General features: G+C 40.2%; 1 long non-coding RNA gene across 1 annotated transcript; it reads left to right on the top strand.

Annotated features, from left to right (window-relative positions):
• The first annotated feature begins 9,636 nt into the window (after nt 1-9,636).
• LOC104862874 lies at nt 9,637-34,010 on the top strand. Its single transcript, XR_780440.2, has 4 exons — nt 9,637-9,752; nt 10,184-10,313; nt 15,945-16,127; nt 33,150-34,010. It is a non-coding gene; the product is annotated as an uncharacterized LOC104862874 (long non-coding RNA).
• Nucleotides 34,011-70,164: the final 36,154 nt, after the last annotated feature.

Here is a 70,164-nt window from a genome sequence, read left to right as displayed (position 1 = left end):
TTGTTGTGGCCTATGAAGCTATCTGCTTTTATGCTGTTGGAAAGGGTACCGAGCTCAGAGCTCCTGAAGGTTGGGATTTGCTCTTTTTTTTTCTCATTGAGTTTATGGGTACATTTTAGGTATACAGTACAGTTACATTCATTGTTGGGATCTTGTACCTTTACATGACAGGTCTTGGTTCTCATTTTTTCCCCTTGTCCCTGCCCTCCCTTCACCCCCTCCTTCCCTCCCCATTTACAAACGCTTTATTTCCATTTTTTCATTTTCTATTTTTTTCTTTTCCCTTATTACCTTTCCCCTACCCTTCCCACTTTCCCTACACCTTTAGCCCTTTTTTTTTTCCTATTTCGCATTGTCAATTATCTCATTAGGATCTTATGTACTATTATAGTTTATTCACACCAGAGAAATTATTCCGTATTTGGAATTTGTTCTTAATCATTTGTGATCTACATTTCTTCTCCCCTTCCATAGGCTTAGCAAAGGATCTAATGTTTGTTCACATACTCAACAACAAAGTCTGTCAGGCATTTATCTCATTCCAGCTTGCTAAGAAGTGCTGGAGATACAGAAATGTAAGAAACAAACAAGCTTTTACTCTCATAGAATTTATAATCTGGATCAGAGGAAGACAGACCATAATATCAACAGATTAAATAATATAGGCTGAGACATGCTACAAGAAAAATATAGAGGGGTACAGGAGGTCTAGGGGCAGTGTCTCTGGAGAAGAGGAGCTGGAGCTGAGTGAGGGAGAGAGTCCCACTTCACTGAAGGAAGCCTCCTCACCAGAGTGGGTGTCCAGGGAGGGTAAAGCCAAAGTGGTGAGAGGTATGATTAGACGGGAACCAGAGAAAGAGCCAAGGTCTGGGGGCCTTGAAGGGCACCACAAAAACCTTGAATTTCACTCTGGGTGAGATGGGAAGCTTATGCAGGGTTTTCAGAAGTGAGACAAGATCATTTTGACTTCTGTTTTTAAATAAATCCAAGAGGGCAAATATGCGAGCTTGAAAACAGGATGCAATCATCTAAGCAAGAGTTGATAGTGGCCAGCACCAGGGATTTACCAGATTCTAAATATTTGGAAGGAATTGCCATTTTCTCACGGAAAATGTGAGGTTGGAAAGAAGTAAAGATGAGTCACTTTCTTAGGTCTGAGCAGCTAGAGGGCTGGAGAGCTACTGTCAGTTACTGGTCTGCAAGCTAGGCCAGATCTTCAAGAGGGCAACAGTATGTTGTCAGTCAGTGTTAAGAATCTCGTTTTACTCAGCTACGGAGAAGAGAACGGAAGGAACGTTTAGGTTAACAGCAGTCAACTGGTCGACTATTCTGGGTGAAGTAAGAGAAGACAAGGGACATATCCTTCAACTTTTGGCTTCTTTCTTCAGGGTTAGGGGAAATTTGGAGATGGCAAAGTGCAGTTTGGAGGGGAAATCATTTGGCGGCTGTGTCACCCAGAGCTCTGACTTCTGCAAGCATAACTATATCATTTATTTTTTCATTTGTCTTCATGCATTCAATATTTATTGAGAGTCTTAATGTGAACCAGTGACTCTACCACATGCTTTGATTCAAAGCACGAATAAACAGCTTATTTATTTTTGAGAATTCATAGTGTAGTGGTAAGAGAACAGCAGTGCCATAAACTATGTGCAGGGTGCTATGGGAATCCAGATGAAATTTAGACACTTTTCTTGGCATTAGTGCATGAAAGAGGAATTACTTGACGTCCTGTCTACTGTGCTTTAGTTCTTCATTTCTAGAGCCACTTGACCACAATCTCAGGTCAGGGATCATTTAAAGGATCTCAATTAGAGGGTAACAAATCAACATTTCTTTCTTTACTAAACACTTTTGTACCTAGTTTCTTATTCTATTTTGTGATCTTTCTCCTCCTGGGCTCTAGTTCCATCATTCTAAATATCTTTTCTATTTTTATACATATTGCATCCTCAAAGATTGCCTGAATTTATCTTGCCTAAAGCCCAGAATTTTTGGCAAATTCTACTTTCTCTCATCTGTACTTGTCTTGGGAAAAGGAGAAAGTGTCATAATATATGCACTCGTTAGGCCCCTAGATGACCTAATTTCACCTTATCTTGTTCCCATTTTATAAGGGAGGCCCAGGGAAGTTAAATAATTTGCCCAAATTCACAAGACTAGAAAAGATAAAAGGAGGGTATTGACTCTACATCCAATATTCAGACTACTAACTGTTGTGGTCTGAATGTGTCCCTTCAAAACTCATTTGATGAAATTCTAAACCCCAAGGTAACAGTATTAGGAAATGGAGTCTTTGAAAGGTGACTAGGTCATGAGTCATGAGGGCTGAGCCTTCATGACCAGGATTAATGCCTTAAAAAAAAAAAACAAGTAAAAAAGACCAAGGAGATCTAACTAGCCCCTTTCCACCATGTGAGGGCACAGTGAAATGCCACCATGGATGAAGAAGCGGAACCCCACTTGAGACTGCTAACACTGTGATCTTGGATTCTCAGCCTTTAGAACTGTGAGAAACTTTTTCAGTGGTACTGGGGATTGAATTCAGGACACTGTGCATGCTAAGTAAGTGTAAAAACAAAACCAAACAAAGCAAAAGGAACAATAAAACATGAAACCAAAAAGAGACAAAAACCCAGCCCAAATCAAACCAACCCACAAACAAAAACAACGCTCCCCCTAAAAAACAAAACTGCGAAAAGTAAATTTCTGTTGTTTATAAATTGTCCAGTGTAAGGTATTTTATGATAGTAGCTAGAATGGACTAAAATACTTAAGGGCTCTCAGATGACCATTACTAAAGTAGTCGCAAATTTTTCATTTGGTTTCTTAGGAAGAAAAAAAGAGCACTACAAAGTTGCCTTGTAGTCTTATACTGCCTTCATTTTTTTTCCATGAAAGATCTTGTCTTCCCTATGCATATCTAGGCCCATGTGGCACTGACACCTCTGCATCTAGGGTGTGTGGAAAGTATGTTTAAAATATCAGTATGGTTATTTTTATTTATTTCTTTTTATTGTAATTATTCAGTCATATTCACTGTACAGATTAACGTGCTTCACTGTGATTTCCCTGACACACACGCCTCTGTCATGCTTTGGTCGTATTCACTGCCCCATGCTTTCTGCCCTCCCTTCTCTTCCGCAGTTTCTTTCCCCTTCTGTAGTAGCCTGCCTTACATTTTCAGATCTTTCTAATTCAGTTTTAATCTATGGGAGAAAAAAATGAGAAAATTATATATTATATATAAATATTATATGTATTAAAGACCTATCTATGGCTGTGTTTCCTTGGTCTTCAGTCATGGTCTTGTCTGCTTGCTTTTCTGGGTATTTTTTTTTCTTTTTCCACTTACTGTGTTCAGAGATTTGCATTTAAAAAAAATAGGAGGGGGTGACAGTGCAGCTCGGTGTTAGAGTACTTGCTAACATACACAGGCCCTGGGTTTGATCCACAGTGTGTGTGTGTGTGTGTGTGTGTGTGTGTGTGTGTGTGTGTTTCAGAAGGAATCTATATTTGCCTGAACTAGGTAGTACCTGGGTCTTGTGTGATAGTAGTATTGCTTTGGTCTAACTTCATGCTCTGTAAAACTGGGTTCCTAGGGTCTTTTTTCATTCATCATTGTGCCTAGGGTACTGTCTTCCCATGGCCTATCCAGAAGCACAGAGATCAGCAGAACTATCCTGGGTTGGTGGTGCTGGGCACTACATTTGGCCTTAGCTCATACAAACACATTTAACAGCCTTTTATTCAGCCACTTAGCCTTTCAGCCTCTCCTTTACAATTGGAACATGCCATAAGAGAAAAAGCTGCCCCAAATGCCAGACTCAGCTCCCATGGTTTCTACCTCCTCTGATCCTAACCCAGTAATTCTTCACTATCTTGTTAGCTCTTTAGTACTTTCAAGCAGGCTTTTAGAAATGTTTTGTTTTGGTAATTATCCTCAGTGGAAAGGTTGTTCTGAATTACCAATTTTTCCATTTCTAGAACAGGAAGTCCTATATAATCTAGTTTTAGCCATATAATCTAGGTTTAGCCAAACATCTAAATGGATAAACAATGTAAAATGACTTTGTTTTTTTATAGAGACTATGTCTAGGGACTTCCCTAATAATACAAACTTAGTTGAATGACAAGAAAGGGCAGAGATGACATTTTCCTAGCACTTCATATAAGTGCTTCTTCAATTTCATTACTGGAGGAAGCCTGGAACAAAAAAACTCAGCTAAAAAACTTATGAAATTATTCAGAAAATAACACTTAATGATATTATGATTTGAATATATGTCTCATAAAGCATACATTGGGAATTTAATCCTCAGTGCAACAAGGCCTAATGGGAGGTGTTATGGTTATGAGATTCACACTCATTCATGGGTTAATGCTATTTATAAAAGGGCTTAAGGCCATGAATTTTCTCTCTTGCTCTCTCAAACTGTGATTCTCTTACATGCTGTGATGCAGTGATAAGGCTCTCTACAGATATAGCCTACAAGCTTGTTCTTCCCAGCCTCTCTCTCTATTCTCTCTCTCTCTCTCTCTCTGTCTCGGAATTGAACCAGCATCTTCACATCGAACTACATCCCCAACACTGTAAAACATTTTATTTTGAGATAGGTTTTCATTAAGTTGCCCAGGCTGGGTTCAAACAAATCTCTGTTCTTTATAAACAACTCAATCTCAACACAAAACAGACTAAGATAAATGCCATGAATAAAGCATTTCAAAATTAGATATGTGGTTAATATCCAATAGTTATATCATTTTATTGTCAAAAACAATAAAGACATCCCTTTCAAAACTTTTCATATCTATTTAACTTAGAGAATCTGTAGCTTTTTAAAAATAATAAATGAAGAGTTTGAGACACTTTTTTATTAGTTTCTATAAACAAGTAATAGACATTGGGGAAGATAGAAATTTAGTAGCCAGCTTTTACTGGAAACTAATTGAGAGATAGCGCTGACAAATAAATATCATACTTTAGTAGGACCAGCCTTTTTTAAAAAATCAAATAGCTTTGAGAGATAGCTTTTCCATGTACAGCTACTAATAGCAAGTACTAAAATAACTGTGTTTAGAATCAGATCTTTTATGCATAGGATTAAAAATGATAAACCTTATTTACAAAATTTTCATTAAAATATTTTAATAAAAATATCAAAGATTAGGACAAAATTCTTTATTTGTATCATTAATTACTTTATGTGCATAAAGTACTTTATAGTTCAATTTTATCTATCTTTTTACTTCTATATATTACATATCATGTTTTTCTATATGTTAAGCATATAATGTCTATAATGTATGTATATGTATATATATATATATATGCACACACACACACACACACACACATATATATATATATAAGACTAAATAAAACATATATATGTTTTGGGAGTGACTGCTCAAAAGGTTTTATTGATTAGTCCATAAAACTTGAAGGCCATTATTTACAGTTTGCTCTTAAAAGTTGCCTTCTAGTTTTTACCACTTTGGATGAGTAGTTCTCTAACCATCACCTGCAGCCCTGTTTTTCTACTGCCCTCTGTTTATTGAGTTCATAGTATTTATCACAAATTATAATCATATGTTTATCTGTTGGTTTACTTCTCTCTTTTTTTTTTTTGGTACCAGGGATCGAACTCGGACCCTTGCACTTGTGAGGCAGGTGGCAGAACCACTGAGCAATATCCCTGGCTGTTGGTTTACTTCTTTACTAGATTAGAAGATCCTGGAGAGTCAGGGTTATATTTGTTTTATTTACCAGCAGTACAAAGAGCCCAGGACCCAAAGAATAGAGTAGAAGTGATACTATATTACATCTAAGATTAGGTTATAGGAGTTACTATAGCCTCAAATTTGGTCACTGGTCTCTTTATTTTCTGCTACCATGTGCTCTGGAGGATACTTGCCATGTTGTGAGTCAATCTATGAAGAAAGCTATTCATAAAAAATCTGAAGACTCCTACCAGCGAGTACACAGGTAAGCCTGGAAGTGCACCCTCTAGGCCTTCAGAGGGCTGCAGTTTAGCAGCCACCCAATGAGACAAAAATCACAAAGCTAAGGTGGCTCTAGACTCCCGACTCTCAGAAACTATATCAGGTAATACATATTACTGTTTGAAGTTATTTAGTTTGGAGTCCTTTGTTACTCAGCAGCAGATAACTAATACACGTGAGTGTGAATACCAGCGTTGCCCTTTATTAATCATGTGTATGTACAGCTTTATCTCTGGAAATCTGTTTTCTTTTTTCAAAATGTAGTTATTGAAGCATAGTCCATGATACTTAGTAACTTTTTAATAAATGTTTTAATTTGTATAATATTTTGTATTCAGAAAAGTCAATACTTAACACAGAAAGGTGTAGAGCAGCTATAAAAAGCAAGCATAAAAACTCAAGAAAGCATAGCTATATTGGTCCAGTAAGTATAGGGGCATATTATTAAGTATTCTTGCTGCCTAGGCCCTAAGAGCTTCACTGTCACAGCTCACATAGTGAGAAGAGTTGCCAGCAGTGGTTCCCCAACTTCCCCATGCATCAGAATCACCTGGAGAGCTTATGAAATGCCGATTGCTGGAACCGTGGAACCAATGGTTTTGATTTAGCGCTTCCATGGTGGCACCTGAGCCTTTGCTTTTTAAAATTTTTTTTCTTCCTTTCCTCATGTCCTATTGGAGATCAAACACCCAGGGCCTTCACAATGAGCTAAATTCCAAACCCCTTTTAATTTTTTTTTTTATTTTGAGTCAAGTCTCCCTAAGTTATTAAATTGCCTGGGCTAAGCTCAAACTTGTAATCCTCCTGCTTCAGCCTCCTGCCCCCCCCATTCCAGCTGCTAAGATTCTGTCCAGACTGCAGTGCAAAAGAAATGGCTTTGCACTCTTTTTTTGCTGCCATGGGATCTTTTACATCCTTGGTTGCTTAGTAAGGAAACAGCATAATGTTTTTCATCATGTTGGGTGATGTTTTTCACTCTTAGGATTCCAGAAAGTTGCTACATGGGTCATTTTCTCATATATCAGAATACTTTCACTTTTTATAAGTGATTTTCTTCAGACTGGGTGGCATCTGCTGGTTCATCCCTAACTACAGAAAGAGAAGGAGGAAGGACACCAACTGGGGGTCAGGTGGGTTCTGTCTGTGTTCATTCCCTCACAGCTAACTCCAGCTGCCTGAGACCCAGGTTAGAAAAGGACCTCATCCATCCCAGCAGTGAGGCCACAGGGATATTAAAGAAGCCAACCTGTGCTCACAGACATTTAAAAGTTGTGTTTGTTTCCTTCCCAATGTTTGGCTCATTAACTGTGGAGTATCTGTGCCAATGCAGGTATAGACAAGGCATGGCCATGCTGCGTGCACACTGTTACTGGTGGTCTGAGCCGACTATGCTCGCTTCCCACAGCTCTGCCTCGGAGCCTGGTCCTGGGAGGTTAGCATTCTTGCAGTAATCGCTGGCTGCTGCCATGAGCTGTGGGCAAAAACAACAGGACTTTCTCTAGGGGATTCAGGGGTGAGTCTAGCCACTGGCTTTAACTGCTGTTAGCATGAGTTTGGGGGAAAGTTTTTCCCAAATAAGGAGACTTGGGAGTCCTCTTGTTTGGGGATGCTCTTCTGCGGCATTAGAGTTGGAAATGTTTACACAGATACATTTAATATTTCATCTGTCCTTTAAATAAAACATAGAACATTCCCACTATATAACTTCCTTTATCATATTGAAAAGAGTTAGAGACATTGATGCTTGGTAAATAAGTGACTTTGGAGTTGCTTACACACCTTATGGCAGGAATGCACTGCAGAGGGATTTGACAAGAAGCAGAGGTGGTGGGTGGAGGATTTGACAGTTCCCAGAGGAGTTGCCTTGGGGCTTTTGTTAGGGCTGCTCATTCTCCTCTAGAGCACTCCCATGTTTGTGTGGATTTAGGCTCAGCAAATAGTTACACACCCACTGCATACCAGACACTATTCCCAACTAGGTGTGGGGACACCAAGACTAACAGAATTCTGTTCTTGCCTTCAAGAAGCTCAGTACTTTTGTTGGGATGAGAGCTGGTTGTGGTGACCTCAAGATGCTCTCCAATATTTCCTACTCCTTCTCTTAAATCTGGGGTGTCCCTTCCAATGGAATGCATTAGAAGCAATGTCATATAACTTCCGCCTTGTAAGAGACTGACTTCCAAGGAGACTACCATGATGTGAGGAAGCCCAAGCTGGCCAGGTGGAGCGAGAATGTGGGAGGAGCACTGCAGCCCTGGGTGTGTGAGTGAGACCCTGTCGGTGGACCAGTGCTGGCTGGGTGCAGATGAGTGAATGGCCTCTGCTCATGCCACACAGAGCAGAGCTGCCCAGCCATGTCTTGTGAGCTATATTTTTGACCCACAGCATTGTGAACCCATAAATTTTGGGGTAGGTTGTTGTACAATGAAATAAACACATACGTTCTTAGATCGTGATGGAGGCATGCGTAGGATGCTTTAGAACACAAAAGGCTACCCAGGCCAGGCTGTGGTAATGACAGTATAACTATAGATTGCTTCCAGAGAAAGTGTGTTTGGATAGAACGTCCTCTCTCAAGGCCTACATTTGAGCCAGGCTTAGAAGAGGATGAGGACTATCTATGTACAGAGGACTAGAGCAAGAAAATATGGAGGTGAAGAGCAGCATTGTACATATGGACAAGCAGTTGTAAGGCAAGGAGCTGAGGACAAGTTTGCAGAGGTGTTCATAATAATAGTTATAATAGTGATAGAAAAGTTTTATCAAACACTATGTGACAGATATTAACATAAGGTTTTATAGAATTTATCATTTAATTCTCTACTATCTTTTTACATTAGAAGAAAATGAAGCGCAAAGACATGCAGTAATTTGCTCAAGGGCACAATAGCTAGCAAGGGCAGAGTAGGGATTTAAGCCTTAGTAAAATCTTGAAGAACTCTGTTTTCCTCCTTAAGGATGTTGGAATGTGTTCTGTAGGCGATGAGGGGTGACCCAAAAGTTTTAAATAAGGAAGTAGCATGGGCACATCAAAATATATTGTACTTTGTGATTTTTCTCATTTCCATTACAGTAAAACAAGCTTAATTTGTTCCAGAAACGAGCCACTTGTATATCAAAATGACTTTCTCCATAAGAAATAATGGAAACTCAGATGATTTGTTCCACAATCCAAAAATATTCATATAAAATGATTACAATACTGTAATATAATATAAAATAATAAAGAAATATAGAATATAAAGAGAAATAAACAAATTAAACTGCACTTACCTTTGAAAACCTTCATGGCAGGTGTGAGGGAGGTGAGAGAGCAGGGTTATTGTATAGGATGACTTTCAATGCTGCTAATAGAATCACTGTTATCCATTGGCTCAGTGGAATCTTTTTCTTTCATACAACTTTAACAAGGAACTTATCCAATGACACATGCTTTTGCCTCCTTTTGAGGATTTCAGGGAAATGTGACATTGCATTGTTGTTGAACAGATTCATCACTTGTACTGCTATAACCTTATTTGGGTGGTGCTTTCCTACACAATTTTGCACTGTTTCCTAAATCTTCCACCTCTCCCTAATCTTATTTGAAGTGAGGGATTCCTCTGTCTTTTTCTCTTCCTCTTCCAGAGACTGGATCTCCTCCATAACCTCTTGGTGTTGGAGACTCACAGTCCTGCAGCCAGAGAAGAAGAACCATTGGCTCAATGGTGATCACATGACGTTTGGTGTAATGTACTACTCATATTGTAAGACATTGCTCATTTATTAAGTTAAAATTTATTAGAAATGTCTGTTCATTTTGCAAAACATTCATGGAACAAATTACTCACAATCTAGGGTTTTAATGTGTTTTTATTGCCAGTTGTCCATTTCTCTGTGGTGAGTAGCAGTGAATTCCTCATAGTGAGCAGGGCCTGTGAGCTTATCTTTGAAGGATACAGGAAAGGAGGAAATTATGGGGGTTACTTATGGCTGCTCATGGAGGTAAAAGGGAGGACAGAATGCCCAGCGAGAGAATGAATGTTAGCCACCAAGAGAGGAAAGTGGGTCACACCCTTGGCTCCACAGAAGAATGAGACCAGTAGGCAATGGGAGCCAGCCTGTTTTAAGATCTTTTAAGGCAAGGCACAGATAGATAATCTGCTTTTCTCTCTTTCCTCCTCCCATGTCCTCTCAGGTGATTCACATCAAAATATAAAAACAATTTCTGGGTTCCTAACAGCAATTAGCAAAGAAGAGAGAATGCCACGAAAATCTGGAACTACTCATCTAGCCACAGCCATTGCTTTCCAAAGGGACCTTCATGGGTGAGCCATAGAACAGCTGTTCCTGAATGCACCATTTCCATATTCTCTCTGTCCTTTGCCCTGAGCAGGCCCAGAGGAGTTGAATATGTGTGTAGACTTTCATATCCTCACTTGAGTGGCTTTTGGTGCAGGGAGGGAAGCGAGATCTGGCTTAGGGTAGAAGTGGGGATCTGGCCTTAGACTTAGCTAGGCTGACACTTGTTTTGTAACCTATGGGCAAATGTCTGAAAATTTCTAGGCCACAGGAGTCTTGTCTGTAATAAAGGGCTGTTGGATGAAGGCTAATTTCACCACAAATACAACCACAGCTAAGGTTTACAGAGTAGATACTAAAAGCCTGACCTCTTGCTAATCCCTTCATATAGATACAACTTATTTATTTAAAATTCACAATAACCCAATATTAATGAAATTCACTGAAGCCTTTTTAAAAATCCTCTTCAAAGTTCCCTGTATTAGTTCTCTATTGCTGTGCAACAAACTACATCAAATCTCAGTATCTTAAAATAATAATACCAATGCATAGTCTTACAGTTTCTGTGGATCAGGAATTCTGGAGCAGTTTGGCTGAGTGGCTCTGGCTTGAAATCTTTTTTTAAATTTGCTGAGGCCACAGACAACTTTGACTGGGGTTTGAGGATCATTTTCAACATGGTAGGTTAGCAATGACTCTTAGCTGGAAGCCTCATTCATCGCCACCTCATTATAGGAATATCCACAAGAGTACTTGAATTTCCTCGCAACATAGCAGCTGGCTTCTTCCAGAGTGAGTGATCCAAATGACAGTAACACAGAAGCCCCAGGGTCTTTTAGGACTTACCTTGTGAACTAATACCCCAGCATTTCTACATTGTGCTGTAGTTATCTTGGTGTTATGGTTTGCATCTAGATGTTCACCCAAAACCTCACGCCATCATAGGGCTTTTTCAGAGGTGGCTGAATCTCGAATGTGTGAGACTGGGGATAAGGGGGTGTGATTACTACATCAATCCACTGATTGGTCTGGTATCACCCTAATCCCAGTTGCCTGGATAAGATAAAAGGGCAGAAAGATGCTGTAAGGTCCCTTGTTGCTTTGCTACCTTTAGTCTGCCATGAACTGTTGCCCCTCTGCCATGTGCCACCTGCCTTGGAGCTGGCTAATCATAGTCTGACCTTCTACAAACTGTGAGCTAAAAAAATCCCCTTTCTCTTTTTAAGTTTGAGTGTTGGGCATTTTGTCTCCCCCGCAGGAAAAGTAACTAAGATGGAAATTTGGTACCAGAGAAGTGGTGTCATTGTTGTGACTATACCTGTCTTGTAACTAGGAGCCTTTGGAAATAGCTTGTGGGAAGAGTTTGGAAAGGCTTAGAGATGCTGGCTGAAAAAGCAGAGCTGGAACACCTTAGGCTGTACTTGATGGGAGATTCTGGTCAGAGCTCAGAAGACCTGAAGGCTGATAGAAATCCTGCCAGTAAAGACCAGGCTCAGGAGGTTTCTTCTGGAAAGAACTACATTGGCTGTTGGACTGCAGACGATGTGTGTAATACCTTGGCAGAAAGTTTGTCTGCATTTTTCTCCTGTTCAGATACTTTGCCTGAGACTGAGACTAAGGGCAGTGGATTAGTTAATCTGGCAGAAGAAATTTCAAGGCTGTCTAATGTTGAGGCAGTGGCATGGCTACTTTTGGGGGCTTTTAGCCAGATTTATGCTGAGAATCAAGAACAAAGAGTCCAGTAGAATGATTTGAAACATATTAAGTTTGGTCATAAAGGAAACTCCAGTAAACTTGCTGTCTGAAAATATAGAACAGAGGAGATCTTGATTACTGAGAAGGAACAGAATAGAAAACATGGCCTGAGGGTATCACGAGAAGCAGGAGGACTCTACTTTTTGCAGCCTCAAAATTTCAAGAGTGAAAAACTTTGCTTTGAGAAGGAAGCCCCAGAGCACCAAGTTCCACAAAGATGGTGACTTAGGGAAATGGTTCCTCAGGATTTGGTTCATAGGCACTGAACCCCTACAGCCAAGAGAGAAGGAAGCCTGGCTACTGCTCCAGCTGGCAGCAGACCTTGGCATTATTCACGTGGTGCTGGTTTTAGGCACATGAAGAATGCAAGAGTTGTGGAGTCAGGAAGGGTTCCACCCAGATTTCAGAAGAAGGCCTGGAAGGCCAGGCAGGGCACTCCTGAGAGGGCAGTTGTGAAGCTATGAGTGTGAGGCTAAAGGTGCAGTGGAGACCCCAGAAGTTTGGAGAGGCCAGAAACAAGGATTGTCCAAGGAAAACTGCAAAGAGGGAGCAGAGCCAGCCCCAGAGAGAAACCAAGGGAGCTACAACCACCAGCTGTGTCACAGGGGTGGAGCCACCCAAGCCCTTTGGAGTTTATAATTTGCCACAGATTTCCTGGGATGCTGAAAGTAGAACTGTGGCCTTTAATGTTTACCCTGATGGAATTTGGACTTGCTTTTGTCTCATTTGTTTAGATCCCCCTGTTTGTAACTTTTGGAATGGAAATGTCTGTTTTGTGCCATTGAATGTTGGATATGTTTAGCTTTCTTTTCATGCATACAGGAGTTTGTAGCTTAAGAGTTTTACTTAAATCTCAGAGGTGATTTTGGACTTGCAATTTTCAGCAATGCTGAATCTGTTAGGACTTTGGCAACTCTTAGAGATGGACTAAATGCCTTTTGCATAAAGGGATGTTCATGACTCTTTGGGGGTCCAGGGGAGGAATGTTATGGTTTGTGCCTAGATGTCCCCCAAAGCATCGTGGGGTTAGGGTTTTTCAGAGGTGGCTGAATCTAGAGTGTGTGATGCTGAGATTAGGGTGGTGTCAAACAAATCAGTAGACTGACTGAGTAATCACACACCCTAATCCCAGTAGTTTAGTTAAGATAAAAGGGGCAGCAAGATGCTGTTAAAGTCCTTTGTTACTTTACTATCTTTGGTCTGGTATGAACTGTTGCCCCTCTGCCAGGTGCTACCCTGCCTTAGAGCCAGCCAATTATGGACTGAAGCCTCTACAAATTCTGTGCCAAGCAAACCTTTCCCTTTTCACTTTTGGTGTTGAGTGTTTTGTCTCCACAATGAGTGAAGTAACTAAGACATTCATTGTAGAGAGGACACCCAAAGGCATGAATACCATGTGAAGGTCTTTGGTGGCCATCTTTGAAGATATGTACTACATCTTCCCCCTTTATTCCTAATACATTACTGTGTTTTACTTTTAATAGTACTTATCTAAAATTACTTTAATTTTTTGTTTGAGAACAATTTCATCCTCAGTAGAAGGTGAAATTCCTAAAAGCAGGAATTTCAGCTTCTTATTACTATACCTACACAACAATAAAACTCCTGGAACAGTGCCAGGTATATAGTTGATGCTCAGTATTAAGTATGAGATAGATATTATACCAGTTATACCAGTACATAGAAACAGAGGCTCAGAGAAGATAAGGTGCCTGATGTTACATAGATAGTAAGTAGTAGAGCTGGGATCAACTTATACATAGAGACTGACACAGTGTATTCAGGTCCCATTTAAGGACTCCAGTGCTGTTATTATGCAGGCGGAATGATGCTTGGATGCGGAGAGCAGGACAGATTGAAGAAGGAGGAGGCGGGGAGTTCCTGGGCAATTGGGCAATACTAGGAGGAAGTGTATGAATGTCTGTGTGTGCATGTACTTGTGGTTAAGATGGGTGTGTGTGGGGGGGTTGTCCTGCAGTTGGATTATTAAAGGAGAGAGAATGTACTTTGGACAGTTGTCTTGACTTAGACCTGGAGATCATACTTTGATCTGAGTGTTACTCACCTCTACATTCTTTGAAAAATGTCTCTCCAAGGAATTACCTAATTAAAACAACTAAATAAAATTTCCTTTAGAACTCCTACATCAATTTAAGTTGTTATTTGACTAGCAAGCATATTGTTGAATTATACATGGATTGCTAACTAGGTTATGTTTGTGGGAATTATCCATTTTCTGGATTATTTGCCAGCAAAAGAAAAGTACTGTCAGTTGGCCACCCACTCTCCATTCTCCTTCCCAGCCTCCTGAGGGAGGGGCCCTGGTATTCATCAAAACACAATAGGGTCCTCTTAGAACAATGCCTTACCCACCCACTCTCCTGGCTGGGGAGCTGGAAATTTGGGAGGCATGGAGGGAAATGTTATGAAGTGCCTTCCTTGCTCTGTCTCCTCTGGGCCATTCTGGGTGTTGAGTTTTGGAACTAGGAGCGTTGTCTGTGCAGGAAGGAGTGTGGATCTTTGAGTGAGACCAGGATGAGTGATATGCAGGAGAAGGCCACCAAAGTTGGTGTGAAGGCTGGCTCTGATCTTGCCTCAGAGGAAAGGTGATGATGGACCCAAATTTCTACAAGGCTCCACACCATTTACCTATGCAGGGAAACAGAGACAGTCTATGCAGGAAGTCTACTCAGGAAACAAGAAAGTTTGCATCTAATTGGAAGCACCATCAGTGACCTGTGGGTGGCTGTGGTTAGCTGGACTGAGACCAGACCTAGCTGACAGATGGAAATAACTGCGTGAAGTTGGTGATTTGGGTAAGAATTTATCTTCACCAATGGTATCTAGATGGTGACTAAAGAGCCATGTGTCAAGGATTTGCAACCTTAATTCCACCTGCTTATTTTCCATGTGCTTACATGTTAGGCTGACATCTATGTGAGGAGCATTCTCCTAGGGCTCCACCTTTCCTTTTCCGTGACTCTCTTGTGAGGGGCCATAGCACAGTGGTAAAGAAGAGCATAGCCTCAGTTAGTCAACTTCACTTTGTGCCGTGGCTCCGGCACTCACTAGTTATGTGACCTTATGCAAATTACTTAAGTTCTCTGTGCCTCCATTTCCTTTACTGTAGAATGGGCACAATAGCACCATATGGGTTTAAAAAAAAAAAACTCGCAGAGCAGTTGTACAACAGTGAATGGGGTAATACATGTAAAGCTCTTAGCCCACTGTTTTATTCCAGAATTCGTTTTATAAACATAGATCAAACAATACATACTGCTATGTGTCAAGGTGAAGGACACTGAGTTCTGGCTCTCATGAAACTTATATGCCAGTATGTGTGGGGTGGTAGACAAAACAATGCCTACCCAAAGTTGTTCACATTCTCATTCCTGAAACCTGCGAATATTTGAGGTTATGTGACAGGGAGAGATTAAGATTGTAGATGGAAACAAAGTTTTAAATCAGCTGATTTTGAAATAGAAATATTAGCTTGGTTTGTCAAGGTGGGCCCATGTAATTACATCCTAAAGGGTAGAAAAGGAACCAGAAGAGTATTAGGGTGATTCTGTGATGCTATGGGAGAAGAATCTGAGCTGCTCTCACTGACTTGGAAGATAGAAAGAGAATGCAAACCAAGGCATGCAGAATTTCTTGCTACAAGATGAAAAAGACAATGGAATGAACTGTCCCCTAGAGCCTTTAGAAGGAACATAGCAGGATGGAAATATCAACTTTCATTCAATTAAATTCATTTCAGACTTCTGATCGCCAGATCTGTAAGATAATAAATTCCTGTTTGGCCACTACATTTTGTGGTAATTTATCATAATAGCAATAAGAAACTAATACTAATGCAGATAAGAACTAAGTGAACAAATGAATGTACTATATAATTTCAGGTACTGATAAGTACGAAGAAGAAAAAGAAGCAGGATAAGGAGACAGAGAATGATGAAGGAAGGCTCCTTCAGATGGTCAGGGAAGGCAGTCTTGGGAGATGACACTGGAGAAGGCATTTGAATGACATGAGAAGGCAAGCCGTGGATCTGCATTCCAGAAAGAGAAATGGAGCCCTTCAGAGGGTAAGAGCTTGGAAAGATGAAGATGATTGGGAGGTCAGTGTGGTTAATCCACGGTGGGCAAGGGAAGGCGCAGTGAGAGGTAAGACCAGACAATACAGAGGTCAGAATCTATAACCTTGAAGTTTGGACTTTATTCACAATCCAACAGAAAGCCATTGGCAGTTCCCCTCCCATGGAAGAGAAACAGGATGAATTTACATGTTACAAAGCTCACTTAGGCTGCTGTGAAGGGAGAAGATTGGAAGAGATTAACAGTGGATGTAGCAAGCCAAGTTAGGATACTACGGAAAAGGCAGATCAACTCAGTGGGTGATAACAGGTGGTGAGAAGGAATTGCTATCTAACATATCTTGGTGGTTGGAGATGGCTAGACTTTGTGACAGCTTGGATATGGGCTGGACAGAAGGAAGGAAATCAAAGATGCCTTCTAAATTTGGGCTAGAACTAGAGATTGTTATTAGTATAGAATACGGTTACATGGTGGTCTACAATTTCCCATCTCTGCTTCTATGCTCAGGATATTTCCTCCACCTGGGACTTCCTCCTCTCCCTCTACTGCCAAGGATTAAGTTCATATCCATCCCGGAAGGCCCCTGCTTCCAGTATTAGGAGAGCTGTCTTCTTTTAAGTCTCTTTAAGTAGTACTTTATCTCCTCTCCTAGAGGGTAATCATTTTGAAGGCAGGGATGTTCACTGTTGTTCTTGGACCCCCTGCTGCACAATGACTCACACATAGAAGGCAGCCCAAGCCTGACTGTTGAAAAGAATTGAATGTTATGGAGACAATGAGTGGAGAAATTGAACGAGGTATTTTTTAAGCCTAGTTTGTGCTAAAAAGTTTAGGATTCATTTCATTGCAGGTTGGTTGTCCCCAGCACTAGAAGGTTTCTAAGTTGCCTACTTCTTCACTTGATTGCAGAGGGTGTGAAGAATGCAATCTACCTACAGTGTTAGCCCAAGGGAAGAAGGAAATATTGGACTTATGAATGCATACAAAGATAGTCTCTCATGCTAAATATAAATGGTTTTGGATTGCGTGCACTTTTATACCGGCCATTCTTTCCTTCTGTTCCCTTCTCTCTCTGGTAAGGACAACTTTACAATAGGTTAAATACAGGATAAGATGGTAGCATGCCAGTACTACCTTTAATTATTCTACATTTATGGTATGAGAGTCTCACGTATATTATATATTTAATAACAATTTTGGAACCATATACATATATCTCTCTCCAATGAGCTGTATATTGCATAAGGATACATACATTTAAGAAAAACTGGTGCTCTTAGCAATAACCTGTATTTTAACTTTTGCCATATTAAAAGTAATTCCACAAAATGGCTAAAAAAACAACTGCTTATTCAACTTTCATGTCCGCAGTGTGGAATTTGAGTGGTAATCCCCGGGCTGTTCTAGTCTGGGTTGGCCTCCCTGACCAATTCACTATATATCCATGATCAGCAGGTAGGTTGGTTGGGGCTGAACCATTTGGATAGCTCAGAAGAGGTGACAGGGTAAACTGAGTCACTCTCCATAAAGTCTGTCTCCTCATTTATCTAGTTCAGTCTTCTTTGTACGATGGTTTCAGAATTCTACAAAGGAGCAGGGTGTTATGCAACATCTCTTGATGTCCTTAGTTTGGACTTTTCAACATAGTTTTTGCCACTTTATGTTGCACAATGCAAGTGACAAGTCCGGCCCAAATTCAAGGGATGGCTAAATTGCCTCTTGTTAAGGGGATGAAAAGAGGCAAAATTGCATTGCATATGCTGTAGATACAGGGAGGAGTGAAGAATGGAGGCCATTTTTGCAATATGTCACAATCAGTTAGGGCTCTTTTGGCTTAAGTAACAGAAAATCCAATTCTTTTTTTTTTTTTTGGTACCAAGGATTGAACTCAGGTCCTTGTGCTTGCAAGGCAGGCGGTGGAACCACTGAGCTAAATCCCCGGCCCAGAAAATCTAATTCTAAGTTGTTTAAGCAATAAAGATGCATGAACTTACACCATAAGAAATTTGGAAGAAAAATTATTCCAGGGTTATCTTAGCTGCTCTCTCAGGGCTCTAGGTTTTCTTTTATTCAGCTTTCCATTCTGTCATTTCCAACACAGAGGTTTAACGGGATATCCATGAGGATTTCAGACTTGACTAATATGACAAAGTCCAGAAGAGAAAAATAGAATGTTTCTGTCTTGTGTCGTACTTTACAAGTGAGGAAAATCTACCCAAGGGACGTTGCAGTATTCCCTATGAAACCATGTGCTGTGCCTGAGCATAAATGAATTTAAAGCTTTGACCATAAACTACATACTACCTGCTTTTGAAATAGGAAGGTGGCAGTGGGGGTGGTGAGATATGCGTGTATTTCCCTCAAGAATAGATCCTTTCCAAATGGTAAGGGGGCTAAGAGATGGAGTGGGGAGGGAAGGGAGAGAAAAGGGAAATGAAAAGAATTAAGATATGCTGTGTACACGTACCAACTCCCCATGATGAATGCAGTTATCGTGTACTGCAAGCATGTATTAGTAACACATTTAAAATTTTTTTCCTTTTGGTATTGGGGCTTGAACTCAGGACCTTATGCCTGTGAGGCAGGCAGCAGAGCTACTGGGCTAAATCCCCAGCCCACAAATTTTTAAATTTTAAAAAAGAGACATGACAGGAAGCCAGACGATAAACATTTAGAGACAGGGAAAAGCCTAAAAGGAAAAAGGACGGGGACAGAATGGGTTAAAGGGGATGAGTATTGTTAAGATATGTTATATACATTGTACCAATACACCAAATTGAAACTCATTATTGCGTATTACTAATATGCACAAGTAAAATTACATGAATATTTATGAAAAAGAAATAGAGCAGATTAGGAATGTTAAGTAAAACGCCAAGTCTCTTTGCCCAAGATAGTAGTGTTTGTTCCTACCAAATGATGTTCCTACCATTTGCAGTGATTTCTATAATAATGATAATAACAATCATAACAATAAACAGAAAACCCAGTAATAATAGATGGCAAACATCTTTTCAAATGTAACACTAATTCATTTGGTAAACGATGATGTGGGTCAAATAATTTGAAGAACTATAAGTTAAAACAAATACTTTCTAAAAAGCTCATGATGTTTGTTATTTGGCTACTTACATTTGTTGTTTGAGTGATGTGATAGAAAGTATATTTCCTTAAATCTTAGAAATTATTCTGAGGGCTGAGTTTCACTTCTTAGTCAAAAAAGAGCAAAGAGATGAAAACCCAGGCAGCAGCTAGGAAGCTTTAAAGCTTTTGCTTATAGAGTACATTTGCTCTTAATTAAACCTCACCAAATCTATTAGCCTTGTGTTTAAAAACTGATCTGCAGTAATACATGTGGCAATGGAAAAGCACCTCTTCTTTAACTTTTCTCCATAAACACAGCATCTTGTGAAAAGGCTCTCACTGTGTCAACTTCATGAAGACGAAGGAAAACTCTGAGTCAACCTGCAGCTAGGGCTGGAGAAACTATTTTGCCAGCAAAGAAAGTGCAAAATTTAAAAAGTGACTTCTGACCATGCTTTGGGAAAGACCCAACTAGGTAAAGTCAAAGTAAACAGAGTTTAAATAATAAAAAAGAAGTTGTTTCCCGGGAAGGCAAATTTGGATGTTGCATTGTTCTGCAGCTTCCTGCCACATAGGATTTATTTGACTATGTCTGCCTGTATTAAACTGCTTGCAGTTCAAAAGCTTTTCATCTTTCTATCACTGTTACAGTGAAATCAGCCAGCACAATTAGTAGGTTCCACACTCTCGAGTTGTAGATCTTCTGATAGGATTCTGTCTCCAGCACACATACGAGTATGGGGGGTAGACTGGGGTTAGTCATCAATCCTTTTACCTACAATAATTTAAATATCTATGACAGGACTTTAAAAAGCAAATCACAATGACTTTAGAAAGGAATGGACAGCAATGGTGATTGGTCACTGTTCAAATGATGGTGATACAAATATAAATTGAAAGTACTGCTGACTTAAAAAATAGGTCATTTTCTGAGTTGGCTTTTGCAGGGTTGATTAAGGTCACACATCAACTCACGATGTTGGCTGGGGGAGGTACTTGGGATAAATTTCACTTAAGAGTTTTGAGTATCTTATAAAAACCCGAAAAATGATTCTAAGAAGCATAAAACCATTTGTACACCTCCCCTCACCTCCTCCCAATATTATAATGGAGGAAAACCTGGAGGAGCAGCCCCCAGACTTCTAGCTGCGATTATGTACGAGGTGGTTACTGATGCAGGGATTCCCCTGTGTGAAGTTTTTAGCAGAGTTCCTCACCCTGATTGCCTGCAGAGGCAGAAGGGGAAGACCCTTCATTGCTTGCTGCATAGCAACTTGGGTGTGGTCGTATGAACTAGGCTTCAACACTACTGCTGTTACCCAGGCCTTCAAAACTTAGGTAGATGGCACAGGACCTGCCCTAAGTGAGGCCAGCAAAGCATGGAGGGTGAAAAGTTGAAAGAGTCATCCATTCTCAGAGTTCTTCAATTGCTGATTCACACTTGTACCTTCCTGGGGATGAGTGCTCCTTAAGTTATTGTGCCCTAGGTTGTTGGTTTGCCACCGTGGTCTGATGCTTAGAAAAGAACAAGCAGATCCTCGCAATGTGGAGGTGGTGGAGGTGGCGGCAGCAGAGTGGTGGTAGTGCTAGTGCTAGTGACAGCAAAAACAGTGTCAGTGGTGGAAAGAGCTACAGGAGCTCCAATGGTAGTACCTTTGTATTAGTCATCTTTCTGTTGCTGGGACAAAATGCTTGGCATACACTACTTAAATGCGGAAAGGTTTATTTTAGCTCATGGCTTCAGTCTGCGGTTGGCTGGCTTCATTGCAGAGACACCACGGAAGAAGGGGATGGTGGAGGAAAGCTGCTCACCTCATGGCAACCGGGAAGCAGAAGAGCAAAGAAGGACTGAAGAGAAAAGAAAGGAGTCAGGCCCAAGAATACAGTCTTCTGTACAGTATTCTGTATTCTGTATTCAGGTCATATGCCTGGTAGTGTACTTTGCCTGGTTCCTCCTAATAGCTCACTCAGTTATGGCCTCACCAGTGGGTTATCCATTGAGAAGGTCAGCAAGCCCATGACCTGAGCACCTTCCAAAAGCTCCGCTTCTTAACACACGGGCTTTTCGGGGCACGTTTTGGCTCTGGTTCCTATGGGAAAAGTCTTTGGTCCTTCTGCCTTCATTTCGGTTAACTGCTCCATAAGCCTCGCAACAAGTTCTTTTTCTACCTAAGTGAATCAGAATTGGTTTGTGCTGTTTGCAGCCGAGAAATCTAACTAATACAGTGGGATTTTGGGCCATCTCTATTTTATTCTCCTTTAGCCTTTTTTTTGGTGTGTTTTCACTTTACACATATTTATAGGCAGATTGTTTTTTACGTAAGGCCGAATATTTTTGTCAATGTGTTTTGTCATCAAGTAGATCAAAATCTGCAGGGTGGGTTCCAGACTCAGCCAATTCACCCACCTTTCAGTGACGTCAAAATCAAGGATCTGGTTTCGTTTCATTTCTCCACTGCTCCGTCACTGATTTTGGCTTTATTCTGAGGTAACAGACTGATGATAGCAATTCTAACACAGAAATAACAATATCTAAAGAAAATGAAAAAGGGGCCGGGGATTTGGCTCAGGGGTTCAGTGGCCTGCCTTGCAAGCGCAAGGACCCAAATTCAATCCCTGGTACCAAAAAAAGAAAAGAAAAAAAAAAAAAGAAAAAGAAAAAGGATCTCTTTCTGTGGTGCTCTTAAGAACAAGGAAGAATTTTTCTAACAGCGTTGTCTTAGACATTTTCTTGTCACTGAAACTCAATGCCCGACACTCATAATTTAAAGGGGGAAAGGTTTATTTTCAGTCCTTGCATGGTTAGCTGGCTCCAGGTATACGCAGTGCGGTGTAAGAGCCTGGGTAAAGGAGAGCTGCTTGTGTCACAGCCCTTCCAGGCTAGGCCCCCACTGACTCATTTCTCCTGACAAGACCCCACCTTCTAACAGCACATTTAACCATAAACTTAGTGGGCTAATCCACTCTGCACTCGCGTCCTCTACTCCATGAGTCTCTAACTTTGTCATGGCTCCCACCACCATGGGGATAAGGCTTTTAGACTTCTCCCAGGGTGTCTGCCCTGCGTTGGCCTTAAGCGCCCCCGAGATTCAAATTGGAATGGCATGAAAGAAGCACATAAGATACAGTGACCGCACTGGGTAGAGCTGTAGAGTATAGCGCTCCACAATCCATTCACTTCCCCAAATCCCTGCCTATGTGTGCACGGGGCTTTAGGGGATGTCTAACTATAAACCACAACACAGCCACACTAAATCCCCCTCTAACTTTATTGGCCCAAGTCATATTTGTAGCATAACTATAGCCTGGCCTGACTCCTGACATAAGCAGAGGGATTCTCCCATGTATAAACCAATCACTCCTACAGATGAGATTAGTTCTTCCCAAGGAGCATGATCTATGTGGAGGAAAAAAGTACAGTATCTTAATAACACTGAGGTTCTCTTAGAAACCAGAAGACTGGGACAGAGGCTAGTCAAATTTCAGCGTCCATGATTTATTTTGCTTGTTTGATGAGTGTTTTTGCTCACTCTTGGGTTTGTGGCTATTAGCCTAGGTGCTGATGTATATAACTGGCTGTCTCAGGCAAACGTTAATCCCATCTTTTGAAACAAATTTAAAAATGGTGGCTATAACATATTACAATAGTACAGCGGTTGTGAAAAACAGTATGGTGGTTCCCCAAAAAATTCAAGACAGAATTATCATATAACCTGGCAGTTCCACTCTGGGTATATACCTAAATGAATTGAAAGCATAGATTTGAATATTCAATTATAATAGCATTATGCACAACAGCCAAAAGGCAGAAGTAACTACAGTGTCCACTGGCCGATGAATAGAAAAACAACATGTGGGGATGTACACATAATGGAATATTGTTCAGCCTAAAGAACCCCAGAGATCCTGCCATATTCCACAACCTGAACGAGCCTTGAAGATAGTATGAGAAGTGAAATAAGCTAATCACAAAAGTTGTTATTCCACTTCTATGAGGTCCTCACACTAGTCAGTGTATGTATTTATATACATCTTATTGGTTCTGCTACTCTGGAGAACCCTAATACACTCATGCTTGTCAAAAGTATTATATATTTAAAATTTTTTTTGCATAATTGAACAAACACTCCCCTATGTTTGTTACCAGAGGGCATGGACAACCTGATGACTCAAAGTTGTAATCACGGCATCCCCATATCAAATACACGTCAGCAGGATGGATGGAAGTTGCACAGGACTAGATGAGGCTATTTGTGGGTCTGGAACTTTCCCCTTGGTCTACAATTCCCTCCTATGCTTTGGTACTTGGCTTATTCCTTATAAAGTGACATGGAACAGTGGCTGTTACCAGCTTTTGTTTTTACTATCTTAAAGTGAAATGTATCTTCCCCTTCATACTATTTCTTGGGGAATAATCATCCTCTCCTCCTCTTTCCAGTTGTAGACTGCTGAGTTTAGAGGAAACTGAGTACACTGGTGTTCTAGGGCTTCTGTAACAATGGAAAATAGATTACTCCTTTTGGAGGCTGTGGGGAAAACTCATTCTATGTCTCTCTCCCAGTTTTGAGGGCTGCTCAAACTCTTTTGTATTCCTTGGTTTGTAAATGCATCTCTCCAATCTCTGCCTGTATCTTCACACCACTTTCTCCTGTTTATCTTCTGCCTTTATCTTCTAAGAACAGTGCCATTTCATTTAGGGTCCACTCTAATTCAGAATGATTGCATCTCTTGATCTTAAACTTAACTACATCTGCTAAGATTCTTTTTCCAGACAAGGTCACTTTCCTAGATTCCAGGTGGATGTAGCTTTGGGGGTCATGTTCAACCCAGTGCCCTGACCCTCTGGATCTAGCTTCTTCCTCTCCTTTCCTTCTGCCAGTGAGCCTGCTTCCCAATGGCATATTCTGCCCTAATGCTTCTGGGTGGATGTACAGGGCCTTGCCCTCCATCAGAAAGTTTTGCTTCCTGGGAATCCATGTGACAGGAAAGAAAATTCTGTCTCATTCCCCATTCGGCATTGGAAACCCACTCACCTGCACGATATAAAGTCTCATTCTTGAATATCAGCTTTGTTAAGAAAAGTGATAGTTTGATCTCCCATCTACCATATTCTCTGGTCTTTCTTCCTTTTTTCTTTTTTTCTTTTTTTTGGGTCAATTAGGTGAGAATTCCAGAATGGCAGAAAGGCATCTTTTTCTTGTTTTGGCTATCTTGAGAATTCAATAAATATTACTGCAGGCTCAGCTCAAATGTCAGTAACATTCCTAAATATTTCTCCCACTCTTAGAGGCAGAATTAAACACATCTTGATTTCCACACCGCTTCACATTATTGTTTTTTCTGCTATTACTTTTTCCCCATTACACTACAGCTGCCCAAAGGGCATCTTCTGTTTTGAATCCACGAAATGATACTACCATTCTGAAGACCACCAATAAACTAAAACATCTAAAAAAAAAAAGAAAAGAAAAAAAGAAAGACAGTGCAGGATGCATGTTTAAACACCACGCCTCCATTACTCCGTCAGGCTTTAGATTTCATTGCCATCTTTGTTTTCTTGTGTATTATGGGTTATGGATAAGAAAACAAACCATCTTTACTGGAAGTGGGAGCCAAGATATCTTGTATGTTTTATTAAAATGATTTATGGGTTTGGCTACTAAGAGAAGATAGTTTTGTATACTGTTTTATACATCTTACAAGTGAGAATTTTTATTTTTCACTTTTAAAAGGTTAAGAAATAAGACAAGAGAGGTTAAGAAATAGAAAAGTACATACGAAGAATTTTTTAAAAACTTTAACTTTTAAATACATTTTATTATACCCCATTCCCTCCTCAAGCCCTCTCCCTTCACGATGTACAAAAGCATCGTTTCCATTTTTTCCTTCTATTTTCACTTTTTTTCTTGTCCCTTCCTTCTTTTCTCCCTCCCTTCTCACTTGTTCCCCTTCCCATTTGAACACTTTCTTCCCATTTCCTAATATCCATTATACATCTCGGTCCTTATTTCCATGTACAATTTCTTTTTTTGTTTTTTTTGACAGAGTCTCCCTATGTAGTTGAGACTGATCTGGAACTCACTATGTAGCCCAGGCTGGTCTTGAACTCACAGCAATCCTCCTGCCTCAGCCTCCTGAGTGCTGGGATTAGGCATGCTGCACCATGCCTGGCTCCACATACAGTTTCTTACACCAGAGAAACAATGTGGTATTTAAAAGCGTGTCCAATTTATTTCACTAAATATGATCTCAAGGTCCATCCAGTTAGCTATAAATGTCCTAATAATAATAAAAATGCCTTTATTTATCTATAAATGAAGCCCATCTTTCTTTATGACAGAGTAGTACTCCCTTGATAAAAAAATTATATCTTCATCCACTTATCAGTTGATGAGCATTTGGGCTGTTTCCAAAATTTAGCTATCATAAACTGTGCTGCTGTAAACATGGGTGTGCATATAATTCTATAATATGATACTTTTAATTCTTTTGGGAAGATACCAAGAAAAGGTGTAGCTGGGTCAAATGGAACCTCTAGCTGTAGTTTTTTGAGAAATCTTCACATCGATTTCCCCAGTGGTTGTGCCAGTCTACGCTTCCATCAGCACTACAGAAAGGCTCCTTTTGCCCCACAGCTTCTCCAGCATTTGTTATCGGTTGATTTCATGATAGCAGCCATTCTTTGTGGAGTGAGACAGAATCTCAGTGCTGTTTTAATTTGCATCTCTTGAATGACCAGTGATGTTGAACATTTTTCCATATATTTATTGGCCATTTCTAATTGTCTGAGAAGTGTCTTTTTATTTTAGATGCCCATTTTTTCCATGGGTCTTTAAATCTGGGGAGTCTGATTTTTTTGAGTTCTTTATATATTCTAGGTAATAGTCCTTTATCTGAATAGCTGGTAAAATTTTTTTCCCACTCTGTGAGTTGTCTCTTCACTCTGTTGGTGGTTTCTCTTGCTGTGCAAAAGCTTTTCAATAAGATGAGGTCCCAGTTGTTGATTCTTTGTGTATTTCCTGTGTGGCCTGGGTTTTGTTCATGAAGTCTTTGCCTCCTCCTATGTCCTCAAGTGTTCTACCTATTTTCTCTTCCAGCAGATTTAGTATTTCTGTTTTAATATTTATATCTTTGATCCATTTTGATTTTAAGTTAGTGCATAGTGAAAGATACAGGTCTAGTTTTAATCTTTGGTAGGTAGAAAGCCAAGTTCCCAGCACCACTTATTAAAGAGGCTTTCTTCCAGTGAAGGTGTTTGTCTCTTTTGTCAAAGATAAAGTGGTTGAGTATGGCTGGAGTTGTTTCCGCATCCTGTAGTCTGTTCCACTGATCCTCAGGACTGTTCTTTTGCAAGACCATGCTGTTTTTTGTTTGTTTTTTTTTTAATCACAGTAGCTTTGTAGTATAATTTCATGTCAGGGATTGTAATACTCCCTGCCTTACTTTTGCTGCCCAAAACTGCCATTGTTATTCAAGGTTTCTTCTGGTACCAAATGAATTTTTGGATTGTTTTCTCAAGTTCTATGAGGTATGCTTTTTGGAATTTCAATTGGGACTTCATTGAATCTGTATAATAATTTTGGAAATATGGTTATTTTCACTATATTGGTTCTTCCTATCCAAGAACAAGGGATATCTTTCCATTTTCTGATATCCTCTTCAATCTCCTTTTTCAGAGTACTATAGTTTTCAATGTAGAGGTCTTTTACTTCCTTCATTAGGTTGATTCCTAGGTATTTCATTTTTTGGATGCTATTGTGAAAGGGATTGTTTCTCTAATTTCTCTCTCCATGAGTCTGTTATTTGTGTACAGGAATGCTATTGACTTTTGAGTGTTAATGTATGCCGCTATGCCACTGAATGTAGTTATCAATTCTGAAGTCTTTTGGTGGAGCTTTTGGGGTCTTCTATGTAGAGTATCATGTCATCCACAAATAATGATAATTTAACTTCTTCTTTTCCTATTCTATTCCTTTTATTTCTTTCTCTTGTCTAATTTCTCTGGCTAATATTTCCAGAACTATATTGAACAAGAGTGATGACAGTGGACATCTTTGTCTTGTTCCTGATTTTAGAGTGAAAGCTTTCAGTTTTTGTTCATTTAATATGATGTTGGCTGTTGTTTTGTCTAGTATTTAGGTCCCTCATTACAACTGCTTATGTGATTTTTCATATAGTGCTTATATGATTTTTCATGTCTCTTAATATTTGTTTTGTATAAAAGGGTGCACTATTATTTTCTCTTGGATTGTTCTCTTTACCAGGATGTCTTTCTTAATCAGTCTTGTCTTGAAATCCACTTTGTCTACAAATAGAATCACTGTCCCTCCTTTTTTCCAGTTTCCTGTTTCATAGGATTTTGTTTTCCATCCCTTGACTTTCAACCTGTGAATTTGTTTTTCAATTAAATGTGTTTCTTGTATACAGCATATTGCTGAATCTTGCTTCATCAATTCTGCTAGTCTGTTTCTTTTGATTGGTGAACTGAGACCATTAACATTGATGGTTGTAACTGATATGTACTGTTTTATCTCTGTCATGTTATTTTTCTGCTGTTGGCTTCCTTTTTTCCTTTTCCCTTTAATTTCTTGCCTTGCCTGGTGGATACATTCTGTTGGGGTCCATAAAGTCGTAATTCTTATTGTCTCTTTCTGGAATATCCTTCAAAACACTTTGGAGTTCTGGTTTAGTGATCATGAACTTCTTCAGGTGTTCTTTATCATGGAAATGTCTTATTTCTCCATCAATTTTGAAGAATAGTTTTGCAGGGTACATCAATCTGGGTTGGATGTTGTTTTCTTTTAGGGCTTGAAATACTTCGCTCCAAGCTCTCCTTGCTTTGAGTTTGTGTTGAGAAGTCTACTGTGATTCTCATGGGCTTTCCTATATAGGTGATTTGTTTCTTTTTCTCTAATAGCTTTTAATATTCTGTTTTCATGTTGAATTTCTGGAATCTTGACTGTTATATGCCTTGGGGAAGATTTTTTTCATGGCTAATTGGAGTCCTATATGCCTTACTTATCTGTATGTCCAATTATTTTTGGGAAGTTTTCTGACATCACTTCTGAGAACACGTTTTTTAATCATATGCACTATTTCCTGCTTTTTCCTGGACTCCAATCAATCTTGTGTTATTCTTCTTTGCACCATCTAGCAGCTGCTAGATTGATTTCTCATGGTCCCTTGCTATTTTTAAGAAATCTCTCTTTTCTTGATCACTAACCATGACCCTGTCTTCTATATCTGATATTCTGTCCTTGTATTGGCTCATTCTGCTATGTGCACTTTCAATGGAGTTCTTAATCTCCTGGATATTTGTTTGAATCTGTTTCGTGGACTCCATTTCTTTCCTATGCTGAGCATTCATGGTTTCTATCACATTCCTAAGCTCCTCTTTTTTTTTTAATCTTTCATTCTGGTCACCATCTCTATAATTATCTGGAAAATTATTTTGCTTTGATTTTTTTTCCTAGAGCCTCATCTACTTTGTTACTTCTGCTGTTACCACTTCAGAGAGTCCAGGTGGGTGGCTTTTGGATTGTTCTACTTCATTATCCCTGGAGTTTGCCCTTGGTGAGCTGAAAGTCTGTGGGGGTTGTATCTTATTTAAATGTCTTCTCATTTTCTTTCTTTTTTTTTAAAGTTTGATTCCTGAGTTGTTGCTTGTAAATTACTTATGGAGAATAGATTTATTGCCAGTATTCAGAACCCTTAGGAAATGACTACGTCTCCGAAGCACCTTCCAGGTGTAGCTAGCTTTTGGGTTTTGAGTCAGTTGCAGGATCCTACCTCTTCACTTTATTGGGGATGAGAAATTTCTGTCTATCTGGCTCAGCTGCTGGTCCTTTGGCCCTGACCTGTAGTTTTGTGTGGTTTTTTTTTTCTTTCTTTCTAAGACTCTTAGGCTATCTCAGTCTTGGTATACCAGGAGGAACAACTGATTAGCATAGTTATGTCACCTTGGCTAAAGTAGTACAATCAACAATAACAAAAGCATCAAATACAGCCTAGAAAATGACAGATTATAACCAGTAATATGGCTTTTTTACCCTTAGGGGAGAAGATTTAAAAGGGGTTAGGGGGTTTAACAAACAGAAATAGAAGAAGAGGATGAGGTCTGAAGCCAGGCTGGAGCACAATCTTTAGGAAACTGATGAACAAGACAGGTGGGAAAGAGAAAAGGAAAAAAAAATAAAAACAACAGAACAGAACAACAACAAAAAACTAGAAATGTTATTCAAACAATCAAGAAAAAAACTAAACAACAAGAACTAGAAAGAAGGAAAAACAGAAAGAAAAAAGATAAAAAACCCAAAAATGTCCAAGTCAAGGTATGTCTCTGCTGTCACTGTTAGGCAATGTGGGCAAACAAAATTCAGAGCCAAACTGATTAATCTTAGCAAGACAGCTGTGGCTTCACAATGGGGTAGTGGATAATGCCAGCCAACCTGCCCCATTAGTTCCTCTGAAGTTCAGGCCAGTTTCTGGCTATGAGGATAGAACTGGATTCTTTGAGCCTACAACAGTCTATGTTTCTCCTGCTGGCTTGAACTCTGTTCCTGACCTCTTGCTGACTTGAACTCAGCACCCCCACCGAAACTCCAGAGGCCACTAGATGGAATCTGCCTGCAGCTGTTCTGAGTTCCAAGCTCAGTTGGCTCCTCTCTGAGATGGCTACCAGCCAATCACTCTTTCCTGGGTGAGGTCTGAATCCAGATAACTCACCAGCCACTGTGGTCTAGTTCATCCACTGCTCTGCTCCACTGGTGCATTTCTCTGTGGAGGCCTCTGGGGTCGTCAGTAGTCATAGTGCATTTGCAGTTTTGGCCCACCATTCCATTGTGGAGAGTCCGGGCTCTGGTAGAGAGCACTGCTTGGTACCTCCCTTCTCATCATTAAAGTCTCTCTTCACTCTCCCTGAAGACTTCAGTTCTTGCCTCAGATCCTTCCCAAGTCCTGGGGACACACTTCCCTCCTCCACCTCCTCCTCCTCCTCCTCCTCTTGCTGCAATATTCCAGTGAAAGTACACCAAATCTTGGAGAAGCTCTTTCTCCGCTGCTCATCACTCTGCCATCTTCCAGGAAGTCCATACAAAGAATTTATAAAAAAGAACATAAGACCCTAACATTATCCTACTATCAAGAGTCACTGTCAACTTATCTTTTCAGTTTGTTCTCTTTAGATTCTGTGTGTGTAGTTTACTAATGATAGTATATGTGTGCATGCCAATTTTTTATTTAACATTATGTTAGTGAACATTTTCCTTTGTCACATCATTCTCTAAATTATGGTTCTTTTGGAAGGCTGTATAATATTCTTTGTTATAAATATATCAGAATTTTTTCAAGTGTTTTGCTTTCATTGGATATTAAAATTATTTTACATTTTTTATTACAATATTTTAAATAACTTTCAAAACATGTTTTCAAAAATCTATTGTACCTCTAATGTTATTTATAGCAAAGCAGAAGGGTTGACACAGTCAGAGTCCAGATAACAAAACAACATGGTAAGATATGAAGCTAGAGAAAAGTCAACAGTGGTCTGAGTGGTAGCTTCAGCCACACCCTTCCTGGGGTGGACGATCTGTAGGTAACATTTGGGTACAGGCTGATCTGCTTTTTAGCAGGACTCTGTTTCCCCAGCTAAGCAGACTAAAGTCAGAATCAACGTGGCTGTATCCAGGCATGGGTATTTATGGGTCAACGAGGCAGGCCAACACAGGAGCTGTACCCAGTGTGGTCATTGTATCTTATGTGCTTCTTTCATACCATTCAAATTTGAGTCTCAGGGGGGCGTAAGCCCAAGGCAGGAAAGACACCCTGGGAGAAGTCTAAAAGCCTTATCCCCATGGTGGTGGGAGCCATGACAAAGTGAGAGACTCATGTAGTAGAGAACGCAAACACAGAGTGGATTTAGCCGCACAGAGAAAGCAGAGCAGAGTGTGGCTGAGTTATCACACTGGCAGAGTACTGGATAAGGAGCAGCGGATGCTTTCTGCTGAAGCTATGTCAAGAGGAACAGGTGGCTGGAGGTTTTACTATGTCCCCAGTGTCATTCCTGGCTCAGCCAGGCCATGCCAGGCAGCTGCTAAGACTGCTTTCTGCTCTCCCCACTTCCTCCTGGAGCTTCATAACAAACCTCATTGACCCAAGCCACCAGAGCACATCTCTTTTCATGGCAACCTGAAAGAGCCTGATGGACGCCATGTAATATTCATATCTCCTTCACGGCATGTCTCATGTGGCATCATGGTGGTCTGCTTTTTTATAATTCTCCCTGACTGGACTCCTGGAGGCCATGGACTATGTTTAATGTTCTTAAAAAATATACCCTTAGCAGCTGGAGCAATGTAATGAGTAGTAGGTACTTACTAACTGTTTAATGAATGAATACGGAACAGAGACTGACTTGTGGCCAAAATAGCCATTGAAAAACACTGCTTGAAATGAACTTTGGGGGCTGGGATTTGCCTGCCTCACAAGCACAAGGTCCTGAATTCTATCCCCAGTACCCCAAAAAAAAAAAAAAAAAAAAAAGAAAGAAATGAACTTTTGTTTTATTTGCTATTAACAAAGAGGTGTAGACTGGGGATTTAGCTCAGTGGTTCTGCCTGGCAAGCGTAAGGTTCTGAGTTCGATCTCTGGTACCAAAAAATAAAATAAAAATAAATAAATAAAGAAAGAAGTATACAAATTTTTACTCTCAAGAATTTTATTTGAAACAATGCCTTGAAAATTTCTCTTTAATTTTGTTATAAATAAAATGCATTTCTTTAAAAAATATACTTCTTCATCAAACATTTAGAGTCCCATCTCATGTCAAACATGAGCCCTAGGATACTGCTTAGAATGAGGTCAGGGTACCTTACTAAGCTCTGTGGGCAAAGCCCATAATAAGAGAGTTCCAGGACTTGCAAAGAACCCTTTTAGTCCAGGAAAGTTGTGCCATTCACACACCAAGAAGAATAAGGACATGAAGAACAGTTTATGTACACCATAACACAAAGCCCTGTGTACCTGTGTTGCAAACGATTTTAAACAAGATATGGAGAGTTGCATAGAAAAGCACCGGCTATCCAGGGGATATGAACACCATTTAAGCAGTCGTTAGTGATGCCCTCTGTACAGCCAGTTTAATACAGCATGATGTTCAAATTTCGCACTCTTCCAAGTTTTCTAAAATGTCAAAGGTAGTGATTTACCTTTTCCTGGTAATATCTATCACACCTGTCTTAAGGCAAGGTATTATGATTAGTATTTCACATGAAACAAGAAATCACGACTTTCCCTCAAAAAGAGGCCTAGTGAATAGTACTATGACATAATAGAGTTGCTTCAGCTTACTGATGTTTTTAATAAGCTGACTGAGTTTTGTTTGGCAATGAGGAGTTGTGATATCACCATGCTATACTTGCAGGTTACATGTCAGCAATTAATTTGAAACTTTGTGACTCAAAAAGCAAAACCCTTATTTTACTATACTCAAGCTTTATAATGATAGTTACTGAGATGTCTAAGTGTTCCAAAAAATGACATTGTCAAATTTTTCCTCTATTACAAATATATTTAAAAATCATTTTCCCAGTGAATATTTAGGTGAACAGAGGAGCCTGTTCATGGTTTACATAATTAAACTGAAACAAAATTTCTCATCATTCAAACTAGCGGCCTGCTTTCAAACTTGATCACAAGTATTATTGAAGAAGACTCTGAATGTTCTAGGCATATTTTTATGTAAGTGTGCTATTTGCAGTTATTATTTGTACAAGTTGGTATTTTCTCGATCTTGTGCAAGTGAAAGTAAACACAGAAGCGAATTGGACATAAAACTGATATATACCTGCAATAGTCCCTCCTATACCAAGTTGTAAAATTTTGTATTAGTCAAAATTTCACGTTGGCTTCATCTGTCTTTCTTCTTCCAGCAATAGCATTTGAATTCTCCAATGGGACACCTTTCTGGAGCCACTGTAGTCCGTGGAGACTCTGGGTGCTATAGGACCTACTACCTTCAGTGTGTGCCACTGTCGCAGCCACAATGACATGGTCAGAGACTGGGGAGTGAGCCGGAAGGAGGTTTATTTCTGAGACCGTGCTGGGCTCTGTTGTGAAGAAGACTGCAGCTCTTAACACTGAGATAAGCACAGAGCCCCCAGGGACAGCCGTTGGCACAAGCTCATCCTGAGAGCAAGCAGACACCTTAGAGGACACTGAACTGAGAAAAGGATGGAAAGTTTTGCTGACTCCTTTTGAGCCTCTCAATCTACTGATTCCTGAATCCCCCCACCTCACTCCCTCTGAATCTGAGTAATAAATCTTTCTCTCCCCTGTCCCTTTTTCTAAAAACCCAGCCTGGGTCAGTTTGAATTGGGTTTTCTGTCAAACTCCTCATGTCACCTTCACTGGGCTGCTTAATTGACTTGTGTGCTTTAGGCCAGCTGATCCGGTACTGAAAAGAAACTCAACAAATGTTCAAATCCTTCAAACTTGGTCTCCTTGGTTAATTTAAGGACAAGCTGGTGTAAGAAAGCTGATTACAGAAGTAGTTTGTATTGATAAGACACTGCTTCTTTTTGTTATATATATATTCAGTTCCACTTAAGAATTACTTGAAAAAATGCTAATATACAAATGTTTTAAAAATAAGCACATGTGCCCCTGGGTGCAATGGCATATACCTGTAATCCCAGCATTGTGGGAGGCTGAGCTCTGGAGGATCATAGGTTCGAGCCTAGACTAGACAACTTAGTGAGACTGTCTCAAATAAAAAAATAAAAAAATAGGGCCACAGATACAGCTCAATGTGAAGGCCCTGGGTTTAATCCCTAATACTGCAAAAAACAAGCAAAACAAGAAACATAAGATCTAAAAACAAAAGTTTTACAGCCCCTGTGGCCTACAAAATAAGGTCAAGTACGTGGGTTCCAAGTCATTGCAGATCTCTGGGTGTTTGTCTGTCCTTATCCACTTTTCTGGCTTCAGGCTTTGAACTCCTCCCAGGCCAGAATTCCAGTGCTTTCTCCAACTACAACCAGTCCTTAGCTCAGAATTCTGTATCTTGCTTAGTCTGTCTAGTGCTTAGAATATAGTTCTTGGTATTTTCATTGTTTTGCAAGGGTTCATTTGAATCCCTTCACTAAAGCCTCTTGTACCCCTTCATGGGGAAGCAACCTCTCTGACTTCTGCTTAGCCATTGGCACAGTCAGACCTATGTTCTTCTGCTTTTTTTTTTTTTAATTTTAAATTGAATTTATTGGTACATTCTAGGTAGACAGTACAGTTACATTCATTACTGGGATCCTGTACCTTTACATGCCAGGTCTTGGTTCTCATTTTTTCCCCTTGTCCCCACCCTTCCTTCACCCCCTCCTCCCCTCCCCACTTTCAAACACTTTAATTCCATTTTTACATTTTCTCATATTTTTTTTTCCTTTTCCCTTATTCCCCTTTCCCTATCCTCACCGTTCCTGCACCTTTGATCCTTTTCTTCCTATTTCACATTGCTAATTGTCCCGTTAGCGTTTTGAGTACTATTTTAGTTTTTCACACCAGAGAAACTATTCGGTATTTGCACATGTGTGACTTATTTATTTCACTTAGGAGTATATCCTCAAAATGAGATCTATGTTCTTGACAGGGTGCTTGCCTTCCTTCTGCCATGTCTGAAGCCTTCAGGGCAGGGCCTACATCTTATTCTTCTTTGTATTCCTCCCACCACTCCTCTCTGACACATAGTAGATGCTCAGTGAGGATTTGTCTAAGGAAATTTCAGTGTTGGGACTTGGGGCTGCTTCTGGGCTTGTTTACTGTCCTATGCACCCCAGGCTCTTCTCCTGTAGGGTGTAAAGAAAGCTGTCTGTACTGAAGAGTAGTCTTGTTGGCATTCAGTCATCAAACACCATAAATGACCAATGTCCCACCCATTCAAGGAGTCCCAGTCTGAGGACGAACTTTTATGAGCTCTAGTTATTGGTCCAAACATAAACTGCTTGGTTTTAATGAGACCTTGGACCAAATTTAGAAATGCATAGATCAAAGTGGCTTGAAGTTCCTTCCTTATTGTGGATGTTTCCATTCTGCGTCAGTTCGTATTTCAGTTTAATGGTTTCCTACTCTTTTTCCATGGTAGTATCCATGTATCATGGGAATGGAAGCTGCTTATCTAAGGAGTTTACAGGTATTTCAAAACACATTCAGCTATCAGGTGTTTGTTTTGTATCCGGCAACCCTGGGTGTGTCACCTTCTTTGAGCCTCACTCATGCCTCATGTCACCTTCATTGGGCTGCTTAATTGACTTGTGTGCTTTAGGCCAGCTGACCCAGTACTGACATCCTATATTGCTCTCCTGAATAACTAATGATAGGTAGTATACCTATAGGAATTAACCACTCCCAACTTCAGTTGGACTTGTTAGATGATGTTAAATGCTTTTAAACTGGCCTTCTCTTTTTCTGGATAGAATTTCTTGAGGATCAGGCTCCCCAGACCCCTCCTTCCTGTTTAAGAAGGACATGTCCTGTACTATAGTCAAGAGGTCCTCACCCTTGGAGCAGAACGCTTGTTTGGAAGAGCTCCTTCTGGGGTGTAATTAGCAGTGATGATCCAGTTCCTGCTGACTGATTGGGAAGGTTGTCTCTGGAAAACAACCATACAGCTAAGGAGGGAGACCACAGTGCTAGGGTTGTTGGGAAGGGTTAGGCTCAGTCCAGAAGAATGAAGTCTAAGCTCTTGTTTTTGGGACTGAATTCTGTTGTCTCAGTAGTGGAAGGAGGAAGGAAGTTGGCAAGAGCAGTAACAAAATCCTACACCCTTGGGCAAGCCTACTTTGCTGGACTATGCAGGCCAATTATAGCTTGGAGGACACTGTTTGGGACATGTGCTGACATGTTAAAAAGAGATGGCTACTCTGATTTTCCAATCTTCACTTATTTTATTTTCAAGTTAACCTTCTGTATTGATCTGGTTGTCCATTGATAGCCTTCTCTTGGTTTATCCAATTATTCTATTGTAGCAACTGGGACCCCAGAAACATCATAGGAGGTGTACAATCAAAGGACAATGTTTTCCTTTGATACTTGGAGTGTATGCATTGCTTTCAATGATTAAAACATGAAACTTTAAGTTTTGTTCTTATTCCTTTTTTATCCTTTTTGTGTTGTTTTTCCAATAATGTAGAATTACATATTTTTTAAGGAAACTGAATAAAATAGTTAAGAAAATATGATCATAAATGACTGTATGATCTCTGGAATGCATGCAGTGCTGTCTATTGCTAAGGAAGAGGTAAGAGTTTTGGAATCTGTTATGTCTGGGCTCAGCTCCTGTCCTTGGATCCTTCTAAAGTACATAGAATTATTAAGCGATTCAAAGGAAGAGTATGTGTCCAATTATCTGATTCCCAAGAACGTAGTTTATTATGCAATATGAACACTTTTAAAGGTAAAACTAAGTAGAGAGCAATTTTTTGACTATATACTATGTACTTTACAGTTGAGCATGGAGTTTGAGAAAGTAAAATTTCTAGCTCTGGCACAAATTCATAATGGTATACATGTGTAATATATATATAATGCAATATATTGAGCTCTTTCTATATATACACATAATATAGTACATTATATATCTATATCTTTATCTGTGTATCTATCTATCTGAAATGTAGATGGTGTCCTGTCCCCAGAGATCTTATTATTTTTATAAAGAAGGCAGTGGTGGGTAGCACCTCCTTTCCTTGCACACTTCCTCTTCTTGCATTTTGATCTTGATATTGGTGGTTGTCTTCCTGTATCCTCAAAGGACTTACGGTTCAGTTGATACTGAGAGTAGCTTCCACTTGTTCCTGCAGAGATCTGAAACAAGGGGCTCATTGGTCATCTGCCTCAAAAGACCCTGGACAGAGAGAAGAAGAAAGAGGAAGTCAAGAGATTTGGGAGCTGGAAGGAGATGAGTGCTCTCTGTATCTGCTTGGCAGAGCACAAGCTCCTAAGTACAGAAGACATAATGACTGCCTTTGTTTGCTTGGAGGTTGCGGGTGTCTTTGGTTTTCTAGTTTCTGCCTGTCCCACAGAAGCAGAAAGCAGGATATACTAGTTTCCCTGGGGTCTAGCCTTGTAGTGCCATGATATTAAAAAATGTTTTAAGTCACTGTCGTACAAATTTAGGTTGGAAATGTGAAATTGCTGTAAAGTGCATGATATGTTTATGCACAGTGGCTCAAAAGTATTATAACTGTGTTAGAAAAACCAAAAAATGTGAAGTATTTTAATGTTTTTAACCTAGCAAAGTCATCTTAATTATGTAGTGTGCACTAAAGATATTTTAGGCACTTTTCTTCTCCCACCTCCACATTTCCATTAAAAGTGGGGGACAGCAAAGAAAGCCCCTCTCCCCTGCATTAAAAAAATGCTGGCTGCTACCTTTGTATAATTTTTATTATATGGGGGTAAGGTTATAGTATCTGCTTCAGTTTGAGTACAAGTTGGACCTTGCATTGACAGGTTTCCTGTTACACTGGGTTATTGTGAGAATTAAATGGGTGAATATATGTGGCATGTTTGGTGATTAGCATTATATATGGGGAATAATTCCTCTCCTTCTTATACACTATCAGATTCTTCTCAAAAAGATTTTGTGAAAAATGTAAAGCAGGAGTTGTTAATGTCCTTGTAGAAAATATAAAGCTCAAAGTGGCTGATCATCTTCTCTGGGACCAAATATTTACTAACATACAAAAGTAAGATTCAAATTCAGACGTCGTGGCTTTCCACCATCTCTCCCTTTGTTTCAGGAAGTTGTACACTCTGCTTGGTCTTCTTGTACATGCTGGCAGAGCGGGGAATGTGAATTATGCATAACTGTCGATGGAACAGGCCTTCTTCCAATATATATTTATTAACGGAACAGAATTACTAAAAAGGTAAGTATTGCATAAAGTAGAATTTGAATGGCTTTGCTTGGTATAATATCAGAAACATTTTATAAAATAATTCACCCCTCCCAGAGTAATCAAGTATTGCATCATCATATTTAGGTTAGATCGATTAAAGATAACTGGTGTTTGAACCATTTTGTCAAGTTCAATACCTTAAGTGTGAAAGGCCCACATGTTTGTTGATATAACACAAAAGCCAGATTACAAATGATGCAGTCATTGAAAGTGAAGCAATCCAAAAGTATGATTAATCACACAAGAGATCTGATTCCATATCTTTTGTCCGAAACATGGCTATCATTACTTTTAAGCAAAACACCAAAGGCTGAATCACCTTCAATAGGCCTGAGCAACAGCGACTGTTACAGGAAGCACAATTCAGGGAGAAATTCCTTCGTTTTACATGTGTCTGCTGGAAGATCCAGCAATAGGAGTGGGGAAGGAGCTGATGGTGGTGTAGGTTGTGAGAGAGAAACAGTACAAATCCACCACACCAAAGAAGGGCTAAGCCAGAGTACAGAACTGTTTAGGGCAAAGTGCTTGTTAGGAATAAAGTCACTATAGGAGAATTTGCTACATTTATGTAACGTTTTTGGTCCACATTTCTAAGTCAGTGTCACAGAATTTTTTAATAGAGAGGAACTTTAGAATATTTGTACTGCAACCTTTTCTCTTTTTTTGGTCAGTTAGGTAAATGAAACCCAGAGAGACTCAGCAATTCTATCAGTGTCACACAGCAAATTAAATATAATCAAGTCAAAAGTAGGCCTTTTTTATAAAACTTATTTTTATTAGTACATGTTTACAGTATGTAATGATTTATTCACTGTAAGGAACTGGTATATATACATTACACATCTCAATTATTTTTTTCTCTTTCCCCTCCATCCTCCCATGTCTTTGCCAGCATGAGATTCATTTATTTATCTTATAAGATTTTATAAAGTGACTTGTCATGCATAAAGATTAACAGCCAGACTAACAGGCCAAAAAAAAAAACATATAAAACACGTGAGACAATTATACTAAATCAGGGTACACTTTTAAATACATTGTTCATGCTGGATTACAATAATTTTTTCTCTTTCTTTTTCCAATTTTTTTCTCTTATTTGGTACTTTATTTGTATATCGAGTTTCTCATATAAAGGAAAGCATGCCACATTTAAGCTTGTGTAAGACTAGGCCTTCTAACTCCCTTTTTCCATTCAGCAAAAACACATTGCTGAGTCCTGCACTTAAGGCACCACTGATCTTCTGTGAATCCTTGACGAATGAATGAATGGCTCTCTGTCTCTTACATCTTTTTTTTATTAGATCATTTTTATACCCCAAATTAAGAAAAAGATGACTTTTCCATGTACTTTGCAGTTGAGCATGGAATTGGAGAAAGTAAGTTTCTAGCTCTGGCACAAATTCAGAGATGCTGGAAAAATGACCCTACTTCTTTTGTATTTTTCTCTTTCCCAAGGGAGGCATAGTTCAGCAGATAAGTCAGATGGGAGGGCCAGGTTCTAAAGTCCGCCCTGAGTGGAAATCACAGGTAATCAGCTGCCCTTGAAACTCTTAGGGAGGCTACTCAGCCAGTGTGCCCTTTCTTGTTGGAAAGTGACTGTTTTCTTGTTTGTCAACAGTGAAGCAGTTAACTTGAACTTCAGAGTCACCTACTATATATGAAAAATTTGTATTTTAAGCCAAATATGTCACAGTGAGTGGTCTGTAGCCATGGAAAGAGATGGGGCAGAACAAATTCTTTTCTCATGTTGATTCTGGATGTAGCATGTGCTTTTTAAGAGCAAGTTTTTCATTCTTTCTCTCTCACTCTCATAATTGAGCCTACAAATGTTAAATGTCCACTGTCCAACCTGGCCAGTGTAAGAAGATTAAACAAAGTACCAATAAAGATATTCTACAATCAAAGTATATATTAAGGATATTTATTTTATATTGTGGAACATCTTAGATAGAGGTGAGATTGCTGTACATAACGTTTGCATTTCTTGTGGTAGTTAGTAGATATACGTAACACATCCCAGTCCCTTTTAATTATCCCTATTCCTTTTCCCCTCTCCCCTGCCTCCATCTTTTAATCCCCTTTCCTTTTGAGAATGCCCTCTTCTATTTTCTATTATTATCTTTTATTTTGTTCTTTATTAAAATTTTGGGATTCTCATATAAAAAACTATGTGATTTTTAAGCTTGTGTGTCTGATTTATTTCACTTAACATTTTCGTACAAATGACTCAGGTTTATTTTTCTTTGTGGCAGAGTCATCCCGCATGGTGTTTATTCACCACATGTTCTTTATCCATTCATCTTTTCAGGGACATATGTCCCACTTCCAAGATTTAGCTATTATGAAACATATACTGAAAAAAGAGGAAAGGGAGTCAAGAGATGGGTGGAGAGGGGATGGAGAGAGGGAAAAGGAATGAAAAAGGATTGATGTGCTATGTACATGTACCAGTTTCCCACGAGGAATGTAAACATGATGTATTACACACATGCCCTCATAAACTAAAATAAAAAAGATGAGATTGCTAAACTCTGCAAGTCGATACATTCCCTATAGTACCATGGATTTGTTATCCCCTCCGTCTCTTCAATGTGGAGGCTTAGAAAAGAATGGGAAAAAATGAAATTTTGGTATGAGTATGTCTAGGAAAAGGAGAATGAGTTATACAATTATTTGAATACTAAATTTAGAGAAATTTAAATGCAAGAGGTAACTAGCATCCACTGGCCTTCCTATCTCTTAAAAATTCAAAACGCCAAACTAAACAGTCTTGGATTACTCAGACTTACCCTTTAATATTTGCTTCGTGCATCAAAGCCGTCTATATCTACCAATATTCTCATAGGCTGAGCGTTACTCTTTCCATATCTCTATCCCTCTTTCTTCCTTTTCCCTCACCCATCTCTACTCTCAAATCACCATTTCTTCTCAGGTTTGCGCTGCAGGTTTGTAGTGGATACGGATTGTGGCCTTATAGAGGCCTTTGGAAAAATTTATTAGATTTACTAAAATTAATCTGCTCCTACAGACATTATGAAGGAGGATTTTGGATGGAGACACCTAGTTGATTTCCTGGAGCAATACCTTGGGGATTTGCTTTGGCTCCCAGAGGATGGTATTTTAAGTTGTGATATATTTGCTGATCTTGGGGAGATAGTTGGAACCATCGGCATGCACAGGAAGCTTGGGCTCTTGGCCCAGTCAGTTCAGAGTCTAAATATTTGTAAGATGAATACTTGGAAATGCATTTGAACATTTAAAGCATTTTATTTGTTTTCCCAGTAAGTCTCATTGTTCATGGGATCCAATTCTGCAGCAAGACTGTGTCTGCTGGAGACATGAACCTTGTAGACAAGTCCAGGCCCGGGCCCCACCTCAGGTCTTGGCAGGAAGCCAGAAGTGCATGTCTGTTGGCTAATGTCCACACCCTGAAGTGGACTATTATTGCAATCCCTTGCCTTCAACACCTGTGTTTGAAAGTAATGCTGAGTCTGACCCTCAGCAACTCTGCTCTAAACCAATTGTGCTGGAAAACCAGGAATAGACCACACACACACACACACACACACACGCACATACACAAACACACCATCTTTTCAAACCAAATGCTACAATAGTTCCCATCTTTTGTCAATGCCAAATCTATGCTATTGTCACCAACTCTTTTAGTCTAACTTGTGTTCTGTGGTCAGTTCTCTCCAGCCTGCCAGGTGACATACCTTTTGGCAGGTATAGGCTACAAACTAATCCAAAGCATCAGATTATGTAAAATATAATTTGGGAGGCACATAGGCTGTGAAAGCAGCCTGTGTGTTTATAGAACTCGGAAGCAATGGGGGAATTTTCCAAATTCTCTCAACTCATAAGATACTTCAGGACTTCAAAATAGGAACTGTTCACCTATCTCAGTCATGTTATTGAGATAACTGCTGAATATCTACCTTGCTGTGCCATCGAGTCAGGAATTCATGCTGTCCTGGTGGCCCGAGAGTGAGCACTGGCTTCATTTCTGAAATGTGAAGTAGGAAGGGCGGGATGGGTGGATGGGTGGGGTGAGTATGGGAGCACACCTGGCTGTGGTAATTGCCGTGGTAAGGTGTCTTAGACAACAATGATAATAACCATCCTGATAGAATTGGGGGTGCAGTAGCAACAGTAAAAATTATATTAAACTGGGCCTCGTGCCCAGACTATCATAGCAGCTTCAAATAAACAAAGTGCAAGAAAAACATTTCGTGAGGAGCTGACTTGCGAACCAGGGAAGCTGGGCAAGGCAGAGAGGTGCTTGCTTCAGGGCACAGTGCTTTGACCTGCTTGAAAAGCTTTGCCCAACTTAATTGAAATGCTCAATCTAATTAAAAATCTAACCATAATCCCACAGGTGGCCTCTTGCTCCACCTCTTTCTATTGTCAACATGCCCAATAGGACACCCTTAGCTGAAAGATTATTGACCCAGAGTGATTTCAGCACACCGGCTTGATTCCCATCCTCTTGAGTTGGAGGCAGATGCTTGTGATTTGTACGGTGGACCACAGGGTCTCCCTTGGCGATGGTGTATGATGGAGATGAGTGCAGGGTGGCCATCTGCTGCTGAAGAGGGTGACAGACAGTCTGTTCCATTGTGGCAGATGACTGCCCCAGTGCTGGCCAGCTGGATTAGAGTGGACAAAGTTGGACAGGCAGGTGATGCCCAACAAGCCTCTGGGGAAATAAATCCAGATCTTCTGCCTTATGCGCTCATATTTACCCCATCTTCTTCATACACACGCATACATTATCACCTCGAGCTGATGTGTTAAAATACAATCTGAAACATGAAGGAGAAGGAAGAAGCCAAGGATTAAAAGTGATTAGTCTTAAGTATAAAATATACCTATAAGTTTCCTAGTAGCCTTGGCAGAAAAAAAAAAAAAAAACCCAAAGCAAAAACTGATGTATCATATGCTTTCCCTTGACTGGGTGTGGGGGAAGCAAATTGGTTTCCTGGAAGAAGTAATAATTTTCTTAACCATTCTAATTTTTTTTTTACTTGATAGCAGAAATTTAATTTCTTAGTATACCTGTGAAAACAGAAGCTTGTCAATTGCTCAGCATACAAGAGGCCCTAAATTTAATACCCAACACAGGAATGGGGGGCACAACGAACAAGCAAAAAAGCCCCCAAAATTTGTTAAATTGCCAACATGCTTGGCCTATGATAGGAAAAGGACCAGAACACAATTGCTCAAAGACTAATGAGAATATGTAGCACTCAGCAGTCCCCTGGGTCTGGCTGACTTTGCCTTACTCTTGAGAACTAATAGGATTGTGATTTTTACCTTTTTATCTTTGCATATATATTTTTTTTCTAGAATTTTCACTATGAACATGTACGGCATTTATCATGGTGATAGGCTTGCTCAGGGACTGCTGGACCTGAGCTCCTGGCCCTTCCTTCCCAAGCTTTGTGTTGTGGGGAGCTGACCCCTGTAGTCCTTAGGCCCCAACATCACTGGCTTCCAGCAGGGTTTGGCCAATGGAAGCAGCAGGAATGGAGTGGTCAGAGCACTTTCCCTTTCTCTCACTGGTGGGTGGTCACCCTGGTAACTGCCATCTCTCTTTCTGTGATTCAGTTTTCACTTGAAACCTGCCATGGTTCCTGCCTCCTCTGGTAACATCGCCCTCTCATCCTTCCAACCTAGGAGTGGCAGCAACTTTCTACTGTTGCTAGTGTCAGGATTGCTTCACCATCCCTGTTCAACTTCTGATCTTCTTTTATCCCATTGCATTATATTTCCTCTGTTTTAAATATTCAGAGTGGTTTTTGTTTTCCTGACACAATGAGACAGAAATTCATTTGAAACAAAGATAAAGGGGACAATGAGGGATGTGATTTGACAAAGCAACTGAAGAAGCAAAAGAGTGCGCATATCCTGGCAGCATACACAAAGTAAAGTCTTGGTGCACAGAAGTAGGGAAGGACTTCTGGTTATCTTAGGGCTTGTTTAGATACTTTGGAAACAGATACTGCAATTTTGCTTTGGCTCATAAGATCCAGAAATGAAGGACGACAAAATGCAAGATATAGGGGAAAACAAAAAACTAAAAAAGCCAAAACGCCCAATAGCATTTAGGGTCATATTGAACTGAGGTGCTGGCTTCTGGTCGATATTGTGGCTGACTCTGCAGCGTCGATCCCTCCTCACCCCTGCTGTGGAAAAACTAGGTTGTGGACTTCATTGGCATTGTCGTTGAGTACAGCATGGCTGTATACCCCAGGCTAAGCCAATCAGCATGCAGCATTCCTCTGGCCACTGGTGCACTACATTTGAAGCCCATGACTTTTCTTTGATGAGTGCAGAAGGAAAAATCCTTTCTCTTTCAAGTAATAAAACTGAAGAATAAAGAGAATAAAGCTGGCACATAAAGGTGGGAAAATCTAAGACAACCAAAATAAAACAGAGCAGAGTTTCAGGTCCAACTGTGCCTGAATACTAGCCCTGGAGTTTCTCTGTTACATGAGCTTATTCAGTCCCTTTCTTGCTTAGTATGATTTAGTTTGGGTTTTCTGTCACTTGCAACAAATGCACAGCAATTTTACAGTTTTGCCTGTGTACCCTTGGGTTACTCCATTAGTCTCTGGTCCTAAGTTTACTCATCTATAAAATGAGAATACTAAGACAATTTACTTTAGAATTTTTTGAGGATCAAATGAGGCAATGAATGAGAAAGTACTTTGTAAATTGTAAGCAGTTACTAGAATCTTGTATCATCACACATATAATTTGTTTTAATTGTTAATGCAGTTTTATCTCTCCTATAGATAAAGCATTTATTTTATCTAGTGTGCAGTTCAGTTTAGTCACACCGACTTCATTGCTGGATTGTGAGTGTTCATCAAGATGAATCAGCAGTAACCATTATTTCACTCTGTATAGCTCTAAATAATTTACTTTTGAAGTCCCAGGTGACTATGAATGCTTGCAAGGGCTCACCTCAAAACCCCCAGAAACAGACTGAGTAACCCTTTGTGTGATCACTCATAACTTGTAAAGTGTGTGGTTTTGTGGCCATCTGGAGTCTCTTGTGAAAGGGAGTGTGTGACATTCCTATAACTGAATGAAAGTTCAGGTTCATCCGGAAGGGACCCTCTGCCCTTGCATCTTTTGGTTGCTGCCTTGAGGTGGTTTGGGGGGCTGAGAATGGCTTAGGCATTAGGTACCAACCCCTCAAAGGGCATCCAGCTAAGAACGTCTGGGGGAAATAATGTTTAGATTTTTAAAACCAGTAACAAAATGTTATTTTATAATAACAAAGTATCAAGGGTAACTAATTTATCCAGACTGATTAGAAAAGATCTAGAAGTACAATGGAAGCATGCTATGTGTTTGTCTTTTGGATGAGGCTAGGACTGCTTTGCTAATTGTGTGTCAGGGCAGAAAGAGGACAATGGGACTAAGAACTCAACCCCCCATCACCAACAGGGCTGGGGCAAGAGCTGCAAGTCCCACTTTGATCTTCCCACCCAGCCCTGTTGATTCTGCCTTCCAACCAGACTTTATCCCTTCCCTTCTCTGTCTATCTGGTCACTGAGCTAGATCAGGTCTCTATCATGTATGACTTTGGCTGGGCTCTCTGCAATTTTAAGCTCTTCATTTTGTCCCCAGTCCACCAGTTTCAACCTGGTATAGGGTCACCCTTTAAAGTCATCCTATTCTGCTCTGTGTCTCCACCCCACCCCAAAGCTTCTCATTGGCTCCCTACAGCTCCTTTTCCTTCTAGACCAAACCAGAGACTTTAAAAAGAGCTCTTTAAGTCAATGATCATTAGAATTTTGTGGTCATAAAATTACCTAAGCTTGTTTAAAATGCAAATCCCTGAGCCGCATTTTCCCAGGGTGGCTAGGGTTGGGAATCGGAAATTTCTAAGAACTTTGTCGAAGTCTGAGTTGGTGGCTCTTGGACCGCCTTTGGAGCAATCTGTGTGATCACCTTGTCATAGTGGTCCATCTCTTTCCCTTCATATCTATGTCTAAGTAGAAAGGCAGAACAAGCTTCAGGGCTGTGTCCAGCTTTGTTTTCCCAGGACCTAGCCTAACTCTGCACATCCTGAGCTCTCCATGTGTTTATTAAATAAATCAATGAGTCACAGCAGACCCCATATCTTGAAGCAATGGCAGGAGCAGTCAGGGACCAGGGACTGAGCACAGGGGTTAGCTGGGCCCACAGAGCAGCAGCTTGGGGTTAGGACAGGTTAGAGATGGAGGGTGCATGGGGAGAGGTCAACCCTGGTCAGGGCACAAGATCAAAGGAGGATGAGGATTCCATTCCGTGGTGGAGGGGAGAGAGGTTAACAGTAGAACCATCAAGAAAGTGGCTCCTGCCCAGGGAAGGAGGAAAGAGGGGACCCAGAAGCTTGAGGATACATTCAACTAGACGGGGAACAGATCACTTATATCTGAGAAGGTTATTGTTCTAGAGAACAGCAGTCTGCAGGTAAGATTTACCTGGAGCAACATTTTCAAAACCAGTGAACAGACTAATGTCAGATTTCCAAGTTCCACCCCAGGGTTACTAAATAAGACTCAGTATATATGTGGAGGGAATTCCAGAAATCTTTACACCAGGAGTTCTGAAATTTTATTATCCGACATTTATGCACAGGTTGCCCTCCTTGTCCATTTATCCTGGTTGGCAACCAGTGCACCATTCTTACTTATAGAGTCACATGTTTTTTAAACTTGAAGATATTTTTAAATTATCATTTTTTTGCTTATCTCTTTCCATCTATCTTTCTTGTCTCTTTATCTAGGACTAATATAAGATGGATGTTGGAAGTTTTGATCATAACTTCTGTGTTCTCAAATTTTTATTCTACAATTTCCTATTGTTTCTTCTTAGTTTCATATTCTGGACTCACTCAGTATACTTTGGTGGTTAACATGCTCCCCTAGTTGTGTCTAGTTTGTTATTTAACACATCTACTGAGATTTTTATTTTTGCGGTTACATTTTTCACTTCTAAGTTATCTAAATGCATGTCATCATAACAGCATTTTCTTGTTTTAGGAATGTGATATATCTTAATTACCTAGAACGTTTAATATACAAGACTTCTGTAAAAATTCTCTTCTGTTTATTCAATTTATTCTGTTTCTACAGCTGTTGCTTTTAAGTTTAGTTTGATTTTTCTTTCATGACATTGGTTTCCCTTATGCGTCTGGTACTTCTGATTGTGCATTTTTTTTTTTAATCTGTTCATGTCTATATGCTATCACAGCCAGCAAATTGTGGCCTATGGGCCAAATCTTGTTGTTATCCATTTTAAAAATAAAGTTTAACTGGAACACAGCCACACTTACCCATTTACATATCTTGTGCGGCTGCTTTCGTGCTGTGAAGGCATAGTGAATAGTCAAAAAAGTCAAAAATATTGAGTCTCTGGACTCTTACAGAAAAAGTTCAAAACTCTGCTCTGGGTGTAACCATCACTATAGAAAGTACAGACATAGGAGAACATGGTAAGCAATATTTGGTTCACTGATACATCCTCCAGAGCAGAGTGGAAGATATTCTATAAGATCAAAGATCTAGTTTCTTCACATAGGCATGCACATAAACAAAAAGATAGATTCATTTGGCTTAAAAGAGATTTGGTGGAAATATCAACCAAAAGCAATGTGTGATCTTTTCTTATATCTTAATTTAAGTATTTAGACAGGTCAATTATAAAGAAAAATTTTGGAAACATGAGGGAAAATTAAATATGAACCTACATTTCTAATTTTTACTAATGTGAAACAAACCACTGTACAATTCAGTGAAGATAAGAGCCATGTTGTTTTGTTCATGTGTTCTGGGGGTCAGGAATGTGGAGAAGGTCTGTGGAATTGTCTTCTTTGTCCCCCAAATATCTGGAGCCTTGTCTGGCTAGACTCATCGGGAGTGCTGATTAGACACCAATATGTGGTCTCTGGATTCGGAGAGAGACCATCATGAGAGGAAATTTCTGAAGACTAAACTTTCCAAAAGGACAAGATGGAAGTCAGGAGACCTTTCTGACTTAGCCCCAGAAGTCAACATCTCCACTCTCACAATCTCTTGTCCCAGCAAGTGACCAAGGCTCATCCACAGTCAAAAGTGGAGGAATTAGATTTTTCCTCTTGATGGGGTAGTGGCGAATTCAGCACTGTAGAAGATGGGCAATGTTGCAATCACCAGTTTTGAAAAATACAATCTGCCACCATGGGCTATTAGATGATGTATATAAATTATTATTACTTAAAGGTATGGGTGTGGTGATAGTTTAAAAATTGCTTCATATGTTATCGAATCACACTGTTTTGATATTATAGAAGAAAATGAAAGGCAGTCGTGGTGGCTGCATGAGACTGACAGAAGAATGCTGATAATTGTTGGAACAGATTTAGGAGTATTGGTTGTTCCACGAGATTCATTTTAATTTGTGTGATATTTTCCTATATTAACAAGGCACTAAAAGAAAAGGCTGGTGTAGCTTGCTTAAAGGCATTCAACTTTCTTTGCACCTCCAGCAGCTGCAATGAGTCAGAATCTTGATGCTAAGTGGTGCTGGTTGATCACCCTGGAGACTCTGGGCTTTCTGTTTCCCCTGGGTGTTGCCAGCTCTCCAGAGGCCTTCTTACTTCTTGCCAGTGCTCCCTGCTCTGGCTGGAGGCAAGTGGCCTCCAGGTCTCCTTCTTGGCACAGATAGGCAGAGGGAGGTACCTAGCAGCATGGCCACCAGGATCAGGTAGCTGTAACTTGCCCATGATGCGTGCGGCTCCCTCCTGGTCTTCGCACCTGTCAGCCTTGTTTTTGGAGCAACAAGGAGCCGCTTCTCCCTCCTAACAATGTCTCCTCTTCAGCCTATTTGAGCATGGCGTTTCTTTGGTCACTTTGGAAAAAAACCTTATGATGAACTGAACCTTACTAAAAAGTCTTTTCTTTCATTTTTAGAAATGTTGGTTGTGTTCACCAGCCATTTGGATTCAGTATTTCCATCTTTTTTCAAGGCCTTCTACACAACAAATGTATAATCAATTTTGATTTTTGTGGGTTAAAAAAAAACTACATTAGAGCATACATATTTACCATGTGGAATCTAGGAAAATAAGATAATATGAAAGTAGGGGAAGAGGACCAGGGAGAGGAAGGCCATAAGGAGGACAGATATGACAGAGACTGTTATATGCATATGGAAGTGTCACACTGAAACTCATTATTTTGTACAATTCATATGAACTAATAAGTATAATAAAAATATATATGTTCAATTTTACTACATACTACTTGTAATATAATGACTCGATTACATATCATATCTTATATGCATGCTTTAATTTGCAATTTCTGGACATTTACATTTGGGGCATTTCCAGATTTTTACTGTGAAGCATATTAGCTGGGGTAAATATCTTTGTTTTGGCATTTAGTCTCACCATTAATTTTATTTCCTTAGAATGAGTTCTAAACTGGGGCATTACAGTAAACGATTATGATCTGTAACATGACCAATGATATATTGCCAGATTTATTTTCAAAGAATTTCTATTCATTTATGGTTTTCTTCCCAACCCCAGCAATATAAGTGTATCCATGTGGGGCAGGGGAGGGCGGCAGGGGACACACTAGTCTTCCCATTAGAATTTTATTAGATAAAAATGCTAAGGCTTAAAAATGATATATGTAACAAGTGAATACACAGTTATTTGGAAAAAAATCAGAAGGAGCAAATAATGAGTTTCTCCTCATCCCCATAGTACCTCTCCTCTCCAAAGGCAAAATATTTAGTACATATCATACTGGGCTTTCAAAAAAATCCTTCTGAATTTATACACATAAATATGTAACTACTGTTGGATTAATTTTTCTGCTTCTTTTTTGTTTATGCATTAGCATTATATAACATTTCTATCCCCGTAATAGTTATTGTTACGAAGTATAGTACATTTATCAGATGTCATATTTTCTCAGTGTCTAAAATTAAGCCAAGGCTGTACCTTTACCAAATAAGAAGACAGAAGCCTTGGGAAGTTCTTACTCCATGCTTATCTCTACTTTCTACCATGTGGAAACGATACAATTCAAGGTTGGATCATTGGTCTTTGCATAGTATATCCGAATCATTTAGAATTTATTGCCTATTTTCCTACTCAAGGTTTTTTGTGTGTCACATTCTTTTTTTTCATTTTGCTGAAATATATTTTCAAGTACTTCTTTCAGGATGGAGCTGCGGATGATAAACCTTGTGAATCCTTTCATGTTCAAAGAAATACTGTTCTTTACCCTTCCATCTGAATGTTGGCTGTGTGTCTTAGCCCATTGTATAATAGCATAACAAAATGGGTGAGGCTGGGAACTTTATACAGGAAAGGCGTTTATTTGGCTAGTGATTTGGGCAACTGGAATGTCTTAACAGGACTGCGCCATCGCCCTGTTGAGGGCCTGCTGTGAAGTGGAAAGGGAACCCAACAAAGGAGCGCATAGGTGAGTGAGGAAGCAGAGAGCAGGGAGGGATCAAACTCTCTACTCAACAGCCTCTCTCACTGCAATTGGTCCACTCTTACCAGACTTGACCATTCTGGAGACACAGCTTTCACCCACGCATAAGAGTGGTGACTCCTGACCTAATTACCGTCCCCTAAATTTCACCTTTAAAAGATTGCTTCTCTCCAACAGTGCCACTTGCGACCTGCCTCCAAGACGAACCTCTTGGAGTCCAACAAAACCCATCATAGCCCTTGGGTATAGAATTTTAGATGGAAAAAGTCTTTTGTCTTAGTTTAAAGATTTGCTCTATTATCTTGTATTATCCAGTGATGCTGATATGAAGGCTATGCCAATCAAATTGCTGGTTTTCTTAGAAAAATACAGATTTTTCTTCTCTGGAATCTTTAAGGCTCTGTTCTCACAGGAGTTGGCTCTGGGAGAGGAAAGGACCTCTTTACATCTCCACTCTAGGACTTCTATTGGCCTCTCCTGTGTGCCAATTCAGAGGCCATGCGCTGTAAATTCTCCAGAAATAACATAGTAAACAGGGGAGACATAGCCTCTGCCTGCATGGAGATTATACTTAAGGGTTGAGACTGAGTTAGACAAAGACTACAAACAAAATAATTAAAGAATATGAGCAGAAAGAGAATGTGTTTTTATGATAGAGAATAATGGATTAGGTATGTAGCTCCTTAAAATGAGTTGATATTTAGAAACATCTATTATTTAAAAACTGTGATTGATAGGCCTTTTTAAGGTGAAGACCTCTGACTTTGGAAATGTTCTTATTCTGTTTTTAAAATGCCAAATTTCTCTATGATGTGACTTTGTTCTGTTCAGACTTATTGGTGGTCTCTTTGAACTGCAACTAAATATCTATTAGAACTTTCCTCTCTACCTTGTGCCTATTGTCAACATTTTTCTTCTTCATGCCACACTCTGGGTGTTTTATTCTTATATATTTTTTGTTTACCAATTCTTTGATGCTTTTTCTAATTTGCTGTCAAAGCTGGCCACAGAATTCTTAACTTTGGCCACAGTCTTTTCAATTGTATAGTATTTATTTCATTGTTTTTTTCAAATCTGTAGTGTCACTTTTATAGATTATAGACATTTTAAAACATTATAAATTTTCTTTTATCACTTTGAACATAGTAAATATAATTGTTTTAAAGTTTGTATCTTTTATCTATTCAAGTGGAAAGTCTCTAAGGGTCTGTTTCTTATTTTTGCTGATTCTCGTCCATTGTTTTTTCTTTCATGTGTCTACTCATTCTTGATTGTGTCCCAGACAGCTGATACTTTAGAGTTGCAGAAATAATTTTGGGCATGGGATGTTATCTCCCTGCTTAGGTGAGTTTTATTTGTTTACACATCAAACTAGTGCACTTAGCTATCTAAAAACTCTGGAAAATAGATGATAGTAGAGTGGATCTTCACAGTATGACTTGGTGGAAATTTTGGAGGCCCCTGGGTAGTGTGAAACTGGGTCTCTGTCTATGTGAGAGCTGGGTTGCCTTTGCACATGGTGTGAAGTACTTGAGTTTCCCAAATCAAGTAAGTCTGGAAATATATTTATCAGAGAACTAGGATAACGCTATTCTTTGATTTTAAATTTTATCTTTTATCCCTGAGACACTGTGAGTAGCAAACTCAGCCTCTCGGCCTTTCTTCCAGATTGGTGAATATCTCCATCATGAAAGCATCCTGAGGGCTGGGCTCACTTCTCTGGATTCATGTGTTCCACAGAGTCCCAGTCCTTAAAGTCTCTCTCTTCTTACATTGAACTAAAAATGAGCTTTTCTCTGATGAAAGATCTGCCTATGAAATGACCTCAAACAAGGGTTCTCAAGCACAACTAACAGAGTTACTTGAGGAACTTTTAAATGGCCCAAACCTGAGATGTGTGGAACTTGGTAGAGCACTTTTTAAGAGGCTGTGACCACATGATTTTAAGGTGTTTTCCAGGTCCTTTATGTCCACGGATCTCTTTCCCAAGATACTTCTTGAGGTTGAGGTGTCCCCTCTCACACAGCTCTGTTCCTACCAACAAAAGAAAGGTCAACTTTTTTTATCCACATAGGTTCTCACTGTGCTGCAGTGCCCCAGGTGCAAAAACCTCTCAGAGCACCAAAGGGAGCCATTTCAAATGTTGACGTAGCTACCACAGAGCTTGGGTCTCACAAAAGAGCTACAAACTTCTGTGTAAGTTAGGTAGTTTCCAATTCTCTTCCATCATAAAACAGAAATCCTGATCACTTGAAGAGTGCTAACAATAACCATGCAATTTTTGGCCTTTAATTCAGAAGGAATTTAAAGAATTGGAAATACTACTTTTAAAAACCTCTTTCCATTCCCATATATTTATACATGCAAACAGTTTCTTAGAATCTGCAGGCCTAACAAAAAGGAAAAAGGAATCCTAGCTTATCAATAAATACTAATCACTTTAATTAATCACTGATAACATTTAATTACATAATTATTTGTTTAAATAAATTGTTTATTTTGACTTCATTATGTATGTAAATTATTTCTTATATTAAACAATTTGCACATAATCAATTACTAGTGACCATAAATACATATTTTTAAAAATTATTCTATCCTTTTTCTTAAGTGATTGCCTGTATAATTTTAATTTTCTTGTTTGGTATTTTCCAAACTGTATAAAATGTTTTAGATAAATTTTGCACCAATAACAATATTTCAATCTAAAAGAAATTACTTTTAACACTTAGACCTTTATTTGCAGGAAAATTTGAAAATTAAAATATCAATTTATATGAATTTTTGTGCATACTATAGGATAATTAATAAAAGGAAAAATATATTTAGATAAAATTTCTACAAGGAACTGAATTGGAAATGTAAGTTCAAAAAGAAACAGAACCGATGTAAAATTTGTCACTGATCAAAAAAAGAAATTTTTGTATTTTTAAACATTATTATTATTATCATTATTATTATTATTGTTACTATTATTTGTTTGGTACTGGGGATTGAACTCTAGGCCTTGTGCTTGCAAGGTAGGCCACCGAACCACTGAGCTAAATCCCCAGCCCTTTTTTAAAAGACATTATTTTATTTTATTTGTTTTAATTTTTGTTTTTTTAATAATGGAGAATAGTATATAATAGCTTGATAGGGCATCTGTAAACCAATAACTATGTTGAAGAGAATATTGTTATCATTTTAAAGTGTCAGTATTATAATATGAGAGAAATTATATTCTTTGTAACAATTTAACTAATGATGACTAAATGCGGATGCCCAGTTAAAAACGTGTAAGGGGTGATTTAGGCGAATGTAGCTGTTTTTGGGAGCATGCAAGCTAAGAAATTCAGAGACTGAAGTGCAGCAGAACTGGGGGGAGGGTCCTGAAGTTTGCAAGTATAACCTTGCTCTGGGCATCCCAGCTTGAGCAGGGACCCTGATGTCATTGGATATTGGCGGGTATGGCAGTGCCTCTGCTTCTTCACTGCTTTTACGTGGACTCTGTACAATCTTGTTGCATCTATTTTTGGGAACTTTATATTTAGTTTTATAAAAAAGACCTTGCTCTATTATAGGTTACTCATAATTAAACCACTTCACACAATCATCACTCATCAGATTTGTTTGAATTTTTCCCCAGGGCATCTGACTCCAGGAAACTGCTCAGCTGGTCTTGTGGATTCTTTCTGCAAATGGCAATTTTAAGGGGTTTAAACAAGATGGCCTCATATCCTATGGATGGCTGAAGTGTGCAAATCCCCTTACTGAGCTAGAAAAGATTGGGTTTGCCCCCTCTTCTGGGAGTGGGTCTCTCCTCTTATAATTTACCCCTTGGCCCCTTTTTAGAGGCTCTGCCACCTGAAATATCCCCGGTTGCCTCCATGTGACATGAATGAGCAGAATTTTCAGTTGGATCAGAGGTGACCACATGAAAGGACGTGGGAGTGGGGACACTAAGAACATGGAGGAAGCTCAGCGCCCAATCAGTAAAGCACTAGGGAACAAATGTTGAAGTGGGAACGGCTGAGTGACTTTCAGGATCATGTGCATTTCATTAATTTTAAATTGCTTGTTACCTTGTAATGTAGCCATGGACATTGCTGTGTGTTGAATGTGGCCCTCAAAGTTCATGTGTTGGAAACAAAACCCAGTGTAGCAATGTTGACAGGTGAGACCTTTAAGAGGTGATTAAATCAAGTGATGCCATGGGATAACCAAGACCCTTGCCAGATGTCAGCACCACACATTTGGACTTAGCCTCCAGAACTATGAGCTAACTAAACTTTTATTCTTTATAAATTACCCAGTCTGTGGTATTATCAGTCTATGGTTTTCTTTTATAGCAGCAGAAAGTGGATGAAGATACCCATTACCTCCAAACTCCAGCAAATTCTGCAGCACACATTTGAGTTAGTGGGACCTCAAGAAGACAGAACTAACTGAGGAGGTGTCATGACATATTTCAGGTGACCGGGATGGAGATGGTGCAAGAAATGAGCTCCACGTGGTGCTTGAGAACTCATTTGAAGGGGGAACTCCTCCTGAGTGTTGAGCTGAACATGCCCCTGAGAATCTGTAAGGATCAAGGAATGCTGCTGTGAGAGAGAGAGAGAGGAAGGGGGAAACCAGCTTTAGAATAACTTTAAATTTCTCTTCTTTTCTGTTTACCTTAAAGGTAACACATAAAGTAAAAAGTTCAAGCCTTATGAAGAGCCTGGGAAAAGGGAAAATGTGCAAATGAATCTTTTTTTTAAATAAATGAGAACATTAAACATTTTATTTTTCATTCAGTATTAGAAAGAAGGATGGTCCTGGACAGTTGGAGGACTTGGGAACAGGAGGCAGAGCTGACACCTGGAGCATTCGTCCCTACATCAGCTAGTTTAGTCCTATTTTATGGAGGAGGAAATGGATGCTCTAGATGTTAATGTGTCTGGGATCGTGCAACTAGGAAGGCAAAGGGCTAGAAGTTGATCCAGATGTGTTCAGCTCCCAAGTCAAAGCTTTCTCTTCTCCTCCTTGCTCACTCCCTTCCTCTGGCATGGGCTGGGTCTGAACCACCTTCGAGCTCCGCTGTGTTCTCTGGGAGGAGAACCACTGCAGCAGGCAGGGCCAGTGGCAAAACATAGGGGGTAGAACAGGGTGTAAAGATGGCTTGAACCTAGGCTGGGGGAGGGAAATGTAACAAGTGACAGGTATTCTAGTCACTGAGTTGCGACATCAGGGCAGGCAGGCAGCAGCAGGGAAGTCCATCAGCACAGAGGCCTGGAGCACTTGCTTGGCATTATGGGACAGGTACCAGGTCTGATGAGAACACTGGGCTGGAGGTGGTTGGGATGTGGGGTGACAGCCTCCCACCTCCTTCTGTACTAGACCCTCTTTACTATGCGGAACACATCCCATGTGCATCAACTATCAGCCAGGGATTGTTCGGGCTCCTCCCTCCTGGCTACTTGAGTGGACTCTGAACCAACGAGCCAATCCAAATGTGCAGCGCTCCTGGCTTCAGTGATCAGGCTCAATATTTCCATGTAACTGAATTAGGGCCATTCAGAATCCTGTCTGTTTTGTTTTTTGTTTTTTACCCTGGCCTCTCGGAAAGTATTTGTACCTTCTACTACGATTGCTGGGATGAGGTTGTTTCTACTGGAGGCCACCTTCTATGCAAAGCTTAGAGGTGAAGAAAGAAGAGAGAAAACAGATCCCTGAAAGTCCAATGAAGCTTTGATCTTACTGTGCTGGACATCACTGCACCCTGGATGTCATAATTAAGTAAGTCAGAGCTTCTTACTATATAAGCTTCATCCAGTGTTGGGTTTGTATCACAGGCAAAGGATGAAGATTCTGTTTCTCCATTCTAGAGAGACTGGAGTGACTAAGCCAAAGGGAGAAAGGTGGATACTCAGCTATGATATCTGGGGCATGTGATCTGACAAGACCAGAAGCACAGAATTGGGCCGATGACATAAAGTACAGTTAGCATGTGGATCAACCATTCCTCTCCTGAACTCATAGAGGACATCACTAGTTGATCACAGCATTCTTTTCTATGGAGTCAGGACAATCCAACTGCTTACAACTTACTAACTTCTCATAGATCCTCAGGGAGCCACTATAATCAATCTGAGGTTGTTTGTGTGTTTCCCATCCTGGATTTAATGACTGAAAAATGAGATACATTTGTCTAGGAACTGGGATTGAGCTGGAAAATGAACTTGAGGGTTAACGCAATTTTACTTGGAATTTCTTCATTGTGGATACTCTGAGTATTTTCTAGTGAATATATTATTATTATTTAAAATAAAATAACATGAGGTCCAGGGATTTAGTTTAGTGGTCCCACTGCCTGCCTTGTGAGCACAAGTTCCTGAGTTCGATCCCTGGTATATATATAAAAAAAGTTTAAATAACATGAACATTGCCAGGCACTGTGGTGCACACCCGTAATCCCACATACCTGGGAGGCTGAAGCAAATGACCTCAGTTTGACTGCAGTCTGGACCATGCAGCAATACTTTGTCTCAAAATAAAAATGTGAAAAGGACTGGGGATGTAGCTCCATGGTAGAGTGATGTCCTGGCATGTGTAAGGCCCAGTGTTCAATGCCTATTACTTGAAAAAAATTGCTATGAATTGGATTATGGTGAAATATTGAACTTACTTATAAATACTCTGCATATAACTATAAATTTGGCTCCTGAGCTTCTGTCCTCCACTAGTGTCTTTGTTTCTTTTGCTCGCTCCACAGTAATGAAATTTGCAGCTGATCTCAAGCACAATTAGTCACTCCTGATTTGGAGATTTTTTCTGTTGGGAGCAGAGACTGCCCAGGAAGTCATGAGGCTCATGCTATGGCATTTCATCTGGCAGTTACAGACTTTTCTCCTGCAGGGAACAATGCATCCCTTTTCTAACCACCTTCATTTCCTGCCTTTATAAGTTTGAAAAATCAGTAATAATGGTGTATGTGGGCTTTCATTTAACCCTTTCTGTGTAAGTTCAAGCATTTCCTATAACCAAGAAGGCATACTTCTTACCCCAGGTGAATCAAGTGGAATTGCTAAGACAATTTGTAATAAAGAGGTTCCTGGGTGTAAGCAGTCAATCAAGATGGACAGGTATTGTTTTAACTTCTACCAGGTTGGGCTCAAACTTGTGATCCTCATGCCTCAGCCTGCTAGCGTGCAGGTATTGATAATACAATTCTGAAAAGGGGTGAAGGCCCTAGGTTAAATCCCTAGAATTGAAAATAAAAAGTTAGCTGACGCATAGATTAAATTTTAAATTTAAGATGAGTTAGGATACATATAAAAGTTACCAATGCTTTAAAACATGAAGATATAGGAAGTGGGGCATGGCAAATCTGCCTGGAGAAATGGGTGGGACTTGTCAAGTGCAAGAACCTAGGGCAGTGCTAGATGATTCTCAGGACCTTGTGTGGAACTTCTTGAGGGCTCCCACTGGGCACAGCAGAAAGGAAACTAGACACCACAGGGAGCCCTCTGTGATGACTTTCACAGGAGCCCACTCTGCATCTTCAAGAGTGCACTTTTATTTTGCTTTTATCATTTCTTTTGTTCAGCCCAAGTTTGCTCTACAGAGTTAATTCTTCCCTTACCCTTTCACCTCATACTCTTTGAATAAACTTTCGGCACCATTTTGGGCTTGTCTTATTCAATTCTTTCTTTGAGGCAAGATGGGCCTGGGATACTTTTAATTGGGTAGCCATTTCTAGAGGAACTACCGAACAACATAATGATATAAAAGCCAGGCATGGTGGTGCATGCTTGTGATCCAGCACTTGGGAGGCGGAGGAAAGAGGATCAAGGCCGGCCTGAACTACAATGAAAGAGCCTGTCTCAAAAAAAGAAAAAGAAAAAGAAATCAGTGATACAACAGAAAACTCACTGGTAGGGTTGGAAGTGCATTTACTTTGGTCAATTACAGTACTGCCCAGAGCATCAATATCAGTTTTAGCCTTTACTGTACCAAGAGCTTTAATAGCATTATTATGTTTAATTCTAGCATAAGTAATATATACTTTTATTCTATCTTATAAATAAAGCAAATGAGATGTGGAAAGATTAACTTTATCAGTCTTACAGGTATTAATCAATTCATACACAGGCTACAAACAGATATGTATGAGTATAGTGATATTTGATAAAATATCACTATAAAGAAGAGGAGGAGCTTACTGAAGGAAAGAGCCAGAGAGAGGAAACTAAACTCTTCTGCGGATCCTAAGATCCCTATGTTTCTGGGCTGATCTCTGGAGTCATCTCATCTCCTGTGTCAGAACCTATACATTTATTAGGATCAGGTATAAGTGACAGAAAAACTCAAACTGACATTGGGTTAGTTTATCCATTTCCCTCGTATTCAAAGTATCTGGAGAGAATCAGTCCTGAGCTGGCAGGACATCTCATCGTATTAGCATCTCAGGCTTCAGTGATAGTATTCCTCTGCCAATGGTACTTCTATTCTCAAAGTCACCTGATAACTCATTCTAGCTGCTGGAACACCAATCATCACATCTTCACAATAGGGAGTTGGAATTCCACACATCACTTCTACTTCATGTCTTTGGCTTGAAGTTAGTCACACATCACACTTAGCTTAAAGGGAGGCTGGGAAATGCAGTCTTAATTTTAGGCATCTGTGCATCTAGCTAAAACTCAGCAAGAAAGGAAAATAAATATGGAAAGGGGGGGAGTAGTAGTAGCTCTGATGAAGTCATTTTCACCTACTTCTCCATAATTTGTGTAAATACCAGAGCTATGTATTTTTACATCCAAGAATATTCACATTATTGTTTTATAAAACCAACTCATAAGTACTTCATTAAGATGTTGCTTATTTGGTCATTTCACAAGACAAATTAGAGCTCTAAATGCGACATGACATTAAACAAAAACTCAACAGCTATAATGTCTACCCCATATGGGTCATTCCTACTTTTAAATACTGACAGAGAAGGGGGTTCTGCCACCAAGGAATATTCTTGCAAGAGAGCCTGCGTACATGTTCTCTTGGTAATTATTTTACTGATCAACCATTTTGACTAGAAGCCAGGAGAAGAAAGCTTTCCTAGCTGTTGATTTCTCTACTTTATACTGTGCCAGAAATCTGAGTTGTAATGTGTATATCTGTGAACATTTATTCCTTCAATAAAAAATCCCAGGTACTGTTCTAGGCATCTCAGTAACACACATACTGTGTTCTTGTTTACTTATCAAAGGTTTTACACATCTGTCATCTGTTTTAACTTTCACTCCTGGGAATATAAATTTACATAATCACAGATGTCACAGAGGCATGATCCAGCACTTTCTTCTTTGACCAGGTACTCATTAAGCTCCCAATATATTCTAGGCACCAGTAGATTTTCAGAATAGAGACCAATAAATATCATCTCTTTCCACTTTCTGAGTTTAGAATCAATTCATGGGAATAGGGCAGATGATGATGACAATATGACCCTTATAACTGATGGAGACTGGGCAGGGCACCTCTTGGATGGGGACAGTGGGCAGCTTCTGAACTCCTGACACATGAGGTGGACAGGCTTCCCAGCCTCAGGCAGCTTGACTACAGGCAGGAACCTTAGGCAGTTTAGGATGCTGTCACAAAATACCATAGACAATGTGACTTAGAAACAACAGAAATGTATTTCTCACAGAGAGGAAAGAAGTATAAGGTCAGTGTGACTGCACTGTTGTGTTGTACTGAGGGCTGTCTTCTAGGGCCCTCTTCTGGGGTACAGACTGCTGACTTCTCATTGTGTCCTTGCAAGGTAGAAAGTGAGTAAGAGAGGTCTTTGGAGTCCCTTATAAAAGGGCACTAATCTCATTCAAGAGATCCACCCTGGTAACCTAGTCATCTCCCTGGGTCCCACCTCTCAATCCCATCACATCAGGGGGCTGGATTTCAGCAGATGAACATTTTGGGGATTGCAGCTGGAACAGATGAGAATGGAGGAGGAAGGACCAGGCGGGGGGCGGGGCAGGGATTGACTGCCTTTCCAGGGCATTCAGGTTAAACCAAGAGGCATACCTCCCATGAAAAGAGACATCATGGATAAGCAACTCCCGGCTAATGGAGAACAGGGATTTGGCCTTTCCCTCTTCCTTCCCCTTCATGCCTGGAGTGTGAAGGTGGGACTCCGAGGAGTGTGGCCATCTGTGATGAGAAGCAGGTGATACAAAGATGGCAAAAGTCCTTCCTGCCAAGAATGTGGCACACAGCTGGAAAGTGCCTGGATCTCTGATGACTTGGCAGAGTGCCTACATGGGGCCTGGACAAACATTCCAAATCCTCAAGTGGTTTGATCCTTGTTGTGTTGCAGAACCTAGGAATAGTGAATTTTGACTATGAGGAGCTATCCCTGATTTTGAAAATATTCCTTTTGATCTCACATGTTCTGATGACAAAGAAAAATCAATGATTTGGGATTTTTTAATACCCTTTAACTTCTTTCTTTTTTCAAATTATATATTAATATAGTTTAAAAACTCAATGGGAGTGGAAGATTCATGGGCTGGATGACTGAGGACAATCGGAAAAAGGAGTCTTGTATCTACTGCTATCTTTTCTTAACATCTGAGCTGGTAGGGTATGCCTAGTACAGAGATTCTCAGCTTTTTCCAGGTACTGTGCATTTTCCTGGAGGCACTGTGAGGGCTGCCTTTGGAAGAAGTAGGTGACTGAGTGGATGGGCTCGACTTTCCTCCCCAGTTTTCAACCAGGACACCTTCACTTTCTTCTGTCTTCTCCACTGAGATGGTAATGTTATGGTTTGTGTCTATAAGTCGCCCCAAAGCCTCATGCAATAGGCCTTTGTCAGAGGTGGCTGAATCTAGAGTGTATGATGCTGGGATTAAGGTTGTGAGATTACTAAATCAGTCTACTGATTGGTTTGGTATTACCCTAATCCTGGTAGTCTGGATAAGATAAAAAGGCCAAAAAGACACTGTTAAGGTCCCTTGTTGCTTGTGTTGCCTTCAATCTGCCATTAACTGCTGCCTGTCTGCCATACCACCCTATCTTAGAGCCAGCTGATTATGAACCAAAACCTCTATAAACTGTAAGTTAAATAAACTTTTCCTCCTTTAACTTTGGGTGTTGGGTGTTTTGTCTCAGCATGAGAAAAGTAACAAAGACAGAGATTTGGTACCAGAAGTGGGTTTGTTCTGTGACAGTACCTGGCCATGTGGCTCAAGAGACCGTGGAACTGGCTTGTGGGAAGGGGGAGAGTTCAGAATGGCTGGAGATGCTGGCTGAAAAAGCAGAGCTGTACTTGATATGACATAGGAGGTTTCTGCAAGGAAGAGCACTGCATTGGCTGTTGGACTTCAGACAATGTGTGTTATACCTTGACAGAAAGTTTGTCTGCATTGTTCTTGGGTCCAGAGAACTTGCCTGAGACTGAGACTAAGGACAGTGAACTAATTAATCTGACAGGAGAAATTTCAAGGGAGTCTAATGTTGAGGTGGTGGCATGGCTGCTCCTGGGGAGTTTTGCCAGATCTCTGCTTAGACTCTAGAGCACAAAGGCCAGCAGAATGATTTAAAATGTTCTGAGCTTGGCCAGAAAAGAAGCTCCAGTAAAGTCGCAGCTTGCAAAGATAGAGCAGAGGAGATCATAATTACTGAGAAGGAACAGGAGAAAAAAAGTGTCCCAAGGACATCACACAAAGCAGAAGGATTCTACCGTTTACAGCCTCAAAACTGAAAAAGAGAAGAATTTTGTTTTGAGAAGGGAGCCCCAGAGCCCCACGTTCCAAAGTGGTAGTGGCCTAGGGAAATTGTTCCTTGGTTTTTGCCTCTACAACTAAGAGAAAGGAAAACCTGGCTACTGCTCCCGCTGGCAGCAAACCATGGCATTATCCATGTGGTGCTGGTTTTAGGCACATGCAGAATGCAGAATTTGAATGCTCAGGAGGGTTTCTACTCAGATTTCAGAAGACCACCTGGGAGGCCAGGCAGTGTGTCCCTTAGAGGGCAGTGTGTGAAGCTGTGAGTGTGAAGTGAAAGGTAGATAAGAGAAGATTGGAGAAGCTAGGAATGTGGATCATTTGAGGAAAACTGCAAGGAGGGAGTAGAACCAGCCCTAGAGAGGAGCCACAGGAGCCACAACTACCAGTAGTGATGTAGGGTGATGCCATCCAAGCCTTTTAGAGTTCACAACTTGCCACAGATTTTGGGGGATGCTGGAAGTGGAACTGTGGGATTTAATGTTTGTCCTGCTGGAATTTGGACTTCAATTGGTCCCATTCATTTGAATCCCCGTTTGTAACTTTTGGAACGGAAATGTCTGTTTTGTGCCATTGAATGTTGGAAATGTTTAACTTTCTTTTCATGTGTACAGGGGTTTGCAGCTATGAGTTTTACTTAAGTCTCGGAAGAGATTTTGAACTTGGAATTTTCAGCAATGCCTAATCTGTTAGGATTTAGGCAACTCTTGAGATGGACTATATGCCTTTTGCATAAAGGGATGTGCATGAGTCTTTGGGGGTCCAGGGGAGGAATGTTATGGTTTATCACTAGATGTCCCCCAAAAGCCCCATGTGGTCATAGGGCTTTTTCAGAGGTGGCTGAATCTAGAGTGTGTGATGCTAGGAGTAAGGGTGTGTGATTACTACACCAATCCACTGACTGGTTTGTCACTGACCTTATCTCAATAGTCTAGATAAGACAAAAGCGGCAGAAAGTCACTTTTAAGGGTTCTTGTTGCTTTTGCTACCTTTATCCTGCCATGCCACCCTGTTTTGGAGCCAGCTGATAATAGACTGAAGCCTGTACAAACTGTGAGCTAAATAAACCTTTCCTCTTTTAAATTTGGGTGTTGGGTATTTTGTTTCGGCAAAGAGAAAGGAAAGTAAGAGTTACTCTTGTGACAACTGATTGAGGATAAAAATGAAGGAGAATGTTCAGGTGGTCAAACTAAGTTTAAAATTACTTGCTTAGGCAAAATTGTTTAAAAACAACTTATCTTTTCTAACAACCTCATTTTATAAACCAGGAAGCTGACACTCAGCCAAGTTCAAATGACTTGATCGAGTGGTAGACTACAAAAGAGTTTCCAGTACCCTCCCTTCCTGTTCCCTCTATATACTTTTTACATGTAACAATTAATGCTCAATTTTCACAGGTAACAAAAAAGAGAATTTCTGCCTAACATTTGAAAAGCCTAATTTTTCTGGATTAACAATCTGGAATAGCTCACCATCTAGCAACTTGACAGCCAGAATGACACAGGGCTCTAAACCCCAAACACAGAGAAAAAAGGACAATACAATTGAAACTTTCAGAAGTAGTTGGCTTAATCAGGGTTCTCATGCTATAAACTCTATTCTCGTCCATGGATTACCATGGATTAACTCACTCTGGCTCCCTCCTGATAATTGCCTATGGGAACAACAAGCCTGAAATCCTGAAATACTCCTAACATTTGCTCTCATTAGTACATCAACAAGCCAATAACTGTAGCCCTTTTGTTTCTAAGGACAACTGCCGTGGGTTCTTGCTGTCTGCCTAATGTTCTCTTTATCACACCTGTGCTTATTCAGTGTTAAAAGTATCTGTTTAAGTTTACTTCACATGATCCAGTGATAAATTTCTTATTTTTTTCCATTTCTCCTTTTATAGTTAAGTAACACCTCACCATTCTAAGGTACCATAAATCTTGTACCTCTTTAGTGCTGTCTCTTATTTATTTATTTATTTATTTATTTAGAGGCAGGGTCTTGCTCTGTAGTTCAGGTTATCCTTGAGCTCACTATACCCAAGGCTGGCCTCAAACTCATGGCAATCCTCCTGCCTCAGCCTCCCAAGTGTTGGGATTATAGCTCTACACCAGCATACCTGGCTTTGCTGTCTCTTATTTTGACCTTGCCCAGCCTGACAGTCTAAATGGCATTGCATCATTCACCATCAAAATGCTGAGAGGGCTGGGGATTTAGCTCAGTGGTGCTACCCCTGCCTGGCAAGCAGAAGTCCCTGAGTTTGATCCCTTTACCAAAAAAAAAAAAGGCTATGGAGAGTGATCTATTCATCTGTGCTAATCCATGGGATGAAGTTTATATTCCCCCTGCAGCCTCTCCTGAGCATCCTCTGTGGAGATGACTGTAACTCATGAGGCTGGGATGTAGGAAAGTTAAAAAAAAAAGTGCCATAACAAGCAGAGGTCACTCAGGAGATTGAAGGCCACCAGCCTTTTCTCCTCCAAATACTGTGCATGCTGATGCCTGCTTCCCCAGCCAGGAGTGGGGAGCTGGGACAGGACTGTGGACTCTGTCCAGACTTGGAAATTTGAACATCCCTGCACTTTTCTGTTTTGTCTGGATTAGAAGGAAATCCCTTAAATCAAAGTGACCCATGTCTTTCTTTCTAAGGGTTATAAAAAAGGATAAGCTGGTTTGGGGGACAGGAGCCCTAAGGCATAATAAGAGAGGTGAAGATATCCCCCCTGCTCTAGGACTTACCAGTAGAAGATCTGGATTCTTGATAGAGCTCTTGCTCCCAAGGGCATGTCATGGAAGGATGAAGGGAAGAGAGATATAAATAGGACTCCTTGAGGATTTTAAGGCCTATCTCACTAAGAACATCACCTAGTAGTAATTTCACTTGCCAGATGTTAAGTCAGGCAAATAAATCAAAGGGAAAAAGCAGACAGGTAACAATTTTTATGGCAGTGTATGTACGTCTTTACATAATACTGTATTTGCCATAACTGCAAAAATGAAAAGCAAGTGGAATTTCAGTGACAGGTGAAACTATAAAATAAGCTAATATATCAGTACAAGAATATATCATGTAGGGCTGGGGATTTAGCTCAGTGGTGCCGCTGCCTGCCTCACAAGCACAAGGACCTGAGTTCAGTCCCTGGTACCCTCCCTCAAAAGAATATATCACACATCCATGGTTGGAAACACAAATAAAGACTCCAGAATTTTGTTGGCCAATACAGTAGCTACTAGCCACAAGTTCCACTTGATTTGACTGGAATGTAATAAGATTTTAGAAATTCAGTCCCTCAGTCACACTAGTCTCACTTCAAGTGTGCAAGAGACTCGTGTGCCTCATAAGTAGTGTCGGTGTGCATAATGTGCATTTTCATTACCAAGAAAAACTCTGTTGACTCTTGTGCCCTAGAAAGCTGAGAAAGTGTTGCATGACTGCTCCAATGACACAAGAAATGGCACATGTACAGATTACACCATTGAAAACGTGATCCATATGCATAGATAAGGATCAGCCAAGACCAGGAAGCATTAAAGTTATTTCCATCAGGGCATTCCAGCCACCAGGTGGATTTCCAAGTCATATTTTAGAGGGGTCGAGGGCCCAGTGACTAATAGGTACAATTTTGGAAAATTGTTCAGGAATCCATTATACCTGCTGTTGCTGGGGTGGACATAGAGAAGTCATAGAAGGGGTATCAGAAAATGGAAGAGTAAGGTTCTTGTGTTGTTTTGCAACTGAATAGCTCTGTGAACTGGTTGATGTCATACCCAATCTCCTGGCATCTTTTGTCCAATGATGTCTAAGGTCCTTTCCATCTTAAGGAAATTGTGTTTGTTTCGGTGTGCACATGCGTGTGTGTACGTGTGCGCGCGTGTGTGCATGCAAGCATGTGTGTGTGTTACTGGGTATTGAACCTGGGCCTTCACACTGAGCTAGATCCCAGGCCACCTTTTATTTTTAATTCTTTTTTTTTAATTTTTAAAAAATTTTTTATTTTATTTTTAATTCTGAGACAAGGTCTTGCTAAACTGCCCATACTGGACTCAAATGTGCGATCCTCCTGTTTTCAAGTGAATGAAGGAGCAGGGGAGTGGACAACCATCAGACTCCACTGGTGGATCTCAGAGATGAAAGAGAAGTGAAAGCGTTCCCAAGAACGGAGAAGCTGGACAGAGGAGTTTGTATTCTAGACACTCAACATGAAGAAAATTACATCTGTTTTTATTACACGTTAGAGATAAATTTGAGCAGTGTCTAAGTGAAACTGCAAACACAGCTGAGAGTATCTCAGCTCTGCCTTGTTCCTCAGAAACTCCACCTCCTCTTTTCCCTGCAGGCTCTCCAGTTACAAGTGTTCACTAAACACCATCCCTTTGGCTTGCTAATGATGCTCTGGAGAAGGGCTGCCTACCATTTGTTCAACTGTTTCTCAGATGTCAGATCATAAAATCATACTTCTTGAAAATCACTTATTCTGGAACATTTCCTCTCGGAATTGATTTCACAGTTATTGTATTTTATCTGAATCATTTCACATTTCTTTTTAACGTTTTCAGATAGGTAGCATTCATGCCATTTCCTTCCCTGTATACCGTTTTATTAAACATTGGAGAAATACTTCCATTAAATAGTCAATAGTATCATTCATCTTTATGGCTTATGATGCAGAATAACTACACATTCACTTGCCTTTGGTATGTATTATGGTGGACTTTCCTGTTTATACTTCTACTACATATGTAAATAAGCTACTTGAATCTGCACCTGTAAACCCCTTTATTTGTACAAAAAATACATATGAGTTGGAGTGTATGTAACCTATACATTCATTGTATAATGAGCCACTTACTATGCAACATGTCCTGTGGGAGGGCAGAGCTGAAAACTCATAGTCCTCTCTGTTAAAGGTATTATGATCAAATGGACATATACTTTGATCATTTCTGGATAGCTCCCAAATTAGAAAAAATAGGGGTTTCAAAAGTTGATCTTAGCAGGGAATGGTAGTGCATGCGCCAGCACTTGAGAGGTTCGAGGAGGAGGATTCGAGGCCAGCCTGGGCTACATAGTGAGTTCAAGACCAGCGTGAACTACATAGTGAGATCCTGCCTCAGAAAAACAAAACAAAACAAAAAGTACATTTTAAAACAAATAGCACAGAACTCAAATCTTTTATTCCTTTTTTTTTTTTTTTTTTTTTTTGTACCTGGGATTGAACTCGGGTCCTTGTGCTTGCAAGGCAGGCCACCGAACCGCTGAGCTAAATCCCTGGCCCTCAAATCTTTTATACCTTATAGAAATTATATATATTTGATATGAATGAAGTCCCCCCCATGAATAAATGTATTATATAGCTGGGACAAAACTCTATTTAGTATAATCTAATTAAATTTAACCAAAATATTGATGGGATCTTGTCAGTTTTATGATGCTGTAGCATAATAGACTGAGTGGTGTAAGAAGAAATGAAATTTATTTCTCACAGTCCTGGCAGTTGAAAGTCCAAGGCTGATGTGCCGTGGCTGGTGAGGGTCTTCCTTCTGTGTCACAGTGTGGCAGAGGGTATCACACAGCAAGCGCGAGGGATCTTACAAGTTCGGGTCTCTTCCTCTTCCTTTCTTCCATGCCACAGGTCCTGGCATGGGATCCTCACCCTCATGACCTCATCTAACCCTAGTCAACTGCTGATATTGTCAACATAGGAATTTGGGAATTAAATTCACAGTAGGTACAGAACAGGTCTGAGAGTCTTCATAGAAGACATGATTGCCTTTGCATGAGGTGTGTACATGGGCACTATCGCTGAGGGCCAAACCACTGAGGAGCGCTAGTAGAGGAAGAGGAAAGCTCTCCTGCTGTCCTGTCTGCTGGTCAGGAAATGGAATGCATCAGCTGTAGCGTGGTCAGGCCTAGGGCCCAGACTGAAGGCTGAAGGGTTTGTCCAACCTTCCTGTTTTTTCTTTACCTTTCATCAGAAACCAGGAAGGGTAGCTTGGTTTTCTTCCACTGATGACACTCTTGATTTCTTTAATGGCTCATTGTGCAGCTGGGATCAGGCCAAGAAACCCATTAAGAGTTTCTCACTGCCTTTAGAATAAAAGCTAACCTCCTTTGTGGCTGGTCCTCATTTTCTCCATCTTCCCTTCATCCACCCCCACCCGGTTCTTTTTTCTCTGTCTGTGTTACTTCTGTGGTTCCCCAGGCATATCACACTTGTGCCTTTCAAATGAAAGAATGGAGTCCTCTTTTTCTTTCTTTCTTCTTTTTTTTATAAGAATCTTGCTGAGCGACCATTGCCATCTCTAGCAGGGGGCAATGGCTGTCTTTACCATTTTTGACGTTGTGGAGAAGGCAGCTTATTTCAGGGAGGCAACTGCAGATGGATTCCAACATGACACAGTCTGGAGTCTCTATACTGTTTCAGAAGCTGATTTTTCTTCTTACTCCTATGCACCATGAGGGATTCATCCAGATCTAACTATCTGGATCAGTTCCTATATGGTTTCTGCTCCATACCTCGGCTTGCTTATCTATAAAGCAGCAGGCTTCACATCACCTACCTCCTGTATTTCTAGGCCCCACGTTTCCACCAAAGGATATCTTTTCCGTTTCTAGGACTGTGGAACCCACATCCTCATCCCCACTTGCTATTTCATGACCCGGCCAGTTTTTCTTGCTATTGCCTTTGTCCCTGGGTTCTACTGCATCCTCTTTCCCAGTTCTCCATCCTTTCTGGATTTCATCACAGAATGGCTACTCATCCTTCAGGAAGTTACATTTTACCTCCAACGCTGTGTCCTCCTGTGCCACATTCCACACCACTGTGCTCTCACAGTGTGTTTTCACAACCTATTTACACACTGTACTATTGTGTTCATTTTTCTTTTTCGTCTGTCAGGGGTCCCCTAGTTCTCTGAGGGGCTGGACTCCCCTTTCAACTTCTAGGACAGTTGATGGAACATGGTCAGTGTTCAATTAATGTATTTAGGATCTGTGCCAGATGCTGGGCTGGTGCTGCCCAGATTCACAGAGTAACCAGCTGCAAGGCCTGGTCTCCAGAAGCTCAGTCTACGAGGGGAGCCAGACCACGAACAGAACATTAAACAGTGAAATGATATCGATAACCTTTGCCCACCCCCTACATAAGCATAAACCCCTGCTTTTATGGAAGTGGAAATGTCAAGCTGATATCAGAAATTTTTAAATTAACCACATCCTTTTACATACATGATCTTGAGTCTTCGTAGAATTCAACATAATTGCCCTCTTTTCAGATTACAAAACTGAGGCTTAGAGAAGTCAAGCAACTTTCTGGAAGTCACGCATTGGGCAGGAGTGTCTTGGAATCAGTGCCATTCAGCTCACCGTCCTAACCCTATCATATACTTTTCACCTTCCAGAAGGCATGGTACTTAGGAAGTCAATTCTGAGGCTCCCCGAGGCACCTTTAAAATGACCTCTAAAGAGATGGTTAGCCTTGATATAGTCAAGTCATGGGTGTGTTTTTTGGATTCTTTGATTCATTAAAAATTAGACCACCAGAGAGGGCATGTGTCACAATAGGAGTAGGAAGCTGCATCCTCCATTGGGGAACTGGTTAGGAGGGAGGTCAGATAAGATATGCAGCCCATGGAACTATGGAAAATGACCTGGGGTTCTGCAGAGGCCAGGCTGGGGAAGGAGGCCAGTGACCCAAGGCATGAGGTCAAAGGGCAGTGCACACTCTGGCCACATCTACTCTAGCACTGGTACTAACT

Source organism: Fukomys damarensis, unplaced genomic scaffold, assembly GCF_012274545.1.
Source record: "Fukomys damarensis isolate Sample0158 unplaced genomic scaffold, DMR_v1.0_HiC HiC_scaffold_35, whole genome shotgun sequence".
Taxonomy (NCBI): domain Eukaryota; kingdom Metazoa; phylum Chordata; class Mammalia; order Rodentia; family Bathyergidae; genus Fukomys; species Fukomys damarensis.
The sequence above is the reverse complement of the archived record's forward strand: the minus strand, read 5'-3'. Positions and strand labels throughout refer to the sequence as shown.